The 72,089-nt window shown below is 46.0% G+C and overlaps 1 protein-coding gene across 1 annotated transcript; it reads right to left on the bottom strand.

Annotated features, from left to right (window-relative positions):
- Positions 1-18,167: 18,167 nt before the first annotated feature.
- On the bottom strand, positions 18,168-64,437 carry OTOP1 (otopetrin 1). Its single transcript, XM_040238336.1, has 6 exons — positions 63,812-64,437; positions 47,838-47,974; positions 36,353-36,411; positions 28,492-28,622; positions 24,933-25,861; positions 18,168-19,738 (listed from the first exon to the last, which is right to left on the bottom strand). The coding sequence occupies exons 1-6, from the start codon at positions 64,224-64,226 to the stop codon at positions 19,568-19,570; spliced, it is 1,842 nt and encodes a 613-aa protein (XP_040094270.1). The 5' UTR covers positions 64,227-64,437; the 3' UTR covers positions 18,168-19,567.
- Between the last annotated feature and the right edge of the window lie 7,652 nt (positions 64,438-72,089).

Raw genomic sequence — 72,089 nt, 5'->3', positions numbered from 1 at the left:
TCAATATCACGGTAATCCAAGTCTACGCCCCAACCAGTAACACTGAGGAAGCTGAAGTTGAACGGTTCTATGAAGACCTACAAGACCTTCTAGAACTAACACCCAAAAAAGATGTCCTTTTCTTTTTTTAATATAAATTTATTTATTTTAATTGGAGGTTAATTACTTTACAATATTGTATTGGTTTTGCCATACATTATAGGGGACTGGAATGCAAAAGTAGGAAGTCAAGAAACACCTGGATTAACAGGCAAATTTGGCCTTGGACTACAGAATGAAGCAGGGCAAAGGCTAATAGAGTTTTGTCAAGAAAATGCACTGGTCATAGCAAACACCCTCTTCCAAAAACATAAGAGAAGACTCTACACATGAACATCACCAGATGGCCAACACCGAAATCAGATTAATTATATTCTTTGCAGCCAAAGATGGAGAAACTCTATACAGTCAGCAAAAACAAGACTGGGAGCTGACTGTGGCTCAGATCATGAACTCCTTATTGCCAAATTCAGACTTAAATTGAAGAAAGTAGGGAAAGCCACTAGACTATTCATGTATGGCCTAAATCAAATCCTTTATGACTATACAGTGGAAATTACAAATAGATTCAAGGGACTAGATCTGATACACAGAGTGCCTGATGAACTATGGACGGAGGTTCATGACATTGTATAGGAGGCAAGGATCAAGACCATCCCCAAGAAAAAGAAATGCATAAAAGCAAAATGGCTGTCTGAGGAGGCCTTACAAATAGCTGTAAAAAGAAGAGAAGCCAAAAGCAAAGGAGAAAAGGAAAGATATAAGCATCTGAATGCAGAGTTCCAAAGAACAGCAAGGAGAGATAAGAAAGCCTTCCTCAGTGATCAGTCCAAAGAAATAGAGGAAAACAATAGAATGGGAAAGACTAAACATCTCTTCAAGAAAATTAGAGATACCAAGGGAACATTTCATGCAAAGATGGGCTCAATAAAGGACAGAGATGATATGGACCTAACAGAAGCAGAAGATAATAAGAAGAGGTGGCAAGAATACACAGAAGAACTGTACAAGAAGATCTTCAAGACCAAGATAATCATGATGGTGTGATCACTCACCTAGAGCCAGACATCCTGGAATGTGAAGTCAAGTGGGCCTTAAGAAGCATCACTATGAACAAAGCTAGTGGAGGTGATGGAATTCCAGGTGAGCTATTTCAAATCCTAAAGATGTTGCTGTGAAAGTGCTACACTCAATATGCAAGCAAATTTGGAAAACTCAGCAGTGGCCACAGGACTGGAAAAGGTCAGTTTTCATTCCAGTCCCAAAGAAAGGCAATGACAAAGAATACTCAAACTACCACACAATTGCACTCATCTCACATGCTAGTAAAGTAATGCTCAAATTTCTCCAAGGCAGGCTTCCACAATATATGAACTGTGAACTTCCAGATGTTCAAGCTGGTTTTAGGAAAGGCAGAGGAACCAGAGATCAAATGCCAACACCTGCTGGATCATGGAAAAAGCAAGAGAGTTCCAGAAAAACATCTATTTCTGCTTTCTTGACTATGCCAAAGCCTTTGACTGTGTGGATCACAATAAACTGTGGAAAATTCTTCAAGAGATGGGAATACCAGACCACCTGACCTGCCTCTTGAGAAACCTGTATGCTGGTCAGGAAGCAACAGTTAGAACTGGACATGGAACAACAGACTGGTTCCAAATAGGAAAAGGAGTACATCAAGGCTGTATATTGTCACTCTGCTTATTTCACTTACATGCAGAGTACATCATGAGAAACGCTGGGCTTGAGGAAGCACAAGCTGGAATCAAGATTGCCGGGAGAAAGATCAATAACCTCAGAAATGCAGATGACACCACCCTTATGGCATAAAGTGAAGAACTAAGGAGCCTCTTGATGAAGGAGAAAGAGGAGAGTGAAAAAGTTGGCTTAAAGCTCAACATTCAGAAAACTAAGACCATGGCATCCAGTCCCATCACTTCATGGCAAATAGATTGGGAAATAGTGACTGACTTTATTTGTGGGGGTTCCAAAATCACTGCAGGTGGTGATTGCAGCCATGAAATTAAAAGACACTTACTCCTTCGGAGGAAAGTTATGACCAACCTAGACAGCTTATTAAAAAGGAGAGATGTTATTTTGCCAACAAACGTCCATCTAGTCAAGGCTATGACTTTTCCAGTAGTCATGTGTGGGTGAGAGAGTTGGACTATAAAGAAAGCTGAGCACCGAAGAATTGATGCTTTTGAACTGTGATGTTGGAGAAGACTCTTGAGTGTCCCCTTGGACTGCAAGGAGATCCAACCAGAACATCCTAAAGGAGATCAGTTCTGGGTTCCATTGGAAGGACTGATATTGAAGCTGAAACTCCAATATTTTGGCCACCTGATGTGAAGAGATGATTCATTTGAGAAGACCCTGATGCTGGGAAAGATTGAAGGCAGGAGGAGAAGGGGATGACAGAGAATGAGATGGTTGGATGGCATCACCAACTCAGTGGACATGGGTTTGGGTGAACTCCAGGAGTTGGTGATGGACAGGGAGGCCTGGCACGCTGTGGTCCATGGGGTTGCAAAGAGTCAAACAAGACTGAGCGACTGAACTGATTTATGTATAATTGAATCACTTGGCTGTACACCTGAAACATTGTAAATCAACTTCAATTCAAAACATTAAAAAATTAATTTTTTAAAGAAACTTTAAATAAATATACTGATTAAGAGTGCTTTCAGCTGTGCATAATGGAAAGCCTGACCATTCATGGTTTAAGCACTGAAGATATACATACTGGTAAAGAATCTGCCTACCAATGCAGGGGACATAAGAGATGTGGGCTCAGTCCCGGGGTCAGCATCATCTCCTGGAGAAGGAAATGGCAACCCCCTTCAGTATTCTTGCCTGGAGAATCCCATGAACAGAGGGACCTGATGGGCTATAGTTCATAGGGTCGCAAAGAGTCAGACACGTCTAAAGCAACTGAGCCCAGCACAACAGGAAATTCAGAGGAAGCCAGCAAGGACTGGTGCAGAAGCTCACCGATCCAACTATGAACTCAGATTCTTTTCGTCTTTTCATTCAAATGCTTCACCTTCTCAACACCGTGCCCTTGTGTCCTTGGAGCCTCATGGTCACAGGATGACTGTTATGGCTTCTGGAATCATGACCAAGTTCGAACTCCAAGTGCAAAATGGGGGCAGACTGTGTCAGGGGGACTTTTCTTGATGCGTCTCTCACCTGCCACCAGTGAAGAAAATCTTCTTAGAAAGACCTGTCTCATTAGCCAGAGGGAACTAACTTAACTAGGCAGAACAAGCCTCAAGAAGGAGAAACAGCATTCCCCGCCACCCCCACCCCACCCCCCGCAGCCAGCTGTGTTCCCAACTGGGAGAGGAGAACTCTGTTGAATGAACAAATAAATGAATGAACACTTAAAGATCTTTTAAGACAAAAATGGGTAACTAGAAGATAGTTTCAATACTATGGAAAGCTCAGTAAGAAAGTGCATTTAGTTGATATTTGGCTATGAAGTTTAAAAAGTTATGGATGAGTTGGGAGGTTGGGATTGATATATATACACTTATTGATGCTTTGCATAAAATACGTAACTAATGAGAAAATATTGTATAGCTCAGGGTACCCTACTCCATGCTCTGTTGTGACTTAGGCAGAAAATCCAAAAAAAGAGGGGCTGTATGTATGTGCATAGCTGATTCACTCTGTTGCATAGCAGAAACTAACACAACATCGTAAAGCAGCTGTATTCCGATCAGGCCTTCCCTGATGGCTCAGTGGTGAAGAATATGCCTGCACTGCACCAAACACAGGAGTCATGGGTTTGATCCTTGGGTCAGGAAGATCCCTTGGAGGAGGAAATGGCCACCAACTCCAATAGTCTTGCCTGGAAAATTTCACAGAGGAGCCTGACGGGCTTATCCATAGGGTCGCAGAGAGTCGGACATCGCTGAGCACACATGCATGTACTCTAATAAAAGTTCATTTAAATGTTATTTATTTGCTATTGGAGAAACTCAGATAAACTTGGTGAGGTCACCATTTCCTGATTAAGCTGTGCAGGGGCTTCCATGCTCCAGATGGAGAGCTGTGACGGAGCCACCTAACTATCAGTAGCTAAAGAAAAGGACCACATTAAAACAACCTGATACATAAATGTAGGATTAAAAGATACAATAGACATAGGAAGGAGAGCTAAATGATGTTGTGAAGGTTCATAATAGGGACTCCAGACCCAGTCCAGGGCTAGTGGAGAGTTCCCTGAGAAACCACTGTTTGGATGGAGATCTAAAAGACGAGGAGGAATTAAGTAACTGAAAGGAAGAGAAAACAGCAGGTGCAAAGGTCCTGGGGCAGGAGCAAACATAGCCCATTCAAAAAACTAAAGAAGCTGGTCAGTGTGATGGAACGCAGAGGAAAAGAGAAGCAGAAGCACAATGCAAGCGATATGAGATCAGGCTAAAGAGGAGGGCAAGACAGACCATGCAGGACTCAGGGCCAAATTAAGGTTCTCTGTCTCAATATCAAGGAGAGGTCACGGGAGCATGTTGGGCAGGGGACAGATAGGAGCATGTTGGCCTTTTTCAAACTCCACTGCAGCCTCAGCGTGAAGGACAGACCAATAGAAGCGAGGATGAATTGGAGAAATAAATGAGGAAGCTACTTCAGAAGACCAAAATGGGGATGATCGTGGCTTGCCGTAGGCAGTGGTGTTGGAAGTGGGAAAAGGTGGATAGAACTGAAGTATTTGGGATTAGGAGTGACAGGTGTGGCCATTGGTTAGAAATGAGGCATAAAGATAGTGTAAAGACAGCTCTTGTATGTCTGACTTGGTAAGAGACAGGCTGGTACAATCCATAGGGATGGAAAATATGGAGGGAGAGCTGGCCAGAGGAGTGGGAAATCTTGAGCTTGGTACTGGATGCAATCAGTCTAAAGTGCCTTTGAAACATCCAAGTAGGCTGCCGGAAATAACCAGCCTGTAGTCCAGAGGTCAGGCTGACAATGCAAATTTCAGAGCCAACAGTATCTAAAGAGTAGGTAAGCCCTTGGCCATGAACTAAACCACCAAGGAGAGTAGCGAGAAGCCAACTGGATCCTGTATAGCTCCCAGCCAGAAATTCCAACACCAAATAGCCAAGAAGAGGGCCATGAGCCTGCCAACAGCCCCGAGAAGGAACCACCTCAGAGGGAGGGTGTCATCGAAGCCAAGACCTGATTCATGCTGCTCACCTGCTCCATCTGCAGTCAGGGAAACCGAGACAGAGACAGCTTGGTATTGCCCTGGACCACCCAGCTTTTTCTAGGGTAAAGGGAAAAAGCATTTCCTATGGATGCTCTAACAAACTGCCACAAACTTAGTGGCTTAAAACATCACAAATTTATTATGCTACCATTCTGGACATCAGAAGTCCAAAATGAGTCTTACTGGACTGAAAAGAAGGCATTGGAAGAACCACCAGCGTCCTGCCTCTTTCAGCTTCTGGCATTCCTTGGCTTGTGGCCACATCACTTTGGTCTGTGCCTCTGTAATCACGTTGCCTCCTCCTCACATATGTCAAATCTTCCTTGTGATTGCATTGAGGCCCCATCCAGATATTCCAGGAGAATCTCCCACCTTACAATCCTTGACTTGGGACTTCCCTGATGGTCCAGTGGTTGGAACTTCACTTTCCAGTACAGAGGGATGCAGGTTCAATCCCTCTTTGGGGAACTAAGATCCCCCATAACGCCTAAACATAAAACAGAAGCAATATTGTAACAAATTCAATAAAGGCTTTAAAAAAAAAAAAAGATGCTTGACTTAACAGCATTTGCAAAGTCCCTTTTGCTTCTGAGTGACCTATTCACAGGTTCCAGGGATTGGAAAATGTGGACATCTTTAGGGAGCATTTTTTGTCCTCTTATGGGCTCTCTAGGCCATGTAAAGGACCAGTGATCTGAGAATTTTTGGAGCCGCTCTTCTCCTGGGCAAAGAGAGATGTCTGGTCCACATACGACAGCACCCTGGAGGCAGAGACCTGAAATGGTCCATGTAGCCTTGATAAGCGCTTGCTGCCTGCCAGGTGCTGTGATTCCAGCTTTACACGCAGCATCTCAGTTCATGCTTTCAGTGACTCTTTAAGGTATGTCCAGCGGTCCCCACTATCTTACAGAGGAGAAAACCAAGGCGCAGGCAGAGGAAGGCACCTTGCAGTGGAGGGGACCTGAACCTGGACTCAAAGCCTGTCCGTCTCCCCAAACCTCACTTCTGCCGGGGAAGTACCAATCCTCAGGGCAGCTCCAGCTCTGCGTGCACCTGGGCTGGTAGACTTGGTGCCCCTTCCCAGAAGGCCCCACCTCTAGACACTCGCTGAGATCTTGACCTTTCTTCAGGGTCCAGCGTACTACCCAAGGAACACCCAGATTCTAGCATCAGGGACAGAGCCCTGGCCTGTTTCTGCAGTTCACCCACGGCCACGGTGCTGGCCGTGGTCTTAAACAGCACAGTGTCATCATGCCTGCACGTGCTAAGCTGCTTCAGTCGTGTCTGACTCTGTGCAACCCCATGGACTGTAGCCCACTGGGCTCTTCTAACCCTGGGATTCTCCAGGCAAGAGTACTGGAATGGGTTGCCAGGCCTGCCTTTACATTGTAGGAGAAACTGCACTTTGGGGGAAGTGCTCTGTGCAGGAAGGTGACCTGCCTGTTCCCCCTCTGGCCACTCTCTGGCTCTGTGACCCGATGGACACAGCTGGGAGGCTCAGTTCTGCCCAGTGAGCAGGCCACATCATCCCCGTCCAGGTTGGGCGGGTATTAGGGCTGACTGCAGCCAGACTGGAGCGTCGAGGGGAAGAAGGAATGCCTGCCATTCCCTAGATCACATTCCTGGAAAAGGTGAAACCATTTTTGTCAAGTCAGGTGCTCACGGGACAGTTAGGACTGTAAGAAGATATTGGAGGAAGCAGTGGGCCACATGCTATGGACACAGAGGAAAGGATGTGTCAGTGGGTGGGTTCTATGTGCTAATTCCCCACCACCAACCAGTGCTGCAGACCCCACCCACTCTCAGGCTAATCCTTCCACGCTAGAGCTGAGGCCAACTTCAGGGAGTGCTAGTCAGGATGCAAGTAACAAAGTACCCAATGCACAGCAAGCTCCCAAGGCCAGATCCAGCATACTGCCTGTTTGGATCAATAAAGTTTTATTGGCACATTATACCCATTCATTGATGAAGCGGCTGTGGCTGCTTTCATGCCTCGGGGCAAAGGTAAGTAGTTGCAACAGAGAACTAAAATATGTTCTACTTGACCCTCTACAGAAAATGTTTGCCCACTCTTTGCTTAGATAACAATAACGTTTATCTCCCATAAGAAGTTCAGACAACCACTGAGAGGGAACTCTACCCAATACTCCGTAATTGTCTTTATGGGGGAAAACATTTTTTTTAAAGAGTGAATATAGGTATCTGTATAACTGATTCACTTTGCTGTACACCTGAAACTCACACAACATTGTGAATCAGCTAAATTTCAATAAATGTTTTCCATTGTCAAAAAGAGTTCAAATTTCCTATCAAAACAAGGAGTCCAGAGGAAGACAGCTCCAGGATCAGACAGGGGTACAGTGAGGACCCAATCTCCTTCCATCTGCTTCTTCTGTATCTTGGCCTCTCTTTCTTGGGCTTGTTGCTTCATGGTCCCAAACTAGCTGCCACGGCTCCAGCCTTGGTGACTTCCTCCCACAGTCACATTCAGGCAGGAAGAGGGGCAGACCTCCTCCTCATCTCTTTCTTATTAGGGAAATAAATCCCTCCAGGGCTATCCAGCAGAGGCCTCTCACCTCTCATGGTTAAGACCAGGGGTCAGCAAACATTTTCTGTAAAGATCCAGAAAGTAAATACGGCAGGTTTTATGGATCATGTATGGTCTCTGCAGCAAATTCTTTTTTGAAACTGTTTTTTAAAAAAAACTTTTAAAAATGTGAAAACCATTCTAGCTCACAGGTGTAGGTTACCCACACATGGTCTAGAGCTATTCACATGCCCGCTTCCAAACTGATGCCCAGCAAAAGTTGGGTGCAGGGGGTTCGCTATACTTGTCTTAGACCAACCACCCAAAAGTGAGTGTTCTAGAAACATCTGCCAAGACAGGTAGGCGGCCCTGGCGGCTGTCAGGGAGACAGTGGGATCACTTCCTGTCCCAGGGGGAAGAAGCGATTGGCTGCTGGTTTTTCCCTACAGAGGGGGAGAGCACACCGCACCTGGAGACCTCCGTCGAGCTGTGTCACCTGCTTGGCTCCTGATCCTGACCAGGCAGAGCGCGGCACATCCTAATGGACAGGCTCCTGCACTCTGTATTAACAAACAGGCTTAGAGCGCCCTCTTGTGCCTTAAAGGTGAACGACGGCCCGGAGATGTGGACTAGAAGCGCGCAGAGCAGCTCTACCAATTGCACAGCTCACACCAATTGTACTGTTCCCAGCGCTTACTGGAAGAACTGACTCATTGAAAAAGGTCCTGATGCTGGGAAAGATTGAAGGCAGGAGAAGGGGACGACAGAGGATGAGATGGTTGGATGGCATCACCCACTGGATGGCCGTGAGTTTGAGCAAACTCCGGGAGTTGAGGAACAGGGAAGCCTGGCGAGCTGCAGTCCTTGGGGTTGCAAAGAGCTGGACACGACTGAGTGACTGAACTGAACTGAACTGAACTGAACTGAACTGAACTGAGCGCCTGCTCACGTTCTGCAATAGTCTGGAGTCCTGAGGGCAGCACACGTGGTCATGCAACCCGTGTGGTGAGGCCCTGGGGCTGAAGGAGGCAGAGCCCCGTCCTCCCAAGACAGAGGGTCCGATCCAAAAGAGACCCCAGCAAGCAGTGGCAAAGGGCGCCAAGGTGGAGCGTCACAGCGGGTCTACTTAGACTGATGTCAGTGGAAAGGAAAGAGACAGCAAAAGAAGGAAGAAGGGAGGGGAGGAGAGGGGAGGGAAGCAGAGAGAAATAAAGTGCAGGTAGGGGTGCCAGGGGGAGAGGGAGGGACCAGCACCAGAAGAGGATGGAACCACAGAGGCCAGATCCTGAAGACCCCGACAGACCACCGTTAAGAGTGTGTGAAAAGTGAAAAAGCTACCCAATCATGTCCGACTCTCTGCAGCTCTGTGGACTGTAGCCCGCCAGGTTCCTCTGTCCATGGGATTCCCCAGGCAAGAATACTGGAGTGGGCTGCCATTCCCTTCTCCAGGGGATCTTCCCGAACCAGGGATCGAACCCAGGTCCCCTCCAGTACTTTCTTTTAAAAGCAACCGGAAGCCACGGAAGGGTCTTAGCAGGTGACTTAATTTGATCTACGTTTTCTAGAAAACTAAGGTGCCTATTCCCCATGGTGCTTCCTATGTTATTAGGGCAGCGGAAACACCACACCAGAAGTACCACCCGTTTGAGCATCAAAACACCAGGTTCACGCTTCTCCTGCCCCTCCCCACCGTTCGCCTGGGGTCTGCTCACCAGAGCCCAAGAGCACCCTCCCCACCAGCTGCCCTGACAGGCCCCACTCTGGCCTCATGCTGGGGCCTCTCCTCTTGTGGGAATCCGCAGCAAAACACCCTGATCCTCCAGACCTCTCGATGGGTCAAGGATGCCCCGCCCCCGCCCCGGAAAGTGAGAGGTGGTGAGGGCACATGGGGGAAGCATGCTTCTTAAAACTAAATAGCTCTCTCAGCTTCCCTGTGAGAACTCAAAATCTTCTCGGTCCTCCCCTGGGATGCTGACAGCCACCTCTGACACATCGCGGGACCCCAGAGCTGTGGACAGAGTCCAATCAGGGCACCTGTTACCCTAGAGGCTGGTCCTCACTTTGGCCTCAAAGTGCAAGTGAACTCAGCAGAAAAGGCACCAGCGCCCCCTGCTGGCCGTGCTCTTCTACGGCAACGCCCACAATCCCACTGAAGAACCAGCTGTTTCCAGCAGCGTCCCCTTCACCGCTTCACCGTTTGAACTTATAACCAACCTAGACAACATATTAAAAAGCAGAGACATTACTTTGCCAACAAAGGTCAGTCTCATCAAGCTATGGTTTTTCCAGTAGTCATATGATGTGAGAGTTGGACTATAAAGAAAGCTGAGCGCCAAAGAATTGATGCTTTTGAACTGTGGTGTTAGAGAAGACTCTTGAGAGTCCCTTGGACTTCAAGGTGATCCAATCAGTCCATCCTAAAGGAAATCAGTCCTGGATGTTCACTGGAAGGACTGATGTTGAAGCTGAAACTCCAATACTTTGGCCACCTGATTCTAAGAACTGACTAATTGGAAAAGACCCTGATGCTGGAAAAGATTGAAGGCAGGAGGAGAAGGGGACAACGGAGGATGAGATGGTTAGATGGCATCACCAACTCAATGGACATGAGTTTGAGTAAACTCTGGGAGTTGGTGATGGACAGGGAGACCTGGCGTGCTGCAGTCCATGGGGTCACAGAGTCAGACACGACTGAGCGACTGAACTGAACTGTAGCAATTTACAACTGGGTGGAAAGGGAGACATTCTTCCATGAATGTAGTGGTCTGTACACACATCCCCAAGCAATTGTTTCATGGTTATATTCACTGAATTGCATTTCTTCATGAGATGATATGTCTATTAGAGAGGGAAATGCAACAGGGTTTTTTAAAAAGGTTTATTGGTCCTGATGCTACAACTTCCTCTCGATGCAGTTGTGATCAAAGGTTCCCTCCATTCTAATAGAGTAGGAATTCTTATCCAGCGAGGTTTGGGAGCGTCTGAGACTTCGTAGACAGACCCTGGAGGTGCTTGGTAAACTTGAAGGGTTATGCAGTTAGGGAGGCGCGAGTAGTGCTTGCTCCAGCTGGACTTCATGACGATATTCACCCTGGGGAGATATAGGAGGCTAATGTGACCTCCAGATACAGACGTCTAGACAGATGCTGGTGGAAGCGATGTCTTTTGTAAGGCACACCCACATGCCACAGGGATAGTCGTGATCCTGGGAGTCCAAATCCAAAGTTTTTGCTCTCCCACTTGACCTTACCAACAGCTGTGGTACCCAAAAATCACAAGTTCAAATCATCACTTGATGGATGAGCTCAAGCTGCCAAACGCACAGGCTCCTCCCCGGTCTGGTTGCAACAAGTGAGAACAGGTAAGAGATTTTTCTGGTAACTTGACTGCCCAAGACATCAGTCCTCACAGTAAAGAACCACGTGGGAAAACAAACCCATGTCAGGTTTCTGATGGACGTGGAATCATCCCTGGGGAGCAAGTTGGGTGATGTTTACAAGCTAATGGCATTGAGCTACTCTACCTCTGGGATCTACCTGCTGCCAAGGAGACCACACAGCGGTGACCTGGACACCCTCCTCCCAACAATGATGGGGGAATATTGCAAGTTCACCTTGTTTGACGACTCTAGTCCATCTTCCTTACATTGGCTTTCTTTTCCTTCTCTTTCAAATGTTTTTATTATGAAATATGTCATGCATATCAAGAAGCACAGAAGAAAACATATGAATGCTTCTATACCAGTCACTTTGCCAAAGACATCAAACATTTCAGACACCGCATGTACTTGGATGCAAGTACAGAACTGGTTAGTCTCCACCCCAGTTCTGGCCCTTCACTTCCTCCCAGCCCACAGGGAACCACTACACTGAACTTGCGGTGCCTCCTTTCTTCATATGTGTTTATAATTTTACTGTCTATGGATGTAGCCTCTAAACATCAGAAATTGTTTTGCCTGTTTTAAAACACAATATTAATTGTATCATATCAGTTATAGTTTTATGCTATTCCATTCTTTTTTTTTGGCTATGCCTCAAGGCATGTGAAATCTTAGTACCCTAACCAGGATTGAACTCTGGCCCCCTGAAATGCTGCAGTGGAAGCATGGAGTACTAACCACTGGACAGCCAGGGAAATCCTGCTACTTAATACTTATTTCAGCATTGTCTTGTGGGGTTTCCCAGGTTGATACACATTCTGGCTCATTCACTTTTCACTCCTGTATAATATTCCATTGCTGGAAAATCCATAATTTGTTTATTCATACTCCTAATCAATGGCCATTTAGGCTGTTTTCAGTTTTTCCCAATGACAAGGGCTATTGTGGACATTTCTGGACACATCTCCTACATGTGATGAATACACGTGAGGGAGGGCACCTCTGGGGCACACACCCACAGAGGAGTGGTATTGCTAGATCTCAAGGAATGTGTGCCTTCAGCCCTAATCAATATTACCAATTCTCTTCAGTCTGGTTTTACCAGTTTGCTCTCCTACCACCCATGTCTGTGAGTTCCCTTTCTTTCACATCTTGCTGACAACCTTTGCCAATCTGATGAATGGGAAATGGTATCTCATTATTGTTTTACTTTGTATTGCTCTCATTCTAGCCCTGAGATCTGGACACTTGTTAACTGCACACTCTGCTTCCTATTCTGGAAATTTCATTAATATCAAGGTAATGAATTTTCCTTGGTGCATAAGCTGGTTAAGTCAGGATGCTTGACTACTCATGGGTTGAAGCTGCCTGGCTAGAATAGCCACCCCTGATGTTGTGGGCTCTTCCTGTTTGGGGAAAAGAGATGACCCATTTTTAAGAATACTCCCAAATGCCCTGAGCCGCAGAAGACTGTGCTGACTTTTCTGAGCTCTAATGGTGCTCAGAAGAGGTGCTTTGAAGGAGGTCACCATTATCTTCATTACCTCCACCATAGTTTGGCCCCAGGTAAATAACAGGGCACGCAGGCGGCTGCGAGCCAGCTCACTAAGCGCAGGCGAGAGGAGCTACCTCACGTCCGAGGTCAGGGGCAGTGGCCTAGAGCGCCAGGCTGCGACAGCACAGAAAGGGCCGAGAGGAGCTACCCTATGTCCAAGGTCAGGGGCGGCGGCCAAGAGGAGCTACCCTGCATGCGTCCGAGGTCAGTGGCGGCCGGGAGGAGACACCCCGCATCCGAGGTCAGGGGCGGCCGGGAGAAGCCACCCCGAGCCTGAGGCCAGGGGCAGCAGCTGGGAGGAGCCACCCACGCCCGAGGCCAGGGCCGGCAGCTGGGAGGTCCAACCCGAGGAGTGGTGGCTGCTCAGGCACAGGAGGGCCTAGAGGAGCTATCCTACGTTGAAGGTCAGGAAGGGTGGTGGTAAGGAGATACCCCTCGTCTAAGGTAAGGAGCAGTGGCTGTGCTTTGCTGGAGCAGCCGTGAAGAGATACCGCACGCCCAAAGTAAGACAAACCCAAGTAAGACGGTAGGTGTTGCAAGAGGGCATCAGAGGGCAGACACACTGAAACCACACTCACAGAAAACTAGTCAATCTAATCACACTAGGATCACAGACTTGTCTAACTCAATGAAACCGAGCCATGCCTGCCGGGCAACCCAAGATGGGCGGGTCATGGTGGAGAGGTCTGACAGAATGTGGTCCACTGGAGAAGGGAATGGCAAGCCACTTCAGTATTCTTGCCTTGAGAACCCCATGAACAGTATGAAAAGGCAAAATGATAGGATACCGAAAGAGGAACTCCCCAGGTCATTAGGTGCCCAATATGCTACTGGAGATCAGTGGAGAAATAACTCCAGAAAGAATGAAGGGATGGAGCCAAAGCAAAAACAATACCCAGTTGTGCATGTGACTGGTGATAGAAGCAAGATCCGATGCTGTAAAGAGCAATATTGCATAGGAACCTGGAATGTCAGGTCCATGAATCAAGGCAAATTGGAAGTGGTCAAACAAGAGATGGCAAGGGTGAATGTCGACATTCTAGGAATCAGAGAACTAATCTGGACTGGAATGGGTGAATTTAACTCAGATGACCATTATATCTACTACTGTGGGCAGGAATCCCTCAGAAGAAATGGAGTAGCCATCATGGTCAACAAAAGAGTCCGAAATGCAGTACTTGGATGCAATCTCAAAAACGACAGAATGATCTCTGTTCGTCTCCAAGGCAAACCATTCAATATCACAGTTATCCAAGTCTATGCCCCAACCAGTATTGCTGAAAAAACTGAAGTTGAACGGTTTTATGAAGACCTACAAGATCTTTTAGAACTAACACACAAAAAAGATGTCCTTTTCATTATAGGGGACTGGAATGCAAAAGTAGGAAGTCAAGAAACACCTGGAGTAACAGGCAAATTTGGCCTTGGAATGCGGAATGAAGCAGGGCAAAGACTAATAGAGTTTTGTCAAGAAACTGCACTGGTCATAGCAAACACTCTCTTCCAACAACACAAGAGAAGACTCTACACATGGACATCACCAGATGGTCAACACCGAAATCAGATCGATTATATTCTTTGCAGCCAAAGATGGAGAAGCTCTATACAGTCAACAAAAACAAGACCAGGAGCTGACTGTGGCTCAGATCATGAACTCTTTATTGCCAAATTCAGACTTAAATTGAAGAAAGTAGGGGAAACCACTAGACCATTCAGGTATGACCTAAATCAAATCCCTTATGATTATACAGTGGAAGTGAGAAATAGATTTAAGGGCCTAGATCTGATAGATAGAGTGCCTGATGAACTATGGAATGAGGTTCGTGACATTGTACAGGAGACAGGGATCAAGACCATCCCCATGGAAAAGAAATGCCAAAAAGCAAAATGGCTGTCTCAGGAGGCCTTACAAATAGCTGTGAAAAGAAGAGAACTGAAAAGCAAAGGAGAAAAGGAAAGATATAAGCATCTGAATGCAGAGTTCCAAAGAATGGCAAGAAGAGATAAGAAAGCATTCTTCAGCGATCAATGCAAAGAAATAGAGGAAAAGAACAGAATGGGAAAGACTAGAGATCTCGTCAAGAAAATTAGAGATACCAAGGAAACATTTCATGCAAAGATGGGCTTGATAAAGGACAGAAATGGTCTGGACCTAACAGAAGCAGAAGATATTAAGAAGAGGTGGCAAGAACACACAGAAGAACTGTACAAAAAAGATCTTCACCACCCAGATAATCATGATGGTGTGATCACTCACCTAGAGCCAGACATCCTGGAATGTGAAGTCAAGTGGGCCTTAGAAAGCATCACTACAAACAAAGCTAGTGGAGGTGATGGAATTCCAGTTGAGCTGTTTCAAATCCTAAAAGATGATGCTGTGAAAGTGCTGCACTCAATATGCTAGCAAATTTGGAAAACTCAGCCATGGCCACAGGACTGGAAAAGGTCAGTTTTCATTCCAGTCCCAAAGAAAGGCAATGCCAAAGAATACTCAAACTACCGCACAATTGCACTCATCTCACATGCTAGTACAGTAATACTCAAAATTCTCCAAGCCAGGCTTCAGCAATACGTGAACCATGAACTCCCTGATGTTCAAGCTGGTTTTAGAAAAGGCAGAGGAACCAGAGATCAAATTGCCAACATCTGCTGGAACATCGAAAAAGCAAGAGAGTTCCAGAAAAACATCTATTTCTGCTTTATTGACTATGTCAAAGCCTTTGACTGTGTGGATCACAATAAACTGTGGAAAATTCTGAGAGAGATGGGAATACCAGACCACCTAACCTGCCTCTTGAGAAATCTGCATGCAGATCAGGAAGCAACAGTTAGAACTGGATGTGGAACAACAGACTGGTTCCAAATAGGAAAAGGAGTATGTCAAGGCTGTATATTGTCACCCTGCTTATTTAACTTCTATGCAGAGTACATCATAAGAAACGCTAGACTGGAAGAAACACAAGCTGGAATCAAGATTACCAGGAGAAAGGTCAATAACCTCAGATATGCAGATGACACCACCCTTATGGCAGAAAGTGAAGAGGAACTAAAAAGCCTCTTGCTGAAAGTGAAAGAGGAGAGTGAAAAAGTTGGCTTAAAGCTCAACATTCAGAAAACGAAGATCATGGCATCTGGTCCCATCAATTCATGGGAAATAGATGGGGAAACAGTAGAGACAGTGTCAGACTTTATCTTTTGGGGCTCCAAAATCACTGCAGATGGTGATTGCAGCCATGAAATTAAAAGACGTTTACTCCTTGGAAGGAAAGTTATGACCAACCTAGATAGTATATTCAAAATCAGAGACATTACTTTGCCGACTAAGGTCCATCTAGTCAAGGCTATGGTTTTTCCAGTGGTCATGTATGGATGTGAGAGTTGGACTGTGAAGAAGGCTGAGCGCCGAAGAATTGATGTGTTTGAACTGTGGTGTTGGGAAAGACTCTTGAGAGTCCCTTGGACAGCAAGGAGATCCAACCAGTCAATCCTAAAGGAAATCAGTCCTGAATATTCATTGGAAGGACTGGTGCTGAAGCTGAAACTCCAATACTTTGGCCACCTGATGTGAAGAATTGACTCATTGGAACAGACTCTGATGCTGGGAAAGATTGAAGATGGGAAGAGAAGGGGATGACAGAAGATGAGATGGTTGGATGGCATCACCGACTCAATGGACATGAGTTTGAGTAAATTCCAGAAGTTGGTGATGGACAGTGAGGCCTGGCGTCCTGCAATCCATGGGGTCGCAAACAGTCAGACATGATTGAGCAACTGTACTGAACTGAGCTGAACTAATAGTATCCTGTGTCCACCTCAAAACCACCAAGCCAGGACCAGTTGTTCCCAGCACTACTGTGATTCCCTGAATATCTTGGCAGGGCTTAAAACCCACAGGCTGAGGCCCTAGGGCTGTACTGGTGGATACTGATAGAACAGGGAGAAATTAATATCAACGAAAATGGGATCTCTTGGAGAAACTGGCATTCACATAGGGTCGTCTCACACAGGCTCATTTACCAATATGCCCAGAGACTCAGGAGAAGATGCTTGCCAGGGTGTCATTTATAAAAGCAAACAAACAAGCAAGCAAACCACAGAAATGTCTCTAAGTGTCCAACATCAGGGTTTGACTAAATCAGCTGTGGCACAGTCCTCCAAGGAATGTACTTTGAAGCTGTCTAAAGTCATGTTACAGAAGAGAACACAGTGTCTAGGAATGCCCTTCAGGAGTCTCTACTTGAGTTCCATGGGCTCCTAAGATGCTTCTGGAAAATGATCGGCATCACCTGAGATGCTTATTTAAGCATCCAAGACCAAACTCCAGCCCAGTGGAAGCTGACCTTTCACTGAGGAGGCAGGAATCCTAACAGACGCTGTAAATGATTCTAATGCACCCAACCGTGTGAGAATAAGTGCCATGGGAACCCCGAAATACCCTGGTGTCTTAAGATTTAAAAAGCAAGTCACATGCAAATACAACACGTATAAAAACAGTACTGTTTGTGCTTGTGTGAGTGCATATGTGAGTCTATGTGCAATAATGGGTACCCAGGTACCAAAAATTAACAGCAGTTACTTCCAGATTGCAAATTCTCAACCTAGGGACTATTAACAATTGGAGCCAGATAATTCTTTGTGATGGAGGCAGTCTGGTGCGAACCTCTTTCCCGGCCTCTACCCATGAGTTGCCAGTAATGCCCCCTGTTGCTGAATGCAAAAGCAACTGCAGAATGAGAAGTACCATTTATGCTATGGCTGGTTGTTTACAAGTTTGTCTCCTGAACCAGACTCTTGAGATTGAAATAGAATATCTAGACATGTCTCTGCTTGAATCGGTTTTATAATTTCTGTAGGACTAGAAATTTACCACTCAAGACGCCCCCTCATCACTTGTGCTATTTATCTGACTTTGTTGTTCAGTTGCTAAATCGTGTCTGGCTCCTTTGCGACCCCGTGGACTGTAGCCCACCAGCCTCCTCTGTCCATGGAATTTCCTAGACAAGAATACTGGAGTGGGTTGAAGAATACTGGAGCTCTCCTCCAGGGGATCTTCCCAACCCAGGGGTTGAACCCAAGTTTCTAACGTCTCTTGCATTGGCAGGTGGGTTCTTTACCACTGAGTCACCTGGGACATGCCTGGGTACACACCAGTATACTAGAGAGGAAGACATAACGCCCCCTAGTGATCAACAAAAATGACTCCAGACATTGCCCAAATTGCCCTGGAAGGCAAGATCATCCACAGCTGAGACTCACCGCTGTAGATGGAAATTACAACAGATAATGTTTTACTTTTTTAGTATCTCTGCCCGCTACTTAGTTTTTTCTAAAATTAATATAAAGTATTTCGGTCATGTAAAAATTTGAGTGTTTCTTAATGTCCTACTCTCTGTGCTGTCAAAAAAGAAAAAAAAAACACTCAGATGAAAAGATGTTCACATTAGTATTTACAGTAAGTAAACTGATTTTATTATGACTTTAAAAGACTTAAGAAAAAGCATATACAAAGCCATCCCAAATGTCACTATTCTTTCAGAGGCTTTAAACTATTTATAACCTTTGGATAAGCATCTTGATTTTAAGGATATATCTTAAAGAAGCAATCCTAAATATAAAAACTGTTTTACATACATAGTTGATTTTTGCAGAGTCACTTATAAAAACAAAAAGTTATAAACACTCTAAAACCGACAGGAAGAAAAATGAAGTTAATTACAGTGCTTGATAGACTAAAACATGAAAATGATATTTACAGAGAGTTTATAACAATGATGGGAGAAGGTTAATGCCATATTGTTATGTGAGGGGAAATGTGTACAAAACTGAATATGTTGCATATCACTAGCAAGTATAACAAAACAGCAGTAAAAAGAATCCTCTGCTTTCAAACAACTAAAAGAAACACATCTATCAAGTTGTTAGAAAAATGACTGTTGAGACCTTTATCTTATTTGCTATCTATATGAGATGGCAGGTGTTCACTAAACTTGTGATGAACATTTTATATTGTATGTAGGTCAAATAATTAATGTATACAGTATTGTATGTCAATTACATCTCAATAAATCTGGGGAAAATGTCAATTAAACATTAAAAATGAGTGTCAATTTTAAAAAGTATTATTAATTAAACATCCTAGGTGATTTTTCTCTCTCTATTCTTCTGAAATATCCAAAATTTCTAAAATAGGCCTATGTATCTTTATAGTGAGAGGAAGACAGTAAAGATGTATTTTTTAAAAAACTTCAGAACGATTACAATGAAAATGTGCCAAAATTTCAGGTGAGAAATATGTCTTTATATTGATCTATACACAGTTTTCCATCCAGATGATAAAATAACTTTGTTCAAAAAATTAGACATGAAATATTTAAAAATTAAAAATCTTCAAAAGTAGAATATAAAATAAATGGAATTATAGCTGCATTCACAGTTCTGAGAAGGGTAAAATTTAAGGGTGATTAGACCATCCAGATGGCCAGAAAAAGACTGTATATTGTAACACAATAACAGAAAGCGATTTTAATGAAAAACAAACTGGATATATATTTCTTCAACCTGCAACCACATTCTTTGGAAACAAAGGATCTCAGTTTGAAGGAGATCAAATTTGGGTTTGATTAGAATTAACTAACCAAGGGCAGATTTCAGCCACCTCATTGATTTTGATCTAACTCGTTTACACTCATCCAGGGTGATGGGCAATTCCAGCTTATGGGAAAAGCAATTATCACAGACAAAAGGGGCCCTTCTCGCATCTGTAAGGCAATATTTGCCTGACCTCGCCATTCCCAGGTGGCTCCACCGAATTCTCTTGTTAGCGCTCCCCTCCGTCTCTGATGTGGACACAGATTATATCTTACAATAGACCTCGAAGAGGGAGGCAGCTGCGTGCATTCGGTAGAAAATAGAAAAGGGCATGGCCAGGTTGACCACAATTATCCAGGGTTCAAAGCCAAAGACAGTTTCCTCCAATCCGTTGTCGTACTCAGGGCGGCAGCCAAAGGCGGGAGGGATCCAGAGCTGCAAGAGAAGAGGAGACGGTCCCAGCGGCTGCCAGGGGTCCCACACAAACCCTGGTGCTGACCTGAACTCAAGGAAACCAAGTCACACGCGACACAGCCAAACTGCCCCCACCCGTTGTCTTGCATCTCCATGCAGCCGGCCAGTGCACTGAGCCCCAATTCTGCATGAACACTCTTCAAACTCACCTGCTTCTCTCCATCCTCATGGCCCTCACCTTGGTCTAGTCCCTGGTCCTTGGTCTCCCCACCTGGACTGCTGCAAAGCCTCCCAAGATCACCCACTCCAGGGGACACCTTCGATCCCTCTCCCCGTGACCCCCACAATGTGTCTGCAGGGATGATCTTTATAAAGCACACATCTGACCTTGTCACTCCTCTGCGGGTCACTCACCACGGCTCCATATGCCTTTAGGAGAAAGTCCAAATCTCCTCAGTAGACACCTGTCCACATCTTCATGTCCTTTATCACTCATTTCACTCTGCCCTGCCGGACTGTACACAGCCCCCAAATATGCCTTTCTTTTCCCAGTCTTCAGGGCTTTGCTCCTGCCTCTTCCTCTATCAGGGACTCCCTGTCTTCCTTCTTCTGCTAAGTCCTACCTTCTTCCAAGTCTGGAGACACCCCCCTTGCAGGAAGCCTTCCTCGATCTAACCGGTCAGGCAGGAACCTCCTCTGTCTTCCCACAGCCCCACCGTGTTTTCCCACAGTGGTGCTCCCTATTTCTCCTCGCCCATCTGTACATATCACCATTGGTGCTTGCAGATCCTGGGCCCATGGGTCTGGGCTGATGGTCTTTTTTCTGGCTTGTCCTTGGCTTAGAAAGACAGCCCAGGCCCTGCCCACATCCTCCTGACCAGGGGGAGAAGCACTGCCTTGGAGCCAGCCATGGGTTCTTGCCACTTACAGACTATGATTTAACCTCTCCAAGCCTTGGTTTCCTCATCTGTAATACGGGAATATTAACACCTGTCTCAGGGGGCTCAGATGAGAATAAGATGGCACCTAAATCCTCAAAACATAAAGCAATAACCTATTATATTTGTTGCTCGTGGAACCTCTACCTTGGTTCCCCCTTCTCAGCCTTCCTGTTCCAGCTTCTCCTCCACTTCCCCTTAAATCCTCAGGCTCCTAGACCTGCTTCTCTCTCACATCGACACTTCTGCAACTTCCTCCATCCCCACACTGTGGCAGGCAGCCTCTAAGGTGACCCCCTGCAAAGGTCCCACCTCCTCGGAATTCACGTTCCGTGGAGCCCCCTCCAAAGCTGTGATTTGGGCTGATCCAACAGAATATGACACCAGTCATGGGATGTCACTACTGAGGTTAGGTTACAAAAGGAGTCTGGAGTCCATCTTGCTCAGCCCCTCCCACAAGAATGGAAGCCAGATTCCACGTGAGCCACCCTATGGAGAGGCCACATATCCAGGAACTGTGGGCGAGTGAGTCTCAGGCTCACAGCCAGCAAGGAACTCAAGCCCTCAGCCCAACAACTCACCAGGAAATGAGTCTACATATATGAGCCACATAACCTCACAGTCGCATACATGAGTTTAGAAACAGACCCCTTTCCCCAAAAAACCAACCCAGGAAATGACTGCAGCCCTAGCAGACAGTTTGACTACAGCCTGTGAGGGACCCTGAGCAGAGTCACCCAGCTAAGCCACGCTCAGCTTCCTGACCCAGAACAGCTGTGCAATGATAAATGTCTGTTGTGTTAAGTTGCTGAGTTGGGGGTCATTTCTTACACAGCAGTGGGTAACTGATACAAGTGACTTTCACTCATATCTCCATACAAAAACCTCTCAGGCTTATATCTCTAGCCCTGGGTTCTGGGTCCTTAGAAGTATTCCTCCCACACCAGCTGGTTCTTCTCGCCTCCTTGGCTGGCTCCTCTTTCTTTGCTGTCTCTCAGTGTTGGATGGTCCTATGGCTCATTCATTCCTGGGTCCTCTCTTCCCTACACCCATGAGCCCAGTGATCTCACCCAGTCCGGGTTGTAAACACCAGCTGTGGGCCCATGACTTCCCAATCCAAATCACCAGCCTGGTCCACCCTTGGAATTCCAGGCCCATATATCTCACAGGCTACTCAGCTGTCTACAACATATCTCAAACTCAACATTACATTCCCATTTCTCCCCGTCTCCGCAGCAACACCTTCTTCCCAGGGGCTCAACAAAACTCCAGTGTCATCCTGGTCTTCTGATTTGCTCTCATAACCACCCACCTACCATCTGATCCATCAGTAAATCTTGACGACTCTGCCTCCGAAACAGCATCCTCAATCCACCCATCTCTCTCCACTCCACCCGCCAGGCCACCACCCCCATCTCTCACCTGGACCATCAGTGGCTCCCCCCGCCCCGCTTATGCTCCCAGCTCACAGTCTATTCACCACTCAGCACCAGATTATTTATGTAAGATGGTGTCCCTTTCCTGGTTAAACTCCCAAAGGCTTCACAGCATATTTTTTAAAAAATAATCTACCCCTACACAGAATGGCAGAACCCAACGTTAGATGATCCCTTACTGGCCCCCAGCCCTGCTGCCCAGATTGCCCCCCACCCACCCACGTGGTCACATATACTTCCTCTTCTTCTGGAAGGAGGCAAGCTCTCCCACCCAGGATTTTGCATGGCTCTCTCCTCTACCTGGAGCACCCATGGCTCCTTCTCTGTTCAGCCCTGGGCTCTAATCCCACCTCCTGAGAGAGTCTTTCCCACCAGCCCGGCCTTCTGATCAACCTCAGGCATCCAAGCACCACCACACACACCCTCCCTTGTAGTTCTCTGCAAGGTATGCGTCACTATAGGCGTTCTTCCTCCTTGACTGTTGTTGCTAGTCCCGCCATCTGGTTTGTAAGCCCCATAGGAGGAAGACCAACATCCAGAAGGGCACGTGGTACCCTTGTGACTCACAGCAGTGCCGGCCATCAGGAGGCAACCACAGCTCTATTTTCAGGAAGGGAGGAAGAAACGGAAGGAGGATGGGAGGGAAAATGAGAAGAAGAGATTATAAGCCTCTTTCATGAAATCCAGACCTTTCCGTCTGCTGTGAAGTTGGCTACAATTCTTGCTATTCATCCCCTTGGGAGGCAGACCTCTGACCCCTTCCCTTGAGTCTGGATGGATGCTGTCACTGCTGGACCCATAAAATCCAGTAGAAACGGTGCCGTGCAATGTCCACATCAGGACTTAAAAGACTGATCGCCAGTCCAGGTTCCATGCATGAGACAGGGTACTCAGGGCTGGTGCACCGGGACGACCCTGAAGGATGGGATGGGGAGGAAGGTGGGAGGGGGGGTCAGGATGGGGGACACATGTACACCTATGGCTGATTCATGTGACTGTATGGCAAAACCACTACAATATTGTAAAGTAATTAGCCTCCAATCAAAATAAATTAATTAATTTACAAAAAAAAATAAAAAGACTGGCACTTCCAATCCCCTGGAAGCTTGGCTCTGGGGTACTGAGCTGCTATCTAAGAAGTCCACCTCCCCCAAAACCACCATGCTGGAGAGACCCCCATGCAGACGCTGCAACCAGAATCCCAGCTGAATCCAGCCTTTCAGCCTCCCCCACCCAAGGTTCCAGATCGTGGACTTTCCAACCCTACCACCAGCTTCAGCTGATACAGTGAGGAACAGAAAAGTCCTGCCAAGCCCTGCCAGCTTTCCCACAGAGTCATCAGGTATAATAAAATGGTTGTTGCTTTTGTCATGCATTTGGGGTCACTGATTACACAGCAACAGAAAACCAAAAAAAAAAATCCGCCTGTAGGTAATATCTAGAGAGACCTTACTGTTGAATTTGTTCAGTACTAAACTCACCCTCCCCCTGAGCCCCCCTCCAAAGCCTCCTCCCCATCCAGAGACCCTCAACCTCCATAAATAGCATCACTATCCACCCAGGAACTCAAGTCAGATGAACTTGAGGGTCCTCACACCAAGTGAGATAAATCCTATACAATTCTCCCCATCCCCACTGGCACTGCCCTGGTTCAAGTTTCCATCATTTCCTCTCTGAGCAGCTACAGAGGCTTCTGTACCAGCTTCCCTGACCTTTGTCTTATCTCTCTCCATCCTTCCTGCACACTGCTGCAAGGACATCACTCCAAAACACAAAGGCTGAGAAGTCTACCACCCTCAGCATGAAGACTGGACTCAGGCAGGCTTATGAAGCTCTGCTTAAGCCAGATCCATCTAAGCACACACTCCATCCTGCTTCCTGCTCTGCTTCACACGGATGGAATTCATGCTAAGCTGCTAGTGCTCCCCAAACAGGCCTTGGGATCCTATGTCTCTGTGCCTTTGCACATCATGTGGCCTCTGCCCCAAGGCTTTTCCTTGCCTTGACTACAGTTGGCAGATTTCCAACCATTCATAGAGGCTGAGACAGGCAGTACTGGGTGGCTGTCTGTACATCTTCATCTTCCTTTTCACCTTCCATCATAGGGGCTAGAAAGCAAAGCATCCACCTCTCCATCCTCCCTGGCATTTACGGGTGTTCACATCAATCACAGACATTGCCTGGCACCAGTCCTTCCCTCTGTCTTCCTGTCTTGAACACAGGCATGAGGCCTGGTGTTGCTGCAGCCATCCTATGACCATGTGGCAACAAGTACTACACCAGCCACAGTCAAGCAGAAAGGTGAACAGTGCCTGGATCCTTGATGATAGGGCTCAGCTGCCAGGCCAGCCCTGAGCAGCCAACTTCCAGAATTCTTGTCTTTAAGACTGAAAATACTGCTTATTAAGCTTTCCACTACTTACAGCCAAAAGCACTCCTAATTGAGACTGTGTCTCACCTGAAGCATCACTTGCTCATTCAAGTCCGTCCCTGAATCCACACTCGCATTCTACCTTGCACATAGTCCTGTCCCAGCATTTGCCGTCTTCACTACATTATGTTTTTCTCCTTGTCTCCTTTTTCCACAAATACTATGACCTTTTTGAGGAAAGAGATTGAGTTTTCTCACCTTTAATTCTTAGTTCCCACACCAGCCCCTGGCACACAGATACTCAGTACATGGATTTATATTGACAGAATATAAGCCTATGTTCCAGCCTAATATTTCAACCTTACACTTAAATTATTTTGATTATAAGCTGCCTTCACTCCTCATTCAAAAACAGCAGGGAAAATAGATTTATCAATTTTTTACAATAAAGAAATAATGATGCAGATTACCGAAATATTGCAGAGGAACAAAAAAGCTGCAATATTCCTCAAGACTCTTCTCTGGGCATTGCCCTGCAGGAAACAGGGGTGGCAGGCTGAGCCCTGGGCCCTTTCCCAGCTCTTATTCTCCTTGTCTTTGCCACCGACTTCTCTCAGACATGTATTTCTATTGGCTGCAGGCAGCATCTCAAGGGCCTGGGGAGCCATGTCCCCAGCCGTAGGTCCGTTCTTGAGGCCGGAAGAAGGGAGAGACGTGGGATTGCCATTGTAGACTGTGACCACCCGCAGGGTTCTAATGTCTTCGGAGAGCCTCCCTGGCTCTCGGTGAATGGACTCGATGATAAAGAGGTTCTGGATGTATTTCTCGACAACCGCCAGGATGGAATAGGGCAGGTTGTACCAGGTGTATGGGGGGCGGGACTCGGCGCAAAGGATGGCCAGGATGGAACCCCAGGAGATGAACCAGGAGCCAGAGGCAGTGACCACCAGCAGGTCCGCGTCCAGTTTGCGGGCCGGGTTTTTGGACTCATCTAGTGACTGCTCATCTAGCCTATAAATCCGGATCCCCACCAGCCCTGCCGCCCCCATAAGCATCAGCAAGATGATGGCATACAGGTAGAACATGATGAGTGCCGCCTCGCTCTTGGTTTTGGAACGGCCGATCTGGATCAGATACACCACCACGACCCCGATGGTGGTGGCCAGCACGGTCAGGCCTAGGAGCAAGCCCAGCAGGACCCCGCGCGACCTGAACTGCATCTGCCGGTGCTGGTGACTGTCGACTTTGCGCCCGATGTTTTTCCACAGGACGTAGAGCATCGTGGAGGCCAGGATCTGATACTCTATGTTGAAAGGATAGAGGTAGTACATCCCGTGGGAGATGGCCGGGCAGAGGGTTGGGGGCGTGCAGTTACACGGAGGCGTGTGGTCATCTAAAACTAGGGGAGGCAGATCACAGGGGAGAGTGATTAGCACGTTCATATGATGACATGGCAAACCACAAAGAAACATTGTGGATGCATGCCTGGGTTTCCCACTGAATGAAAAGCTTTGTGTCATGGCTTATCGTCATGCTGAATATCCTGTCTACCTTGACAGCCGTGAACGTCCCCCAGAGAGTACTAATTATGTGAATTAGATCTTTTCCAGACATCAGAATGTTGTCCAATCATTGGAAATGGTATTGTAGAAATCTACTTACCAACACACAAAGATATTCAGAAGATACTGGTGAACAAAAGCAGCTTGCCAAAGAGGCCAGAGCATGACTCTGTTTTTATAAGTTATAGACATAAAAGTGACATAGAGAGACAGGTATATAGACAGACATAGAAGTCTGGAAGGCCACACACTAAAATGTTAACAATGGCTGTCGCTGGGTGGAAAAACAGCAGTTGATTTTCCTTTGGTATACTCTTCTATTTTCTTTCTTTCAGTAAAAGAAACATCTCAAAGTATCTTTTTTGCAGTTTTACTGAGATATAATTGACATATTTGTGTAAGTTTTCCTTTAGATTTTGCTTCACTGTATTTTCTAAGTTTTCTCTATGAATATGATTGACATGTATTATTTTAAAATTACTTTTTTGAAAAACAACCTTGTGACGGAAAATGCCTCTTATTAGTAAAGATTTTCCTCTTGAGAATATCTGAAGCCAGCAAGTGTGGCAAGAGACAAGTCCCATCTTCTGGAAGAAACTTGTTGATTGTATAAAGGACCATTTCATAACAAGGAGGGGAAATGCTGTAAGTAAATAATTAAATATGCAACAAAAGCCTTAAAGATGGTGTAAAGTCTATGGCCTGTAATTCCAATCTATTCTAGGGGACAAGTCAAAAATATAATCAAAGCATTAGGTAAGATTTTGTTGTGTGTTTCTGAGAAAGAAACAGAAGCACTCAATGTGGCACAATTTAGAAAGCATTAGATGGATTTTATGGCACCCCACTCCAGTACTCTTGCCTGGAAAATCCCATGGATGGAGGAGCCTGGAAGGCTGCAGTCCGTGGGGTCACTGAGCGTCCGACACAACTGAGCGACTTCACTTTCACTTTTCACTTACATGCATTGGAAAAGGAAATGGCAACCCACTCCAGTGTTCTTGCCTGGAGAATCCCAGGGACAGGGGAGCCTAGTGGGCTGCCATCTATGGGGTTGCAGAGAGTCAGACACGACTGAGCGACTGAACTGAGCTGAATCTGCCTTACTTTTGCAGAGCACTGCAATTTTCAATACATAAGGAGTTTCCCTACCACTTGTAACCTAAGACTGTATGATGCAAAAGACGAGGAAGAACTCAGAAGAAAAAGGTTCAGACTAATAGAATGTTAGAGCTGACAAAGTTTCCTTTTTTATAAATTAATCTAATCCCACCTTCACCAAGGTCTCTGAAGCCACGTTGCTATGATTCAAATCCTGGCTCAATTGTCCACTCACTGTGTGATCTTGCGTTAGTCACTTAACTTCTCTGTGGCCCAGCTGTTTCATCCATATATATAATAAGGTCAGTGTTGCCTACCTCCAAGTGTTGGGACAAGAGTTTAATGTGCCAGCCACTCAGAGAATGCTTAACAAAACATGTTGTTATTGTTGTCATTGTTGTTACTGTTACTGATTCCAATGAGGAAATGAGGCTCAAGGAGCATGTCCTTCCCAAGAGTAGGCTGCTGGTTGGGGGTAGTGAAGAAATAGAGCGTGTCCCCCGATTTTGTCATCTTCATCCCACCGGTGAGGAAACAGGTTTAAAGTTCTCTTTGTGACTGATCTGGGTTTGTACAGAGAGGACAGATGTGCAGTACATTAACGCTGGAAGGACTCACGGAAAGTAGGTGGTTCAAGCCCCCTCACGTTATGAATGAGAAAAGAGAGGTTCAGAGTGGTTGAATGGGGTCCAAAGGTCACACAGCCAAAACACGATAGGCATAGGACCCAAACCCGAGGCATCAGTCCCTGTGCATTGCACCTTCCTCTACCCCACATTCTTCTCAACTCCAATGCTCTAAGATCAAATCGACAGATAGATTCCAAAAGAGAACTTTGGAAGAAAATGAAAAGATTCGCACTACAGGCACTCAAATAGGTACCAGGGGATATAAAGATGGGCCAAAATTATAAACTAAGTAGAGTTAAATAAAAACTTCAAATGAGCAAAAACCAATTAACCACAACATACATTAGACATCTATGTATTTTTAAATGCTATACTTGTAGTAGAAAGAACTGGTCATAGAGGTTTAATTAAAAACACAAACAGTAACAACCACCAATCTTCTGCAGTTGTAATAAAGACATTCACCTCCATACCAAACTGAACTGTGAGAAATGGTGATCAAAATGATGACCCTTGGGTCTGACAAGTCACTGAAGAACCCTTTAATTATGCTCAGCACACCCTACTTATGGAGGCAGGATGAAAGACTTAGGAGGTTTTTAAAGATTTTCAACAACAGGGGATTGTCTGGACGATGTTCAGTTGGGTGGACCCTGCAGGTCTTTGAAACTCATCCCTCCATCTCTGAGGTTTCCCAGCTGTTCCAACATGACAGCCAGGCAACTCTTACCACTCACCTATAGTTATGTTCCCAAAGCCCAGGGTGATGAGTCGTTCCTTGTGTTCGTTAAGTTGGTGCTTTGACTCATTCAGGACGCTGTTAGCCCACAGAAGCAGGTTGGTGAACACTGAGTGGATCACCCCAAACCTGAAAAACACAAGGACTCACTGCTTGAGCAGCCCTGGGAAACTCTGAGCCCAAGAGATGAGGTGGAGACTTTCTATGCATGCACACACGTACACACATATACACATGCCTCTTTCTTAGCAGCGATTGTGGTTTCATCTGGCACCTTAAGCTCTGGGTGGGTCCCCTGTCTGGCTAGGAGAAGCAGTTGCATGGAACCTTCCAAAACCACAGTGTTGGCTCTGCCTTAATCTTGAACCTGCCAGGACTCAATTCATTGTCTATAGGACAAAAGAAAAAAAGAAAAAAAGCCCTGGGTCTTGAAAGCAGGGACACAGGGATAGAAATTTACTAAAAGCAGGCAACCAACCCCACCAGACCCTTTCTTCCAGAAGGGAAGAGGACAGTTAAGAAAAGATAAAAGGGCTACATTGGACATCTGGAGAGTTCAGCACGTCCTTACTGTTGGGTTACCAACCCAATGGTCATTATCAATTTCCTCTGTCTTACCATTTACTTCAAAGGCACCAAAACAAACCACAGACTTGATATCTGGCCTCCCTTGCAATTAGGCATGGCCATTCTGGCCAATAGGAAGTGAGGTGAAGTCTACTGGGCACTGTGGAAAAGCTTTCAGTTTCTTGATGGAAGACAACACAGTGAGAAAAGCCTCTTTAGTCTCCTTCTCCCCCTTTTTCCCAGCCTTGAATGTAGACATGAAAGCTGGAGTTGTGGCAGCTATCTTGTAACCATGAAGCAACCAACTCTGGATGAAACCCTCACCCACTGAAGGAGGCAGAGTGGAAACATTCAGAAAGCCTATTCTGTGACAACACTGTTTAGCAGCTGGAGTTTCAGACAGGTTTAGGAATGCTGCTGTGCTTAGTTGCTCAGTCATGTCTGACTCTTTGCAACCCCATGGGCTGTTGCCTGCCAGGCTCCTCTGTCCATGGGATTCTCCAGGCAAGAATACTGGAGTGGGTTGCCATGCTCTCCTCCAGGGGACCTTCCCAATGCAGGGATCGAACCCAGGTCTCCCGCATTGCAGACGAATTCTTTACCAGATGAGCCGCCAGGGAAGCCCAGGTTTGGGAATTAGGCCATATTATTCAAATGGTAAAGAATCTGCCTGCAATACGGGAGACCCAGGTTCAGTCTCTGGGTCAGGAAGATCCCCTGAAGGAGGGATGGCAGCCCACTCCAGCATTCTTGCCTGGAGAATCCCGTGGACGGAGGAGCCTGGTGGGCTACAGTGCACGGGGTCGCAAAGAGTCAGACACGACTGAGCAACTAACACCACACTACTATTTCACAAATACTAAAGAGCCACATTTGGAGTTTAAAAGTTAGTAAGCACAAGGCTATTCTAGTCTGAGCAGAGTTCTATCCCTGCCTCTGACCACACTGCCTCCTACGGAAGAAGAAAAGGGATGACTCTGGACTCTGGAGGACAGGGGAGGGAACTAGGGCAGTATGGTTCCAAAGGAGTCAAGGTCTGTTTCAGAGCCTCCAAAGTCTCTGCATGGCTGCCAGTTTAACATGTGTTCACACTGGTCGCTTCTAGGGTGCTTAACAATGGGCTGTGCATGAAGCAGGTGCACCAAATACAGGTGATTCGAGAAGGACATTCCTTGAAACTTCTAACTGATCACTTTCCAGTGGCAGAGCAGAGGCCCAGAGGATGCAAGCCCCCTTTAACCAAGAGCACCTACAGGAAGAATGGTACAGTTGGGTCCTCATCCCTGACCTTGCTTCTCTGAGTTTTAACCCAGATGACTCCTCTGGGGCTCCCACGAACACTCGCAAGCCAAGTCTTTCCTTCTTTGAGCTCTAGCTTCCTTTGGCCGCTTCCCAATGTCCAGGCGCAAGTGGAGAAGGCAGCAGCCACAGAGGGGTGCGGGCGGGCAGTCTGAATCAGGTGTTTGCCCATCTGCCTGCCCCTTGTACTCATCCATTTGCTCCAGATTGTGGCCAGCCTTCCCCAGGGCACCTGGGAGGCATTGTATGTATAGAGCCTTTGACAAATGCAGACAATACTGTTTGCCTCTGGCTGGCTAGCTGGCTTTTCTTGTACTTATAATGCACACAGCTCCCCTTTCTTCTCCTCTTTTCTGGTCCAAATGAGGTTGCCTAATCCCAGTTCCACAGAACCCAAGCAGGTAAGACCAATGCCACCCATAGCTGCAGGCGTTTTTCTGTCACGCACCAGGAACTGACAACCTCCGGTTGGTTGATCTGGAAAATGTCCTGCAAACTAACGGCAAACATCGTTTCCTCATGCCAGGCTGCCTTGCTCATACTCGGATCGAGTAACCCCAGACCACAGTAAAGAGAAAGATTCCATGAGCTGTTTTTTTTACCTCAGTTTATCTTTCCAGCTCTGATTTCAGAAGTGCTATTTCTCTAAATTTCACTCTTGAGAAAAGAAAAGCATTCAAACCTGTAAGAATTATCAAATCAGGAGGAAAGTCCCTGTATGTACTAAAAGCATGGATAGTGGAGTATTCGCTCCAAAGACCAGAAGAAAAGGGTAAGTCCAAGAGTGGGAAGTTCTGAAACCTCCAGGGCGTGGCAGGAAGTGTCAATGAATAAAGCAGGCCTCGGACACATTAGGGAGGGATGGGTGATAGGGTCTACATGGGGGCTCATGGTTGAAATGGCTCATTATGTTGACCTCACAAACAAAGAATAAAATCACAGTGACCCTTGAAACTGACCAAATTGCCCAATCAAAGTTCTGTTTTCCCCGCTGGCACCTACCTTCTCAAAGCTACAAGACCCCCGGATTCCAGACCTCTGGCTATGTGACCAGAGGACTCAGCTACAGGTTAAAAATTAACCGTCCCTTCAGAGAATTTTTCATTGGTGGTATATAAGAAAGATCCCATCAGAAAGGGAGGACGCTTGTTCTCCATAAGGGCCAGTCACCCTCTCGTTCCCCTCTAATAAATTTCCCTTTTCTTGCCTGACTGCCTGGGGTCGCTCTCCTTTTCTCCGCACTCCGTCTTACAGTGGGGACTGTAGCTAAATGAATGGCCAGCTCCCATCTGGAGGGAACAATCCCAATTCAGCCCTAGCTCTTTGCTGCCATGCACATTTTGGATTATCAAACCTTCCAATTTTTCTGGAGATATTTAACTCTGGGGGGACTTCCCTGGATGTCCAGTGCTTAAGACTCCACATTTCCACTGTAGAGGGCACCAGTCTGATACCTAATCAAGGAACTAAGATTCCATGTGCCACCCAGCGTGACAAAAAGTTTTTATAAAAATGATTTTAAAAAATCTAAAACCAAAAGGTGATAACTCAAAAATGGTTTACGCTTTGCCCTATTTAAAAAAAATAACAGGCTAAATCAAGCTATGAGAATATCTAGTTCAAACTACATATTATCCAATTTAGGAAAGAGGCCCAAGACAGACAGCCTTGTCTCCAATCACTCAACGAACAAGGTCAAGGCAGGACCAGGTTCCAGTCCTTTGGAATTCCTTTAGATGAAAAACCTCGGTGGGAAACATCTGGGTACATGGCCTAGAGCAGCATTATCCTAAAAAAGATAATGTAAGACACTGAGGTAATTTTTAATTTAAATTTAAAAAAATGTTTAATTAATTTTTAGTTTAAATTTAAATTTAATTTTTAAGTAAAAAGACACTTTTAAATTTCCCAGTAGTCACATTTAAAGAACAGTAAAAAGGAATAGGTGAAAATAATTTTAATGATTTTTTTTGTTAACCCCAGTATATCTAATATACTATGATGTCAACTAATCAAAAAGAAAGATTTCCCCCAGTAAACCCAGATGGCCAGTGAGCCACTGTGATGCCACAGAAATAACACTGGATTTAAAGTCAGCATCCAGGTCTGCCCAGCTATGCACAGGTGAACTGCCTGACCTTGGACAGTCACTTCCTTTCTCGGTTTCCTCACCCGCTAAGTAGGATCATGATTGTAGCTGCTGTCCCTAACTGCCAGGGCTATCATGAGACACTCTCATAAGCAACACATGTAAAAGAAACTGTTTTATGAATGGGAAAGCCCGATTTTATTCAGCCAGGAGTTCCTGGTAGGACAAGTAGCCCAATATATATTTGTTGAGAACATCTCACCCTTTATCCCAACAATTCTACTTCCAGGAATTTAACTCAAGAAAATAATCAGAGGATAAGCAACAAGGTCCTACTATATAGCAAAGGAAACTATACTCAATATCCTGTGATAAACTATAATGGAAAAGAATATGAAAAAGAATGTGTATATAAGTGTAAGTGAATCATTGGGCTGTACAGCAGAAATTAACACAACACTGTAAATCAACTGTGTGGGGGCAAGTCATTCCCATTGTGTCCAACTCTTTGTGACCCTATGAACTGTAGCCCACCCGGCTCCTCTGTCCATGGGATTCTCCAGGCAAGAATACTGGAGTGGGTTCCCACACCCTCCTCCGGGGGATCTTCCCAGCCCAGGGACTGAGCCTGAATCTGTTATATCTCCTGCACTGGCAGGTGGGTTCCTTACTGCTAGCACACCTGCTGCTGCTGCTGCTAAGTCGCTTCAGCCATGTCCGACTCTGTGCGACCCCATAGACGGCAGCCCACCAGGCTCCCCCGTCCCTGGGATTCTCCAGGCAAGAAGACTGGAGTGGGTTGCCATCGCCTTCTCCGAGCACCACCTGGGAAGCCCCTAAATCAACTATATTTTAATGATATACATTAAAAAAAAAGAATCAGAGATGTTCAAAAGTATTTTTAACCGAAGATGTTCATCACAGTACTATTCATAATAAGGACAAAAACTTTCAGACAAATTCGATGTCCAGTGAGAGGTGTTATGGACTGGATTGGGTCCCTTCAGAATTTATATGTAGAAGCCCTAACTCTCAATGTGACTGTACTTGGAAATGGTGTACAAGGAGGTTGTGTGTCAGTCGCTCAGCTGTGTCTGACTCTTTGCGATCCCATGGACTGTAGCCCACTCCTCTGTCCATGGAATTCTCCAGGCAAGAATACTGGAGTGCGTAACAATTCCCCTCTCCAGGGTATCTTCCCGATCCAGGAATTTAACCGGGCTCTCTGGCATTGCAGGCAGATTCTTTACTGTCTGAGACACCTGGGAAGCCCATATAAGGAGGTAATTAAGGTTAAATGAAGTCATAAGGGTGGGGGCCAGATCCAATGGGACTGGTATTCTTATAAGAAGAGGAAGAGATGCCAGAGAGCTCTCTCCCCGTGCCCAGAGGAAAGGCCAGGTGCAGACATAGCGAAAAGGCAATGCCTGCAAGTCAGGAAGAGAGCCTCACCAGAAATCAACCTGCTGGTACCTTGACCGTGGATTTGGAGCCTCCAGAATTGTGAGAAGATACGTTTCTGTTGTTTACGCCCCTCCTCCCCTGCCCAGTGTGTGGTACCTACCATGGCAGCCCGAGATGAATACAACAGGGCTGTATAATTTGATCAACTACAGCGATGGCACTTTATGCAATCGGTAAAGATCATGGAGTAGAAAAGGTCAGGGGAAATGTTAATGACAAAATGAAAAGAAAAGGCAAGAAGAGCAGGACCACAACTGTAAAAAGAAAAAAAAAATATTACCTATCTATTCACTGAAAAAACGACTGGAAAGAAACAGACCAGAATATGAATAGTAGTTACCTCTGGGTAGCAGCTGTCTGAGGAAGATTTGGCTGCTACAACAAAACAACAGACATTTATTTCTCACAGTTCTAGAGGCTAACGTCCAAGATCAAGGTGCCAGCAGACTTGGTCTCTGGTGAAGCCTCTCTTCTTGGCTTGCAGATGGCTGCCTGTCACTGTGTCCTCACGGGTACACTCAGCGCAGGGGGTGCAAATCACGTGTCTCTTTTCTATGTGGATACTAATCCCATAAGGAGGGCCGTACCCTCATGAACTCATGACCTAATTACTTCCCAAAGGCACCACCACCAAATACCCATCCCCTTGGGGGTTAGGGCTCCAACACAGGAATTTGAAGGCGACACAGACGTTCAGTCCATAATGGTGGCATTATGGTGAATTTTAACTTCCACTGTGTCCTTACAAGTTTTATCAGGAAACAAACTACATTTTTTAAGAAGAATGTTACGGAGTAGACACAGTGAAACTCACGCTCTAGAACAAAATCAGCAAGCATTCTCCTCAAGCTGCGAGCCGAACCCAGCCTCACTGATGGAAAAAGGAGCCGATGAAACACACACACCCGTCACTGCCCAGCACACGAAAGAGGAGACACTGGATGGAAATCCCTGGCTGGCCACTTGCACTCTGGAGACCCAGGGAAGTCCCCTAACCTGCTAGAACCCGCTGCCACATCCATGAAATGCACAGAAGAATGGTTACCATAGTTACCCGGACAGAGCCCAGATGAAACACGAGGACAGATGGGGACGTCTTTGTCCTGCCCTAAGGGACAATTCGCTTTTGGCTAAGATCAAGTGTAGTCTGGGGGCTTCCCTGGGGGCTCAGTGGTAAAGAATCCACCCGCCATTGCAGGAGACGCAAGAGACGTCGGTGGGATACAGTACACGGGGTCGTGAAAAGTCAGACACGACAGAGCAGCTGAACACAAGGGACAATTACGATGGGAGTTAAAGATCACTGCCAAGGCCACTGCTTGAGGCTGCACAGGGGAGCAGACAGTCCACACGCTTCTGCAATGATGCTCAGATGCCAGGGTACCTTGACCCATTACCTCCGCATATCACCACTAGTGCCTGGCATCAGGCTCAGCACACAGTAGGAGCATAATAGATGCCTCACTGCTGGATGAGCAGATCCTTTTTGCATAATGAGGTTGGTGACAGTTATTTCTAGTCCATGGAATTCTCCAGGCCAGAATACTAGAGTGGATAGCCTTTCCCTTCTCCAGGGGATCTTCCCAACCCAGGGATCGAACCCAGGTCTCCTGCATTGCTGGTGGATTCTTTACCAGCTAAGCCACAAGGGAAGCCCAAGAATACTGGAGTAGGTAGCCTATCCCTTCTCCAGTGGATCTTCCCAACCCAGGAATCAAACCAGGGTCCCCTGCATTGCAGGTGGATTCTTTACCAACTGAGCTATCAGGGAAGCCCTCTACTTCAATAAAATAGTTCCAACCAGTGGTCCTATGTAAGTCGCTTTCTTAAATAGCAGTTTTCATTTCAAATGATTCTGGGGGACTTTTTTGTGCCTTATGGACAGTTTATATGATGAGGGATCATTCTAGAAAGCAAACAGTGATCCCTTGATGCCTCTATATGTGTGCACAGAGGCTTTCTTACCTGATAATCATAGTTTGCATTTAGGTAATTCACCTCATTAGCCTACAGATTCTTTCCCTTGATCCTCACAATCATCTCAAGAGAAAGACGGGCAGACAAAATAATAGACCCAACACTCAGGGTCCTTATTCTGTGCCAGGAACAAGCTCTACATCAATTACTGCATTCAGTCCCCAGAGGCTGGCTATGCTATTATCCCCATTTTACAGATGAGGAAAACTGAGGCTCACAAAGGGAAAGTTTCTAAGACAGCAGAGGCAAAATTCAACTCACATCACCATACTTTTAGGGCTGTCCCAGAAGAGGCCAAAGGCAGAGGGTCCCCTCTCCAGGCCACAACTGAAGGCTTTGCTTGTCAGAATGGAGAAGAGAGTGGTTCTCATATTTTAAACCCAAGTAAGATGGCAGTGATTAGCTTTGTTTGCTCTAAACGAACATTAAATCCAGCATGTAAGCGATTACCCACAATGTTTACCTTTCCAGTGTTTTGAAAGACTGGATGATATCCTTTGAGTGCCCCCAGAGAAAGTATACCTAAATGGAAACAAAGAAAATAAAGATATATCAATGGGAAAGCCATCACTATATCTGCACCATGAGAAGTTATAAAACCTAAGGGAAGGATGTGGAAAGTGTTGGGCACGTTAGTGACCACCCCATCCCAAAATGACAAGTCATTTCTCATGATGGTGCCATTCTCATGGAGACAGTGCTCCGGGGGCGGGAGGCCTCCAGGTTTAGGAGGAAATGGTACCCTGCATGCTGTGGGGCGGGCCTTGGGGAGCAGCAGCCTGCCCGCCATGATGCCTGTTCACCTGCTTATACCATCCTTATAGGGCTTCATTCAAGAAATATCCACTGAACTGTTACTACATCAGTGGCTGGAAACCAAATTTTGAGTGCTTTAAATGAAGAACAGAAGTGATTCAGGTTGGTCTTTTATTTCACTCTATAGTAAGTCCACTATATACGAATCCTCAAGTTGCGAACTTTCAGAGATGTGAGCATACATTCTATCAACCTCAGTCAGTCAGTTCAGTGGCTCAGTTGTGTCTGACTCTTTGCAACCCCATGGGCTGCAGCACATCAGGCCTCCCTGTCCATTACCAACTCCTGCAGCTTGCTTAAACTCATGTCCATCGAGTCGGTGATGCCATCCAACCATCTCATCCTCTGTCATCCCCTTCTCCTGCCTTCAATCTTTCCCAGCATCAGGGTATTTTCCAAGCAGTCAGGCTGAGTGAAATCATAGTTTCACCTCCATCTCCTATTACTGACAATCCTCCAGGCAGTAACTCTTCTCACCTGTCCGCTCAATGCCAGCCCCTGTATGCCAGCTACTGTATTGTAATACTTTACTTTTCAAGGTGTGTGTGCTGAATGCTCAGTCGCTCAGTCATATCTGACTCTTCGCGACCCTGTGGACAGTAGACTGCCAGGTTCCTCTGTGGGATTTTCCAGGCAAGAATACTGGAGTGGGTTGCCATTTCCTCCTCCAGGGAATCGTCCCAACCCAGGGATCAAACCTGCGTCTCTTACATCTCTTGCAGTGGCAGGTGGATTCTTTACCACTAGCACCACCTGGGAAACGCCCCCCCACCCCCACCCCAAGGTACTGTGCTGTAAGATTTTAAATGTTTTACTTTTGTGTTTGTTTTTTTTTAAGTATTATTTATGTAAAAAGTATTATAAACCTATTACAGTACAGTACTATATAGCTGGACTTCCCTAGTGGCTCAGTCGGTAAAGAATCCACCTGCAATGTGGAAGATTTGGGTTCGATCCCTGGGTTGGGGAGATACCCCGGAGGAGAGCATGGCAACCCACTCTAGTATTCTTGCCTGGGAAAGCCCATGGACAGAGGAGCCTGGTGGGCTGCAGTCCATGGGGTCACAAAGAGTTGGAAATGAATGATCAATTAAAGCACAGCATTACATATCTAACTGTGATAGGTGGGTAACTAGGCTAACTTTGTTGGACTTACAAAAAAATTTGAATTACAAATGGGCTCTCAGAACAGAACTCATTCTTATATAGGTGATTATATACATACATGTACTATATTGGAGAAGGAAATGGCAACCCACTCCAGTATTCTTGCCTGGAGAATCCCATGGACGGAGGAGCTTGGTGGGCTACAGTCCACGGGTCGCAGAGTTGGACACGACTGAGCGACTTCACTTTCACTTTCACTATATTATATCTGTTGCCCAGGCCCCTGGCCATGCAATCACTAGAAGCAACTCAGGATGCAGGCTAAATGTGGGGAGGCTGTATTGGACCCATGTGCAAATCTCAGCTCCCTTGGCCTTGGACAAGTCTGTTTTCCCATCTGTGAAATGGGGATGATAATGAAACTTACCTTGGTGGGTATTGTCAGCAGTGAAATAAGATAATCCATGTCTACTTAGAACAGAGCCTGCAGTAGGTATGTTTTCAGTAAAAGCTCTTTGTTGTCAACTTACTCCTCTGTCTTATGCATAATCTGAGTTCCTTAAAGCATTTGGAGCCTTATTATCAGATGGTAAAGAATCTGCCTGAAGTGCGGGATACATGGGTTCGATCACTGGGTCGAGAAGGTCCCCTGGAGAAGGGAATGGCAACCCACTCCAGTATTCTTGCCTGGAGAATTTCATGGACAGGGGAGCCTGGCGGGCTACAGTCCATGGGATCACAAAGAGTCAGACACGACTGAGTGACTATACACTTTAGACACAAACACACGTTGAGCACCTACTACTTGTCAAACACAGCCGGGCACTTCATAAATTTGTCTCAGCTTTCATTTTGCAAGTGCATGCTATAAAAAAATAATCAAACAACACTCAAAAATACACCGCACATGCTCTCTCATCCACATCATTTCGCCTAAGATTTACTATTCTGCTCTGGAAAACACTGTCAGGCATGATTCATGAAACATCTAACAACTTAAAAACAGAGAAACAGAGAGCAGTGATCCCTGGTAAAGATGACACTCAGCCCAACAACAGGGACGCGCTAAAGTAAATTAGTTTTTGTCTATGAATTCTAAGTTAGATGGCTACTCAGCTGATGCTTTGATGAAGACTACATAGCAGGGGCTTCCCTGGTGGCTCAGTGGTGGAAAGTCCGCCTATCAGTGCAGGTGACACAGGTTTGACCCTAGTCCGGGAAGATCCCACATGCCAAGGAGCAACTAAGCCCGTGCACTGCAACTACTGAGCTTGTGCTTTAGAGCCCGGGAACCGAAACTGCTGAGCCCACATGCCGCAACTACTGAGGCCCAAGTGCCGAGGGCCTGTGCTCCGCAGAAACAGAAGCCACTGGAGTGAGAAGCCCGAGCATTGCTGCTAGAGAGTAGCCCCTGCTCGCCACAGCTAGAGAGGAGCCTTGCAGCAACTAAGACCCAGCACAGCCAATAAATAAATAGATATCTTAACAAGAATACTTTAAAAAAGACCATATAGAAAAATAAAGAAGTTGATTTAAGTGAAAAATTGTACACAGAAAACTCTGCATCTTATATATAAAACTTTGATAAGAATATACACTTGAGTACAAGGAGAGGGAACACATAAAAACAGCAACAAATATTTCACTTGAGGACTTACAGGTGTATTTTTAGACTCTTTTTAATTTTTTTTCAGTAACGTTACATTTTTTAAATAAATATTTTTAAATCACCATACAATCCAGCAGCTTGACTTCTAGGTACATATCCAAATGAATTGAAAGCAGAGTCTTAGGACTTCTCTAGCGGTCCAGTGGTTAGAAATACACCTGCCTAATGCAAGAGACACAGGTTGGATCCCTGGTCTGGCAGGATGCCACCTGCCGTGGAGCAACTAAGCACCATAACGACATTCTAGCCCTCATTCTAGAGCCCACAAGCCTAGAACTACTGAAGCCTGCATACCCTAGGGCCATACTCTGCAAGAAGAGAAGCCACTTCAATGAGAAACCCGCACCCCTCAAGTAGAGAGTAGCCTCCGCTTGCCACCACTAGAGAAAGCCCACACAGTGCAGCCAATAAACAAATATTTTTTTAAAAAGTAGGGTCTCAAATATATATTTGCACACATACGTTCACAGCAGCATTACTCACAATGGCCAAAATGTGGAAGCAATGCCAGGGTCTATCATTGAACGAACAGATAAGAAATGTGGTCCATCCATAGAATGGAATAGTTTTCAGCCGCAAAAAGGAAGGCAATTCTGACACATCTAAAACATGGATAAATGTTGGGGACATTATGCTAAGCAAAATGAGCCAGTCACAAAAGGACAAGCCCTCTATGTCTCTACTTGTCTGATTCAAAGAGACAGAAAGCTGAATGAGTTGGAAAGTTGAATGGCAGTTGCCCAGAGCTGGGAGTGGTAGAAATCATCAGTTAGTATCTAAAGGGGACAGAATTTCATTTTTGTAAGATGAAAGAGTTGTGCTGACTAGTTGCATGACAATGTGAATACATTTAACACTACTGAACCAAATAGTTCCTCTTGGCCCTCCTGCGCCTGCACAGCCACCACTCTTTGGATGTGGGGTTGCTCCTCTTGGCCGCTGCCCCATACCTCGGATATGGGGTAGCTCCTCCAGAGCAGGAGCTTTGCTGGAGCAGCTGTGAAGAGATAGCCCATATCCAAGGTAAGAGAAACCCAAGTAAGACGGTAGGTGTTGCGAGAGGGCATCAGAGGGCAGACACACTGAAACCATAATCACAGAAAACTAGTCAATCTGATCACACGGACCACAGCCTTGTTTAACTCAATGAAACTAAGTCATGCCGTGTGGGGCCACCCAAGACAGACAGATCACGGTGGAGAAGTCTGATAGAATGTGGTCCATGGAGAAGGGAATGGCAAACCACTTCAGTATTCTTGCCTGGAGAACCCCACGAACAGTATGAAAAGGCAAAATGATAGGATACTGGAAGAGGAACTCCCCAGGTCAGTAGGTGCCCAATATGCTACTGGAGATTAGTGGAGAAATAACTCCAGAAAGAATGAAGGGATGAAGCCAAAGCAAAAACAAAGCCCAGTTGTGGACGTGACTGGTGATAGAAGCAAGATCTGATGTTATAAAAAGCAATATTGCATAGGAACCTGGAATGTCAGGTCCATGAATCAAGGCAAATTGGAAGTGGTCAAACAGGAGATGGCAAGAGTGAACGTCGACATTCTAGGAATCAGCGAACTAAAATGGACTGGAATGGGTGAATTTAACTCAGATGACCATTACATCTACTACTATGGGCAGGAATGTCTCAGAAGAAATGGAATAGCCATCATGGTCAACAAAAGAATCCAAAATGCAGTACTTGGATGCAATCTCAAAAACGACAGAATGATCTCTGTTCGTTTCCAAGGCAAACCATTCAATATCACAGTTATCCAAGCCTGTGCCCCAAACAGTAATGCTGAAGAATCTGAAGTTGAACAGTGCTATGAAGACCTACAAGACCTTTTAGAACTAACACCCCAAAAAGATGTCCTTTTCATTATAGGGGACTGGAATGCAAAAGTAGGAAGTCAAGAAACACCTGGAGTAACAGGCAAATTTGGCCTTGGAATACGGAATGAAGCAGGGCAAAGGCTAATAGAGTTCTGCCAAGAGAACGCACTGTTCATAGCAAACACCCTCTTCCAACAACACAAGAGAAGACTCTACACATGGACATCACCAGATGGTCAACACCAAAATCAGATTGATTATATTCTTTGCAGCCAAAGATGGAGAAGCTCTATACAGTCAGCAAAAACAAGACCAAAAGTGGACTGTGGCTCAGATCATGAACTCCTTAGTGCCAAATACAGACTTAAAATGAAGAAAGTAGGGAAAACCACTAGACCATTCAGGTATGACCTAAATCAAATCCTTTATGATTATACAGTGGAAGTGAGAAATAGATTTAAGGGAGTAGATCTGATAGACAGAGTGCCTGATGAACTATGGACGGAGGTTCATGACATTGTACAGGAAACAGGGATCAAGATCATCCCCATGGAAAAGAAATGCAAAAAAGCAAAATGGGTGTCTGAGGAGGCCTTACAAATAGCTGTGAAAAGAAGAGAAGTGAAAAGCAAAGAAGGAAAGGAAAGATATTCCCATTTGAATGCAGAGTTCCAAAGAATAGCAAGGAGAGATAAGAAAGGCTTCCTCAGCAATCAATGCAAAGAAATAGAGGAAAACAACAGAATGGGAAAGACTAGAGATCTCTTCAAGAAAATTAGAGATACCAAGGGAACATTTCAGGCATGGGGTCCTCCGGCTTCTGCCCCTGACCTCGGACATGGGGTAGCTCCTCTCGGCCGCGCTGGTCGCAGCCGCCCATGGTATTAAGATCAGATTGCCAACATCCACTGGATCATCGAAAAAGGAACAGAGTTCCAGAAAAACTTCTATTTCTGCTTTATTGACTATGCCAAAGCCTTTGACTGTGTGGATCACAATAAACTGTGGAAAATTCTGAAAGAGATGGGAATACCAGACCACCTGACCTGCCTCTTGAGAAACCTATATGCAGGTCAGGAAGCAACAGTTAGAACTGGACATGGAACAACAGACTGGTTCCAAATAGGAAAAGGAGTACATCAAGGCTGTATATTATCACCCTGCTTATTTAACTTATATGCAGAGTACATCATGAGAAACGCTGGGCTGGAAGAAGCACAAGCTGGAATCAAGATTGCCGGGAGAAATATCAGTAACCTCAGATATGCAGATGACACCACCCTTATGGCAGAAAGTGAAGAGGAACTAAAAAGCCTCTTGATGAAAGTGAAAGAAGAGAGTGAAAAAGTTGGTTTAAAGCTCAACATTCAGAAAATGAAGATCATGGCATCCGGTCCCATCAATTCATGGGAAATAGATGGGAAAACAGTGGAAACAGTGTCAGACTTTATTTTTGAGGGCTTCAAAATCACTGCAGATGGTGACTGCAACCATGAAATTAAAAGACGCTTACTCCTTGGAAGGAAAGTTATGACCAACCTAGATAGCATATTAAAAAGCAGAGACATTACTTTGCCAACAAAGGTCCGTCTAGTCAAGGCTATGGTTTTTCCAGTAGTCATGTATGGATGTGAGAGTTGGACTGTGAAGAAAGCTGAATGCCGAAGAATTGATGCTTTTGAACTGTGGTGTTGGAGAAGACTCTTGAGAGTCCCTTGGACTGCAAGGAGATCCAACCAGTCCATCCTAAAGGAGACCAGTCCTGGGTGTTCATTGGAAAGACTGATGCTGAAGCTGAAACTCCAATACTTTGGCCACCTCATGTGAAGAGTTGACTCACTGGAAAAGACCCTGATGCTGGGAGGGATTGGGGGCAGGAGGAGAAGCGGATGACAGAGGATGAGATGGCTTGATGGCATCTCCGAATCAATGCACATGAGTTTGGGTGAACTCCGGGAGTTGGTGATGGACAGGGAGGCCTGGCGTGCTGCAATTCATGGCATCGCAAAGAGTCAGACATGACTGAGCGACTGAACTGAACTGAACTGAACCAAATAGGTAAAAATGGCTAAGGCAGCAAATTTTATGGTTACATGTATTTCACCACAATTTAAAAACAAAAAGTCTGTTTTAAAAAGTAACATTTTTATTTTTCCATCATCTAATGTAGCAAATGCACACAGTGAGGATCCAATAAGGATAGAAAAATGGATTAATTGACTGACTGACAAAATGTCTTAAATTAGGAAGGAAGAGATCCCCAAGCCACCAAGTAACAGAGTGATATTTTGAAAACCACATCTGCCTAGGTCTTTTCTCTTCCCAGAACTTTCAATGGCTCCCCACTGCCCTTGTGGGAAAGTCTTCCCAGGTCTTTCCTCTGCTCAGAACCTTCGATGGGTCCCTACTGCCTTTGTGGGAAAGTCAAAGCTCCTAAAGTGGGCATCAGCCTTGACCAAGCACTCACTGCAATGTGCTTGGTACACACACCACACCTTTAATTTTCACAACAACCCCATAAAGGAGGCATTTCACAGATGAGACAATGAGGCCCAGAGAAGTTAAGACATTTGCTCAGAGTCACACTGCTGGTATGAGTCAAAGCCAGAGTCCGTGCTCGTAAGCCCTACACCAAATCATGGCTCAGTCCGGGCCCATCGCCCTAGCTCACATCCCCCTACAGCCCACACATCTCCTCCCCATCATGTGGAGAGGTTTTACACCCCCAAATGTCCTCTGTTATGGTGTCTGACACACCACACCCCTCTTTCCTTGACAACACCCCCACCTCAAAACTAGTGAGAGGACTTCCTGGCTCTCCCTCGTTCCTGGGTGACGTCGTCTAAGCATTGAGTTGTGGTGCTGGCATCATCTGTTTTGTTGATTGTCTCCCCCTTGACTGACTCCTCCAAAGAGAACAGACCATGGCTAGACTCAGGAGTACTGAACACATGGCTTGTCATTTGGGGGACGAAGGAAGGAAGAGGCGGGGGAGGAAGGGAGGGTGGGAGGGCAGAAGGAAGTTCTTTCTGGTCCCCTGAGGCTTTCCACATTGTCACTGGAATCTCTAGAAGATTGTCCTCGTGACATGGGATGAATTGCATGCCCCTGGAGTTAATTGCATTGATTTGCTGGCACTTCCAGAACAAAATACCACAGATCGGATGGCTTAAAATAGCCGAAAGTTCCCCCAGTTCTAGAAGCCAGAAGTCTGAGATCAAGGTACTGGCAGGTTGGTTCTCTCCTTCCCTGCAGATGGCCACCTCCCTTCAATGCCCTCACACTGCGAGTCTGTGTCCTCCTCTCTTCTTTTCACAAGGACCCCCGTCCTGTAAGATTAGGGCCCACCCTAGTGACATCCAAGACAGACCATAAAGAAGGAAGAGCACCGAAGAATTGGTGCTGTCAAACTGTGGTGCTGGAGAAGACTCTTGAGAGTCCCTTGGGCAGCAACAAGATCAAACCAGTCAATCCTAAAGGAAATAAACCCTGAAAATTCACTGGAAGGACTGAAGCTGAAGCTGAAGCTCCAGTACCTTGGCCACTTGATGCTAAGAGCTGACTCATTGAAAAAGACTCTGATGCTGGGAAAGATTGAGGGCAAGAGGCAAGGGGGAACAACAAAAGATGAGATGGTTGGATAGCATCACCCATTCACTGGACATGAACTTGGGCAAAGTCCAGGAGATGGTGAGGGACAGGGAAGCCTGGTGGGCTGCAGTCCATGGGGTCGCAAAGAGTTGGACATGACTTGGCAACTGAACAACAACAACAAAGTGACCTCATTCAGCCTTGATCACCTCTGTCAAGACTCTGTCTCCGAACAATTACTTTCTGAGATCTTGGACTTTAGGGCTTCAACATGTGAGTGTGAAGGACACGATTCACCCCATAATAATTCTCAAAACTCAAGGTGACCCCTTTGCACAAATCACCCTGGGAGCTCCTGCCCAGTTCCAGAGATGCTCCCACAAAGACAAACTTCTGCCAAGCTCGCCTGGCACATCCTCTCAAAGAGCCTCACTGTGAGAATGTGTTCCATCTCAAGAAACATTGTAAGGTCACCAATAGCTGACTGGCAGTCACCTGGATGCAAGTGAAGGCTACTTTTAATAAAAGATGGAGATTTAAAAACAGTATCATTGGCCTTCAGAAGTGAGAAATTTGTCCTAAAGAACTTTCCTCAATGGGGAATGCAGAAACATTTTCAGCAATAACAGTATCCCTGGATCAAGCTCATGGCTTTTCAGGGTGCCTTCTGTGGAGACAAACCATCTGAGAATGTTTATGTATGTATAAAGAATGTATACACATATAAGAATGTGAAGCTGAAGCTCCAAAACTTTGGCCACATGATGCAGAGAGCCAACTCATTTGAAAAGATCCTCATGCTGGGAAGATGGAGGACAGGAGGAGAAGGGGGCAACAGAGGATGAGAAGGTTGGATGGCATCACCGACTCAACTGACATGAGTTTGAGCAACTCCGGGAGAGAGTAAAGGACAGGGAAGCCTGGCACACTGCAGTGCAGGGGGTCACACATAGTTGGACCTGACTTAGTGACTGAACAACATAAGAATGTGTGTGTATATGTATAGAGAATGACTGTATATGTAAATAACTGAATCATTTTTCTGTACAGCAGAAATGAACACAACATTGTAAGTCAGTTCAGTTCAGTTCAGTCGCTCAGTCATGTCCGACTCTTTGCGACCCCATGAATCACAGCACACCAGGCCTCCCTGTCCATCACCAACTCCCAGAGTTCACTCAGACTCACGTCCATTGAGTCAGTGATGCCATCCAGCCATCTCATCTTCTGTCGTCCCCTTCTCCTCCTGCCCCCAATCCCTCGCAGCATCAGAGTCTTTTCCAATGAATCAACTCTTCGCATGAGGTGGCCAAAGTACTGGAGTTTCAGCTTTAGCATCATTCCTTCCAAAGAAATCCCAGGGCTGATCTCCTTCAGAATGGACTGGTTGGATCTCCTTGCAGTCCAAGAGACTCTCAAGAGTCTTCTCCAACACCACAGTTCAAAAGCATCAATTCTTTGGCAATCAGCCTTCTTCACAGTCCAACTCTCACATCCATACATGACCACTGGAAAAACCATAGCCTTGACTAGATGGACCTTAGCTGGCAAAGTAATGTCTCTACTTTTTAATATACTATCTAGGTTGGTCATAACGTTTCTTTCAAGGAGTAAGCGTCTTTTAATTGCATGGCTGCAATCACCATCTGCAGTGATTTTGAAGCCCCCAAAAATAAAGTCTGACACTGTTCCCACTGTTTCTCCATCTATTTCCCATGAAGTGATGGGACCGGATGCCATGATTTTCGTTTTCTGAATGTTGAGCTTTAAGCCAACTTTTTCACTCTCCTCTTTCACTTTCATCAAGAGGCTCTTTAGCTGCTCTTCACTTTCTGCCATAACTACACTGCAATTAAAAAAAAAAAGAATCACAGCATCTTGGTTGTGACTTTGGGCAAGTCATTTGTCCCCTCTGTCCTTAGTGTGACGATCCAAGAGCTGTGCTTATGGAGATGTTGAAAGCACTACACGAAGTGAAATGCAAAAGTCCAATAGAAACACTACTTGTTACTTTTGCAGTTATGTCAACTCTGATATTGGAGAAGGCAATGGCAACCCACTCCAGTACTCTTGCCTGGAAAATCCCACGGACGGAGGAGCCTGGTAGGCTGCAGTCCATGGGGTCGCTAGGAGTTGGATATGACTGAGCAACTTCACTTTCACTTTTCTCTTTCATGCATTGGAGAAGGAAATGCAAACCCACTCCAGTGTTCTTGCCTGGAGAATCCCAGGGATGGGGGAGCCTGGTGGGCTGCCGTCTATGGGGTCGCACAGAGTCAGACATGGCTGAAGCGACTTAGCAGCAGCAGTGTCTCTGATAGCCATCACCAGGGATTTTGGCCAAGAATGGAAGCTATGCTGGAGACCCATCTCAAGTCTTCTTCAACATGAGGTTTTTCTGATTCTAAGCTACAGATTTAAATTACATATCAAGTCCTTCCTTAGCCACACCAAGTTGACCAAGGTTGAGAAGGAAATTCTCATACATTTCTAAAGATTTTAATCCACAAGTAAGCAAACAAACCAAAAAAAAAAAAAAAGTGTCTCAGTGACTCAGAGCAGAGACTGTAATGGCACGAAGTTTTTTGGGGGATGATGAAAATGTTCTAAAATGGATTATAGGTATGGTTGCACAACCCTTGAATATACCAAGCCACCAAACTGTACAATTTAAATCAGTGTGTTGTGTGGGATGTGAATTATATTTCAATAAAACTGTTAATTAAAATTCCCCAAGCCTTTTCCCATGGGCTCCAGCCTGGCTGAATTTCCTGACTGTTCATCAGTGTAAGTTTTGTCCCTTAAGATTCCCACAAAAGTGGCCACGGGGACACAGTCCCACTGTGCAGAGGAGGTGGCCGAAAGACCGTCTTAGACACCCTGGGATACACTTGACAGACATCAAAGCAACGTGAGCAAACATCGTGTGGTTTACCTGCAACAGAGTATGCACCGCGTGGGTGACGGGGAAAACTCCTTCAGTGGCTGATAAACATTCCGAAAATCCAATGAAGTACCCAATTTTAAGGCATCCCAGGATGATGGAAATGAGTGCAAACAATGCGATACTACCTAAATGGGGTGGGGAGGCGGTAGAAACACACACATAGAAGTGTTAGTATGCATTGATCTCATTTCAAAACAAATTATATTAGGCCCTCATATATAAACTTAAATGATTTTTGACAAGGCTGCCAAGATGGCTCAACTGGGAAATGACATTTGTTTCAAAAACTGATGCTGGGAAAGTGGGTGTCCACATGCAAAAGAATGAAGCTGGGGACTTCCCTGGTGATCCAGTGGCGAAGACTCTGTGTTCCCAAAGCAGGGGGCCTGGGGTTTGATCCCTGATCAGGGAACTAGACCCCATATACCACATCTAGTAAGACCCAGGGCAGCCAAATAAATGTGTGTGTGTGTGTGTCTATGCATGTGTGTGTTAGTTGTTCAATCGTTCAGTCCGAGTCTGCGACTCCATGGATTGTAGCCCACCAGGCTCCTTGTCCATGGAATTCTCCAGGCAAGAATACTGAAGTGGGTAGCCATTCCCTTCTCTAGGGGATCTTCCCAACCCAGGGATCGAACCTGGGTCTCCCACATTGCAGGCATATTCTTTACCATCTGAGCCACTGGGGAAGCCCAAATAAAAATTTTTTTTTAATGAAGCTGGATGCTCACCTTACAGCATATATAAAAATTAACTCAAAATGAAAAATGTTAGTCTTTCAGTCATGAAAGATGTAGGAACCCAGGTTTCCTACATTGTAGGCAGAGTCTTTACCATCTGAGCCACCAGGGAATGAATCAAAGACTTATTCTAAAACCTAAAACTATAACATCTTAGAAGAAAACATAGGAAAAAAATCCTTATAATGTTGGCTTTGGCAATGATTTATTGGATATGACACCAAAAGCACAAGCCACAAAAGTAAAAAATAGTTACATTAGTTGCTCAGTTATGTCTGACTCTTTGCAACCCCATGGACTATAGAGTCCATGGAATTCTCCAAGCCAGAATACTGGAGTGCATAGTCTTTCCCTTCTCCAGGGGATCTTCCCAAACCCAGGGATCAAACCCAGGTCTCCCGCATTGCAGGTGGGTTCTTTACCAGGTGAGCCACGGGGGAAGCCCTCATTAAAATGAAAAAATAATTAGGCATCAGAGGACACTATCAACCCACAGAATGAAAGAAAATATTCACAAATCACATATCTGATAAGGTGAGAGTATCCAGATTCTATGAAGAACTACAATATAACGATTTTATTTTTAAAAAAGCAATAAAAAAAAATAAGCACAGGACTAGAATAGACATTTCTCCAAAGAACATATGTAAATGGATATTTAACACATGAAAAAACACTCAACAGCACTAGCCATCAGGGAAAGGAAAATGAAAATCACTATGAAATGCCATCTCACATGCCTTAAGATGGCCACTACCCAAAAAAGAAGAGAGAGAAAAAGGATGGCAGGGGGAAGGAGAGGGGAAGGGGGAGGGGAGAGGAGGGGAGAAGGGAAGGAAGAAAGACAAGAAAGGAGGGAGCAAGGGAGGAAAGATGGAAAATAATAACAGAGATGTGGAGAAACCGGAATCCTTATACACTGGTGATGGGAACATGAAATGGTGTAGCCTCTGTGGAAAACGGTATGGCAGTTGCTCAGAAAATCAAAAACAATAACTCCACAGGGTCTAGCAATTCCACTTCTGGGTTTCTGCCAAAGGATCAAAAGCAGGGACACAAAGGTGTACGTGGACACCGACGTTCATGGCGGCAGCATTCACAAGAGCCTGAAGGAGGAAGCAACCCAAGCGTCTACCATTGGATGAACAGATAAAAATGTGGCATGTCCATTCAGTGGAATAGGATTCAGCTTTAAAAAAGGAAGGCTGTTGTGACACGTGATACCACCTGGACAAACGGTGAGGGCACCATGGAGCTCAAGGTCCATCAGTGAAATAAGCCAGTCACAAAAAGACAAATGCTGCATAATTCCACTTATTCCTTGGAGTAGTTGCCTTCACAGGAACAAAAAGTAAAATGGTGCCTGCCAGGGGCTGGGTGGAGGAGGAAATCGGGAGTTATTTAATGATACAGACTTCTAGTTTTACAAGATGAAAGAGTATTGAACATTAACCGTAATTAATTCACAAACACAAATGTATTTAACACCGCTGAACTGTACCTTTAAATGATTAAGCTGGTAAATTGTATGCTATGTTTATTTTATCACAGTTTTTAATATATATAAAGCAAATTCTACTATTGGCCTCAGGAGCTAAAACTAGAAGAAAACGTTATGACTTGTTTACCATTGTACAGGCCTCAGGCATATTTTGGGGTCTGACAAATGAGGTACATTCAACAGAATTTGGGCAAAACAAAAGAAGTCCTCTAGAAGATTTTCCCATGCAAAATGATCAATCTAAGAGTGTCATTGTTCTGCTCAAAATATCTCAGTTCTTTGATCCTAAAAGCCCACTCGCTAAAGAATAAAAGTAAGGGGTATAAGGTATACAGGAACTTTCTGTACTATCTTTGCAACTCTTCTTTAAAATAGAAAGTTTACTTTTTAAGAATGACAGGGACATGTCTATGGTCGTGGCATGTAAAGTGCTGTGCTAGTGACATGGAGAAAGGAAACACTCTTTGATGGTATATCCAGCACGGTTGACAGCAAATGAAAACAAACAAAAACAGGCATATGAATACGATTGGAAAGGAGTATGCAAAATACATTTAAAAAGGAACTTGTAACCAAATGAAGAAATTAGCAAGAAAAGCATAATAACTGTGGAGATTTGATCAAGGCCAAAGTCCCTAGTCTCTCTTCTGGGCCAGTATCAACCACCATTCATACATTCTCTCCCACGAAGGCAGGAAACCAGATCGTGTGTGACATGCATTATGGCAAGAGAGAGAGAAGGGCCTGGGCCATCACAGGGAGCTATAACATTACAGCTCCGGCCTAAGAAGCCTCCAGTGAGGAGTAATGCAATCACCTGGCTCCTTTCCACTGCTCAAAGCCTTCCAGAAACAACTCTAAGTCACATTTTTTTTTTCCAAATTCTGGAAAATCCCCAGTGAAATCAGAAACCTCACAGGAGTGGAGATTCAATCCCAGGACTTTGAAATGGTTTGACAAATGCATGGTTCCTTTTGATTACAAAGAGAAATGGCCAGATGAAGTGAGGCAGGCGGATTGGGTGGCAAGGGCAGAGGCTGTAACTCTGGGGACCCGGCTGTGTCACGGACAGAATGTGTGAGTTCAGATAGGTCATTCCCAAGCTCCTGGTCTTGGTTTTCCCATCTATAAAACGAGACTGGTCCACAGCCGTGGTTCTCAAACTTGAGCCTGGGTCGGAATCACCTGGAGGACTTGTTAAAGCAAAGAGTACTGGGTCCCACCCCCAGAGTTTCTGATTCAATAGATCTGGGGTGGGGTGCCCAAATTTGCATCTCTAACAAGTTCTCAGGTAGAGCGTATGCTGTCGGCCTGGGACCCCACCTGGAGAATCACTGATTTGGCACACCTCTGTCACTGACATTTCAAGAGTTGTGATAAGAACATCACGTGCCTTCTTACATTCCTGCAGCCCTTCCTTCCTTCATCCATTCTCCCATCCATTTCCTTCTACAACAAATGTTTTAGGGCCTCCTACTATACATAAGGGGCTTCCCAATTGGTACAGTGGCAAAGAATCTACCTGCCAATGCAGGAGATGCAGGTAGATATGGGTTCAAGCCCGAGGTGGGAAGATCCCCTGGAAGAGGAAATGGCACCCCACTCCAGTATTCTTGCCTAGGCAATTCCATGGACAGAGAAGCCTGGTGGGGTCAAGGGGTTCATGAGGTCAAAAAGAATCAGACAGGATTGTGCAATAGAGCACACACGCTCCATGCATGAGGCATTTTGTCAGGTGCTCAAAGGTAAACAAATAAGACTGCTGGAGGAACAAAAATACACACATATAACATTGCGTAAATTGGGGTGTGCAGAAGATATAGAGGGGTGAGCTGCCCCCAAACTTCTCATCTGCATCGTGCAAAATCAGAAGCCAGTGGAAGAGTAGCTAGAGTCCACTGCAAGGACCCTATTCCCAGGCAAGATGGTGCCCACGGGTCAGGGCAAAAGACAGAAAGATATTTGAAGACATGCCAAATATAATTGTTTGACACCTCTTTGTTGTTCAAATAAGACCCAGGCACTTGGGAGATAAAAACATCAATAAAATAAAGTATATGTCCTTGGTGAGTTTAACCTTCTAGTGGGAAAGACAAGAAAATAAGCAAATAAGTGATAAACACAGAAGAAATGTCAGGAAGTGCCAAGTGCATGAGGTTGACGATGGCTGTCAGAAAAGGATTCTCTGAGAAGGTGACAGCTGAACAGACAAAAAATGATGGGAGAAAAATACCCACAGAACTCACCTGACAAAGGGCTTTAACCAAACAATTAGGAGCTTTAACCAAACAATCAGGAGCCCTCTTAGTGAGGGAAGACGAAGAAGAAAGGGAGAAAAAATGAGCGATAAACTTTGCAACAGATTGAAGAGGTAGATGGATGTATAATGGAAGGAAAGAGAGAAGGAAGGGAGGGAGGGTGTAAACGGGTGGATGATGGATGGATGGATGGATAGATGGTGGACGATGATGATGGAAGGAGGGATGGATGGATTATGGATGGATGCATGAGTGAATGGATGAATAGTCCAGTTTAATAGAAATAAGAAGAAGATGATAGAAGTTATATCCAAATGCATGAAGATAAACTGTCTGGAAATGTGGAATTTACATGCTCTTTAAAGACTTGTGATACAAACTAAGCTGGGGATGTACTGAGTGAGGAGCAGAACAACCTTTCAAAGTTCTCATGGTAAAGAGATGGGTACTAGGGGAAAAGAGGGAAACAAATGCATTCTAAAGGTCTTATCTCTTTGGAATAGAGAGGAATGGGAGGATCTTGGAGTGGGAAGCAATGTGGTGAGAATGGAGCAATATTTATCTGATTATGAGAATGAGGAAAGGTAAGCTAGTCATTAATAAAGTAGAAAAACACAGTAGAATGTCCAAGTTCTCCAAAGAGCAAACACTGGAAAAGGCAAATGAGTCAACAATATGTACAATAAATCATTATAATCATCCTAAAGAAAAACAGAAACAACAAAATCCACAATATAAATCATTACAATTAGAATGATCTAAGTCTCCCATTAATTAGTAAACAAAGATGGGAATTCTGAATTAAAACCAAAACCTAACTATATGATCTTTACACGAAACACACTTTGAGCTGAGTGACAGCAGTGGAAAAGAGGGAGGTGGACAAAGTGGAAGTAGGCAACACAAACTAAAAGCAATGAGTAGAGGCATGTTAATATCCGACCCACGGGATTCAAGATTCACTGTAAACACTTAGGACAAATAATTCTTCCATCTTTATCATTACATGTGAAAAAAAAACATCATGTATGAGGAAGACATAATAATCAAATAATCCAAATAAAATCATTTTTGTTTTGTGTATTTAACTCCTACTTTAAAAAAAAAATTGAGTGAAAGATTTCAGAACCAGACAGATCTAGCAGACATAGACAGGACATAGAGGAACTGAACTGCACAACTGACAAACTTGGTTTTACGACATCACCTTGCATGTTGATAAAAATCAATTATGTCATAAAGGCACAGAACATAGAGTGTCATGGTAGGTACCAACTCCCTGGCTTCAAATCCATTTGCTACCACTTTATTATTGTTGATGACCTTGAGTAACTTCCTAACTTCCCTGTGCCTCCATTTCCTCATCTGTAAAATGTGGATTATAAGACTGACTGTCTCCTAGGGATGTTCAGTTCAGTTCAGTCACTCAGTCGTGTCCAAGCCTTTGTGACCCCATGGACTGCAGCATGCCAGGCTTCCCTGGCCATCACCAACTTCCGGAGCTTGCTCAAACTCATGTCCATTGAGTCGGTGACACCATCCAACCATCTCATCCTCTGTCATCCCCTTCTCCTCCCACCTTCAATCTCTCCCAGCAGCAGGGTCTTTTCCAATGAGTTGGCTCTTCCCATCAGGTGGCCAAAGTATTGGAATTTCAGCTTCAGTATCAATTCTTCCAGTGACTGTTCAGGACAGATTTCCTTTAGGATGGACTGGTTGGATCTCCTTGCACTCCAAGGGACTCTCAAGAGTCTTCTCCAACACCACAGTTCAAAAGCATCCATTTTTCAGCACTCAACTTTCTTTATAGTCCAACTCTCACATACATATGTGACTACTGGAAAAACCACAGCTTTGACTAGATGGACTTTTGTTGGCAAAGTAATGTCTCTGCTTTTTAATATGCTGTCTAGGTTGATCATAGCTTTTCTTCCAAGAAGCAAGCGTCTTTTTATTTCATGGCTACAGTCACCATCTGCAGTAGCCTGAAGGCTACTTTGGAGGTCAAAAAAATAAAGCCTCTCATTGCTTCCATTGTTTCCCCATCTATTTGCTATGAAGTGATGGGATCGGATGGAATGATCTTAGTTTTCTGAATGTTGAGTTTTAAGCCAACTTTTTCACTCTGCTCTTTCACTTTCATCATCAGGCTCTTTAGTTCTTCCTTGCTTTCTGCCATAAGGGCGCTATCATCTGCATATCTGAGGTTATTGATTTTTCTCCCAGCAATCTTGATTCCAGCTTGTGCTTCATCCAGTCCAGCACTTTGCATGTTGTACCCTGCATGTAAGTTAAATAAGCAGGGTGACAATATATAGTCTTGATGTACTCCTTTCCCAATTTGGAACCAGTCTTTTGTTCCATGTCCGGTTCTAACTGTTGCTTCTGAAAGCCTGCATACAAGCTTTTCAGGAGTCAGGTAAGATAGTCTGGTATTCCCATCTCTTGAAGAATTTTCCACAGTTTGTTGTGATCCACACAGTCAAAGGCTTTGGCATAGTCAATAAGGCAAAAGTAGATGCTTTTATGGAACTCTCTTGCTTTTTTGACAATCCAGTGGATGTTGGCAGTTTGATCTCTGGTTCCTCTGCCTTTTCTAAATACATCTTGAACATCTGGAAGTTCTCGGTTCATGTACTGTTGAAGCCTAACTTGAAGGATTTTGAGCATTACCTTGTTAGCATCTGAAATGAATGCAATTGTGCAGTAGTTTGAACATTCTTTGGTGTTGCCTTTCTTTGGGATTGGAATGAAAAACGACCTTTTCCAGTCCTGTAGCCACTGCTGAGTTTTCCAAATTTGCTGGCATTTTGAGTACAGCACTTTAACAGCATCATCTTTTAGGATTTGAAATAGCTCAGCTGGAATCCATCACTTCCACTAGCTTTGTTCGTAGTGATGCTTCCTAAGGCCCACTTGACTTCGCATTCCAGAATGTCTGGTTCTGGGTGAGTGGTGACACCATCATGGTTATCTGGGTCATGAAGATCTTTTCTGTACAGTTCTTGTGTGTATTCTTGCCACCTCTTCTTAATATCTTCTGCTTCTATCAGGTCCATACCATTTCTGTCCTTTATTGTGACCATCTTTGCATGAAATGTTCCCTTGGTATCTCTTAATTTTCTTGAAGAGATCACTAGTCTTTCCCATTCTATTGTTTTCTTCTATTTCTTTGCACTGATCACCGAGGATGGCTTTTTTATCTCTTATCTCACCTAGGGGTGTAGAGGAGATTAATAAGGTCAACTGTCTCCTAGGGGTGTGGAGGAGATTAAATGAGTCATGACATGGAAAGCACCCAGAACAGGGTCCTACAAATAAAAAAATTCTACAAGGATGTTATCATCCTTATTATTATCCCTTAACTAGGTAGAGCCAATTAGAAGGTTCTGCAGCCACATTACTTAAGAATAATCCTAAAATGTTTAGTGTTGGCAGAGGGGAGACCTCTTCTTCTGTGTTAGGTGCCCAGAGCCCTCCTAGGGGTCTAGAATCTTGAACTGTAGACTCTTAGAGGTTGAAGTTACCACAGAGTTAGTCTACATCCCCCATCTCATGCAAAGATGCTTCCCATTGCATCATGACCAGCATCTGTCTGGTCTCCACCTGAATGTGCCCAGGGCTGGGAGGCTCACCCTTTGCATCACCAGCTGCTGCTTAGATTAGAATGCTCTTCCCCACATGGAACTTCAGCCAGCATCCCAGAACCATCATCCTCTTTCCTGGCAATTCTGCCATCATTCACTCATTCCTTCATCCATCCATTCAACTATCCATTCATCCATTTGATGATTCAGTAAATATCAACTGGCACTCACTGTATGTTAGGCAGTGTGCCAGGAGCTCAGGTTATAATGGGAAGTGCATTCAAACAGGGTCTCTGCTTTGAAGAGCTCACTATCTGGTTAGATCAATAAACTGAATGACACAATCTCCTGCTTGTGAAGTGCTAGGAGGAAAATGAACAGGGTGTTATAAGAACATACAACCTGGAAGACCCACCTGGTCTGAAAGCAACATGAAAGGCTTCCCTGAAAAAATGACTCTCATTTCCTAGGAAACCCCCTACCATCTCCACATCCTCTCTCTTCTGGACTGTCTGTACACCCCTTTCACTCCTCCTGGGGCCACCCCTCAGTGGCACCTATGTGATGCTCAACAGGGGATACTCCACTTGCAGCCTGACTTCCTTTCCAATCAGTGCCCAACCAGCATCAGCTTTTTAGGCAGCTGCATTATAAGGCTGAAACCATGAGAGGAGATTTGTATTTTCTACTAGAGCAGAAATCCCATCCAAAAAAACAAAACAAAAAAGTACATGTGAGAGAATGCATGCAGTTAGGCAAGACTCTGTCACAGTGAGCCCAGGCTGAGCCTAGGAGATAGTCGCTCCCTTTCCTGGGGAAATCGCTCAAAAACCCCTGCATCTTCACCTGCTCCAGAATTTTGCTGGGTGTCACTGTGATGCTCAGTTCTCTACATTCTGTGTATTCTTTTATCCTTTTTTAAATTCAAGGTAGCCTCCCGAGACCCTACATATTCTCCCTATATGTAATGTACACATGTGCTCAGTTGCTCGGTCCTGTCTGATTCTTTGCAACTCCATGGACTGTAGCCCTCCAGGCTTCTTTGTCCAGGGGATGGGATTCTCCAGGCAAGAACCCTGGAGTCGGTTGCCCTGCTCTCTTCCAGGGGGTCGAACCCGAATCTCCTGCATTGCAGCAGATTCTTTACTGCTGAGCCATCAGGGAAGCCCCACCCCCGACATTGGGGTATCATCCCATTTTACAAATGAGAAAATTGAGGCAGAAAAGCGAGGCTACATGCAGGGGGCTGGGGCAGAGAGCTCTTAGCCCCCGTGCTCTGATGCCCCTCACTGTCTGCACCACCCTTGCCCCCTCTTGCAGCTCTCCATACAGGGGCCACACCCGAGCATCCTGGCCCCAGAGCCCGGCCAGTGCCCAGAGCTCAGTCCAGGCTGTTGAACCAAACTGAATCAATGTTTCTGCCCAGCCGCCACAAAAGGTGCCCCCATGCTGCGGGCTCTGTTATTCTCTGCATGTTCCAAAGACTCCTCTGCTGGGTGGAAAGGACAGAAATTACATGGGTGTGAGGGATTTTGCCCCCTCTGTCACCCTCTAATATCACAAGGAGCTCAGCCCTCTTCTCTTTCTCGCTCTATCTGAATGTTTCCATTGACAGGGGCTCAACCCTCCCCCTGATGCCCTTTCAGCTTCTTGGTCCAGAAGATGAAGGTGACAACATCCACCTCAAGAACCGCTGTGAGACTGGAAATATTACACTAAGTGAAAGAAGCTGATCACCAACAGGACATATTAGGTGAGTCCATTCACTAACATGTCCAAGCCAGGCAAATCTAGAGATAGAAAGTAGATTCATGGTTATCTGTTCCTAGGGTGGATATGGGTAAGGGCTCTCAGGGGGTAAGAGGTATCAGGGGATAAGAGCTAAAGGGCACATGCTTCTATTTGAGATGATAAAACGTTCTAAAAACTGACTGTGGTGATAGTTGCACATATCTGTGAATAGGGTTATTCACAACCCATCAGCTGGTGCACTTTATGTGTGTGTGTGTGTGAGTCGTTCAGTTGTGTCCAACTCTTTGCAACCCCATAGACTATAGCCTGCCAGGCTCCTCTGTCCATGGAATTCTCCAGACAATAATACTGGAGTGGGTTGCCATTCCCTTCTCCAGGGGATCTTCCCAGCCCAGGGATCAAACCCAAGTCTCCTGCATTGCAGGTGGATTCTTTAAATGGGTAAATTGTAGATTATGTGGACTATGTCTCAAGAGGACTATTGTTTAAGAAACAGGGTAAGAATTGCTGGGCACACTGACACGTGCTGACTATACCCGCAGCAGGAACAGAAGCCCAGGAAAACAAGGGGTGTCTGGAGAGGCTGTGTCTGCAGAGGCCTGAGGTGATCAGATTGAGATGAACATCCATCCTGAGGAGGAAGCCAACCTGAAGCCCAGCTCCACATTTATGAACTTGCTGCATCCGCTCTGAAGTCAGCAGGGTGGACTGGAATCCCACGGGGACCCACCCTGACCGCTCCCTTCTTAGCTGCAACAGACACTGCCACAGGGCTGCATGCTGGGTTTTGCAATCCTGCCAAGCATCCTCCTCTGGAGTTTCTGGCGGCATTGCCAGACTGTGGGCTCCCTGGGTTCAGAGACAGTTGCATCCTTGGATCCTGTAGACTTCATCCCTTGCCTCTATCTCCTCCTCTGCTCCCCGCCACCATCCCCAACAGGCCTCACCTCTCTTCACACAGGTGCTTGAAACCATCTGTTTTTGCAACCTTCAATTTCTCACACATGGAGACGGCCTCTTTTTGAAATCCATCACTGCATCCCAACCTTTCTCTCTATAGCCACCTGTTCTGGGCATGTCTTACAGATGCACCTTGCTTTACTTGTAGCCCCCTAACAGATAAGGACCACAGTACTCAGAGCAGATGGAGAGGCAATGTGCCGTGTACACAGATGCACCTCATTCTACATAAAAAAGCACTTTGTAAGAATGTCTATATGTGTATAACTGGGCCACTTTGCTGTACAGCAGATATTGGTGCAACACTGTAAATCAACTATCCTTCAGTTTCTAAAAAAGAAAGAGAAAAAAGAAGTAATGATAAGAGCTAATCAATTATGGTGCAGGAGAGGGCAGAGAAGCAACCAATGAATCTTCCTAAGCCCTCTTTGCTAAAAAAAAAAAAAAAAAGAAGAAGAAGAAGAAGAAAGAAACAAAAGAAAGAAAAAAAGTGGGGGAGCACTCCGTAAAAATCTGATCTCATTTTAAAAGGAGTAGATTTGGGAGTGATTATTCACACACACAAAGAAAGCATCACCGTAACAAACGACTTTGTTAGGGACAATATCTCTAACAAGCATTCCGAACACACTCATTAAACGTGGCTATTAGTCCTATTGTCGTCATTGCCATGATTTTGTGTTAATAACGCTTCTCTGGGCTTGAGACAGGCCAGAAACCAGGAAAAAAGAAACCTCCCTTCACCACTGCAGTCCTTCAAGAGACCAGAAACAGGACCTTGGTAATTAACAGGATGAAACAGCTACTCATGGGATTTTCCTGTCACTGCGCACCGGGGCTGGCATGAGATATCCTGCTGCTACCACTTCTTCCAGAAGAAATCAGTCTCTTTACTCAGCAAATAGAGGATTTGGATGGATAATTCATCCTTCCTGCTGATTTTTTATGACAGCCAATGATTTTTGTTCCCCCAAAAGTCTTCACTTTCTCATAGGCAGTAGGCAAGACAGAATGTCTTCTGCTCAAAGAAATGTTTCACAGCTCATACCAAGACCCAAAAACTTTCTCTGGAAAACCTCAGGGTCCAGAATGCCACAGGCTGGCTCTTTGTCAGAGCTGCAGACTTCCAAGACCAACACAGAAGCCAGGGCAGAGCTAAGTCAAACCTGTCTTTCCAGTTGGGATTCCAAGGAAAACCTCAGTCCCTGCTTCAGCTGAAGGCACTTCCTTTGGCACTGTGGCCTCCTAGCGTACTTTTGGGATGATTAGGCTCTTGCTTCTTTGATAAACCACAGCTCATTTACAGGGGTAGACAGTGCTTCGCAAACCGCTTTCAGGCAACATCTCCCAGCTCCTTCCCTGAGAGGCAACCAGGATTCTTATTTTACTGATGAGGAAACTGGGACTCAGAAAGGCAAGGGTAACAGAGCTGAGTTATTGTGCCATGCCTTCAGAGTCAGCACCACCTCCATCATCCACATGCCTCACCTGAAGCGTTCTGTTATTATGGAACAGCTTGCTGAGTGTCTAAACAGCCACACCATTTACTGAACGCCTACTATGTGCTCTCTCGACATTGCCTCTTTTATTCCATCTCTGCCTGATATCCAATGGACATCTCAGATGTAACACATCCACAGGAGGGCCCTGATTCTGCATTCCCACCCTGCTCCTCCCTCTGTCTTCCTAGTGTTGGAATATGGCAGTGCCACCTACCCACTGACTGGGGCCGCAATGCTCAGAGTCTTCCTGGGAGGAGGGAAAGAGAGAGGAGGGAAGAGAGAGGAAGACCAGGGCAGAGGAGGGAGATAAGGAAGGAGGAGGGGAGGGTGGGAGAAAGAAAAGACAGAAGGAGGGAGAGTGGGGGAGGAAGAGAGAAAGGAAAGAAGGAAGGAGGGTGGATGGAAAAGGGAGACGTGGAGGAGAAGGGAAGTGCCGGGAGCCAGCATGAGGAACTCCGCCCACGGCAAAGGTCATGAGGAAGGAGGCTTGGCATACGCAAAGGCGTGATCAAACCTCAGGAAACCCCCTGTTCCCGAGCATCTACCCCCAAAACCAGAGTCTATCTACTTTACTGTTTCATGCTCTTGCCTACACTTCTGACTTTATGGGGGGCTGTTCCCCACCAGTTCTCTCAGAGAAGGAGTTAACTTGCAGCTCCAAGTCAATAAAAATTCCTGTGCATGACAAGAGTGTTTCAACTTACGAACTCCTCTGAAGGTTATCTAGCCCGCCTATATAGGTTCGTCTGGCCACATGTGATTGTTTACAGCCTCCCAACCTGAGAGGCACAAGATGTTTTAGACTTATTAAAGGCAAATTCTTTTGGGAAGTTAGAAATTATTAGTATAGTGGGTTGGTTAGGAATTATATTGGTGAAGGGTTTTTCATTTGTTGTGCCAATAATTGCTGCTAATTCCCTGCCCTGGGTGGGACAACTTTGTCTCAGGTCAAACCTCTCTGCTGGCAAACTAGCTTGTGTGACAGGATTATCCATACTCCTGCCACATGATTGTTTACTACCTCTCAACCATAAACAGCACAGAGAGTTTTGGAGTATTTTGAGAGTCTTAATTAGCATAGGGCTTTTCTCATTGTTGAGTCAATGATTGCCGCCAGGCCTCCATATCCTTAGGTACCTGGGAATATATTAATCAATGTATTTGGAATATAGAAAAGGAAATATAGTAGTTTTTAAGGTTAGCAATACTAGACTTTTTGAGTTAATGAATTTTCTCTTTTGTAATAGATCGCTGTACTTTGTTATAAATCACTGTGTCCTTGCTATGTAAAAATGTAACTTTATCACTATCTTAAGACTAAATAGATCTTAAGGGGAGCATTGGTGAAAGGATTTTCATTTGTTGGGCTGATGTTTGCTGCTAAATCTCCATATTCCCTGTCCTTATAATGAATATAACTAGCATATAGGAGAAATAAGTATTAACCTTTAAGATTAATCATGTTAACTTTGGGTTAAATAAATTCTTTTCTTGATTGGAACTCACTACACCCTCACCCTATAGGAATGCAACTTTATTTGGAGGGTGGTGCCTGGTTTAAGAAAAAACAACCTTGGAAAAAATAAGTTTTTTGGTTATCAGAAAGAAAGGATCATAAAATGTCAGCAGGCCTCATGGCCAGAAGATGATGTAAAATCCCTAAGATCTTTTTTTATGTAAAGCACCTGATTTTGATAAAGGTCAGGACTGCTGACCCCCGCATGACTCTGTATTCATCCCTATGTGTAACAAAAGGTATATAAGCAAACTTAAAAATAAAGAAATGGGGATCAGTTTCTGGAAAGACTGATTCCCCCATGTCGTTTTTTCTTGCTCCCCGTTTTTCTGGCTGAATTCCCATCTGGAGTGTGGGTGCTCGCCATGTCTACTTACTGGTCCCGGCTTTCAAGCCCATGCGAGAAGGAGCCCAAAGAGGGGCACCTTCTGATATTCAAGTGGCGCCGGTGGCCCAACGTAGATGGTGCAAATTCCTTGTCTTGGAATTTTATTGGTATCCCATGTAAACCAAGTTATTCAGCCTCTTTTTCTCTCCCACTATTTTCTGGCCGAATTCCCATCTGGTGCATGGGTACTCACCAAGCCTGCTAATTTTGCCTGGGCTTCTAAGATCGGACCGGGGGGGCCTCAGTGCCTCCTCTCCTTCGGGAGAATGGGAAGACTCCTGCAGCTTACGTAGGTGGTGATTGGTATTCCGTGTAAACCAACTTATTCAGCCTCTCTTTCTCTCCTACTATTTTCTGGCCGAATTCCCATCTGGTGCATGGGTACCCACCAAGCCTGCTAATTTTGCCTGGGCTTCTAAGATCGGACCAGGGAGGCCTCAGTGCCTCCTCTCCTTCGGGAGAACGGGAAGACGCCTGCCACCTACGTAGGTGGTGACTGGTATTCCATGTAAACCAAGTTATTCAGCCTCTTTTTCTCTGCCAATTTTCTAATCCCTCTCTATCTGTAATTAAATAAGTTATTTCCAAGGATGCCGACTCTGTCCCCACCTTCGAATCACCCTGGATCCACCGGGGCTGGACCCCGGCAGGGAAGGGTTGGATGAGGGGAGAAGAAGAAGGGAAGAAACAAGAACAGAAGGATGGAGGAGGAAGGAAGTGAGGGAAAGACCAAGGGAAGATTCTGCCACTACAGAGAAGTGAAGGTCAAAAGCCTGTGTGTGATATTTTTGAGCCTAAGTCAACAGCCTCAAAGTAACATTCCATTCTTTTTTCATGTTTGTTTGCTGTGGCTCTGGATTCACTGCCATTTGTAGGATCACAAAACCATGAACTTCCCTGAAACAACCACTTTCAGAGCAGGAATTTGGGCCACCCTGAAGTCGTGTGCAGTTTTTCCAAAGGCAAGATGAACTAGACACAGTCCCTGAGCCTAAGAAACCTCAAATCTCATCTGGATGGCCAGGCTCATATCCAACTAGTCATAAGACAAGGCAGAAATTCACAAAGGCAAAGAGCTCTACATAGAGGCAAGGTGACCCATGGGAGTGAGGAGTAATTCCTGCCAAGTGTGGGGAGAAGGTGGCGTTGGGGACAGATCTGTGAAGGAATGACACACTGTGATGGCAACTTGAAGCCTTTGAGCCTGGAGCACAGAATGAGGACAAAAGAGAAGATTAAAGAGTCACCTGGGACCCGATCAGAGAGAGCCTTGAACGCCGGGATAGGGAGTGTGGCCTCCTTCACGGGGTCAGTGGAACCGTGGCAGGGCTTTAAATAAGGAAAGAAAGATGTGAATAGGTTTGTGTAACTGTACCTGCAACGTCTGGAGAAGGAGATGGCAACCCACTCCAGTGTTCTTGCCTGGAGAATCCCAGGGACAGGGGAGCCTGGTGGGCTGCCGTCTATGGGATCGCACAGAGTCGGACACTACTGAAGCGACTTAGCAGCAGCTGCTGCTGCAACGTCGGAATAAAAGGCAAGAGCCTGAAGACGGAGGGAGAGAGAAGAGAAGTGAAGGTGGCGGGAGGGGGGCGCAGAAAAGATGGACAGGAAGACGGAGGCAGAAAAGACTAAAGGAGAGAGGTGGAAGGGAGCGAGGGCGCAGAGATACCGCGGGGCTGCAGCTAGCAGGCGAGCAGGCTGATTTCGCGGTGCGCTCGCCCGCCCGCCCGCTGGTGTGCTGCGTCGGAGACTCACCGCGAAGCCAGCGCGCGCCGGCGTACGCGTCCTTGAGGCGGAAGAGGCGGCGGTGCGCGGAGCTGCGGCGCACATAAGACACCATCCAGAGCAGCTGCAGCAGCATGAGCGCCGTGAGGAAGCACAGCAGGTCCCTCTTGCCCACGCCCGAGGCGTGCACGGCCCAGGCCAGCAAGAACAGCAGCCCCGCCACGAACACGTTCAGCGCGTACTGGCTGCTCAGGGCCTCGGCCAGCTTCTGCGGGAAGCTCCCGCGGACGGCGCACCGCCGAGGCGCCGGGGAACCCGGGGATCCCCGGAACCCCGGAGCCAAGAACGGGGCCGGCGGGCGGGCCGCGGGCCAGGACGAGCCTCTCTCCGAGTCGCTCGGAGCCTCCAGGGGAGCGGCAGGCGCCCCTTGACCCTCGCGAATCATTGAGTGACCCTCACCTAGTCTAGCCTCGGGGATGGCTGCGACTTGCGCCCCACCCGCCGCTCCCGTCCTCCCCTGCCCTAGCCCCGAGGGGCCTCGGCCGATCAGACCCCCCTGTCCTGATCACCCGCGGACACCTGGTCTCCCGCCGACACCTGGTCTCCCGCCTTCTGCCCCCTGCCCTCGGTCAAGGCGCTCACCCAATCCACTTACCACGTCCCCACCCCCTGACCCCAGCTTCTTGCGCTCCCCTATGCACACTGCCCACTTCCCCTCCTTCCGCAAGGTCCGGGGCAACCCTTCCCAGCACCCTGGACCCACGCGGGGTCCCCGATGCCTCGGTTGGGCACCAGCCCTGCCGCGACGGCCGCGCGTCCTCCTGCTCCCCAGCCCAGCGCGTCCGAACCCGCCCGCCGTCCGCTGCTCTGTTGTCCCCTGAGCCGACGCCGGCTGACCCAGCCCTGCCCGGGCGACAGGTGGCTCCCGGAGTTGGGGTGCGGGGGAGCGAGGGGTTGTCCAGAGCCGGCCCGAGGGTGGGCACGGGGGCGTGGCAGCGGGGAAACCGCGAGCCCCGAGGGTGCGTGCGCGGCTCCCGCGCCGCAGCGTCTGCGTGGCAGCCCGCGGAAGCTCGGGTTAGTGGGAAGGTGTCCGTGTGCGTGTCTGCCTGTCCTCGTCCCTGCGTGTCTCTGTGGTCTGTTTTCTCTGTGCGGGGTCTTTCTGTCTGGCCCGTCAGTCTTTGGGTGTGCCTGGTTGGGGCGGGGAGGAGGGGACGGAGTGGCAGCGCCCGTCCCTAGATCTATGACTACGGGGATGGTGTGTCTTTTTTGCTTTTTCTGTTTCTTTTTTGCTGTTTCTGTTCGCCCGTCTGCCTGGTGTCCCTGTGTGTCTGCCTGGAGATGCCCGGAAGCGGATAAAGACGGAAGCCACTTCCCAAGAAAAGATCATCTCTCTCCCTCCTGCAGGAGCATGGGGGCTGCTTCTGGACTGAGCCGAGCTGGGGCCGGGGGCTGCCCCCGAGTTCTCCCTGGAACGCGAGGCCCAGGGCCCCTCCCTCAGCTCCCTCCGTACCACCTCCCCCCGCTCCCCCGCCCGCCAGACCTTGTCCGACAGGTGCCCCTCTCCGGAGGTCTTCAGGCGCACCGGAGATCCGGGCTAGAGTAGGGAGCTGGGAAGCACTGCTGGCAGGGAGATGGAGGCTGGGGAGGGTGGGCAAGGCTCATAGCAAGCCACAGTGCAGTAACAGAGGGCTCAGCGCCCCGGAAACACCCTCTTCCCCTTGGTTTAACATCCTGTTGTTTGCCATTCTAAAGTTCTTAATTTTGGAACAGGGGACCCACATTTCATTCTGCAGTGGATCCAGCAAATTGTATGGCTGGTTCCGACTGCCAGAGGGTCCTGGCTGCAGGGAGCCCCGGGCTGGGAGTCAACCTGAGGACTCTGCCATCGTTCATGTTTTCACTTTGTTCATTCACTTATATGATGGATACTCATTTATCCTACATTGAATTAGTTGCCGGACTCTGCTCTAAGTGTGGGGGATTCAGCTCTGAAAGAGTATCGTTCTGGAGCTCACCTTCTAGTGGAGACAAGTACTCACCCTCGTGGGACAAGTACTTAACTGGAAACGGGGAGAGAATCACAGGTGAGACTCAGCCCTGTCTTGCAGGAGCCCATGACCCAGGGCTGTCTGGATTGGGAGGGCTGGAGGAGCCCTGAGTCTGCCAAGCAAGGCGAGAGGTTCCCAGAGGAGGCAGCACCTGAACAGTCTTGGGAGAAGTAGGAGTTGGCCAGGTGACGTTGGAGGGCAAGTGAGGGGGTTCCAGAGAGAGGATGGAGCACATGCACAGAAATGAGTGCAAAAAGGGACTGAATATCAGGGACCGTGTCCATCCGTCCAAAGCTTAGAGTGTGCCCTTCACCTGGGTGTCCCCAGAGCTAAGCCAGATTGCTGTCAGTAAAAAAGCCAAGGAGTTAGTGAATGCACGCGTGGATGGAGGCTGTATGAATGAATAAGTAAGCCAGGCGTCATCTTCTCATCAGACTGATGGGGAGAGTGGGATCCAATGAGTCCTCCCCACTGTGCTCCACCCCTGACCTTGCTTTGTTTTCCTTCTTTGCATAGTGTTACCTGGAATGTGTGTATCTCTGGGGCCTGTCTCTCCCATTGTAATGAAAGCTCTATGAGAAGGACATGGCCTGTCTCGTCCACTGCTGTATCTCCATCACATAGAACAGTGGTACCCAGCACATGGCAGGTACTCAATCAATACCTATTGAATTGTGTCTCCCCACAAAAGATGTTGAAGTACCACGGACGGTAGCCCACCCAACTCCTCTGTCCATGGAATTCTCCAGGCAAGAATACTGGAGTGGGTAGCCATTCCCTTCTCCAGGGGATCTTCCCAACCCCGGGATCGAACCTGCGTTGCAGATGGATTCTTTACCATCTGAGCCACCAGAGGAGCCTGAAGTACCTGTGAATGGAAACTTGTTTGGAAGTAAAAGTTTTGCAAATAATCAAGTTAAGGTAATAAGATCCCATTCAGTATGACTGCCTCTTTCTTTAAAAAAGGAAACTTTGAAGATAGACACGTATGGAGGGAGGAGGATGTGAGGATATAGAAAGAATGCCATCTACAAGTCAAGGGTTATCTGAGACTACCAGAAACTAGGAGGGGCCTGAAACAGATTTTTTCCCTCTCAGCCCTCAGAGGGAACCAACTCTGTGGACAACTTGATCTTGGACTTCTAGTCTTGAGAATTGTGGACTATAAATTTCTGTTGTTTAAGCCATCCAGTGTGGTCTTTGTTAGAACAGTCATGGGAAACCAAGACATCCAGCTTACTCCTTCTGTGGTCCCCTGGGGACCTATCTACCTCTCTATTCCTCTCTTTTGCACATGGCATAATCTTTTAACTGTCTTTCCTATTCTGAACTCCGAAAGGCAAGAACTGGGCTTCTCTGATGGCCTAGTGTGTAAAGAATCAGCCTGCAATGCAGGAGATACAGGAGAGACAGGTTCAGTCCCTGGGTTGGAAAGATCCCCTGAAGGAAGAAATGGCCCCCACTCCAGTATTCCTGCCTGGGAAATCCCATGGACAGAGGAGCCTGGCAGACTACAGTCCAAAGGGTTGCAGAGTTAGACACGACCAAGTGACTAAACCCACAACACACACACACACACCCCCCCAAAGGCAAGATCTACATTTGGTTCATTCAGCTTTCTTTATAATCCCACTCTCACATCCATACATGACTACCAGAAAAACCATAGCTTTGACTATACAGACCTTTGTTGGCAAAGTGATGTCTCTCCTTTTTAATATACTGTCTAGGTTTGTCATAGCTTTTCTTCCAAAGAGCAAGTGTCTTTTAATTTCATGGTTGCAGTCACCATCTGCAATGTTTTGGAGCCCAAGAAAATAAAGTTTGTCACTGTTTCCATTATTTCCCCATCTATTTGCCATGAAGTGATGAGATCCAATGCCATGAGCTTAGTTTTCTGAATGTTGAGTTTTAAGCCAGCTTTTCATTCTCCTCTTTCACCTTCATCAAGAGGCTCTTTAGTTCCTCTTCACTTTCAGCCATTAGAGTGGTGTCATCTGCATATCTGAGGGTATTGATATTTCCCCTGGCAATCTTGATGCCAGCTTGTGCTTCATCCAGCCTGACATTTCGCATGATGTACTCTGCATATAAGTTAAATAAGCAAGGTGAAAATATACAGCCTCAATGTACTCCTTTCCCGATTTGGAACGTCTGTTGTTCCATGTCTGCTTCTAACTGTTGCTTCTTGACTTACATACAGGTTTCTCAGGAGGCAGGTAAGGTGACCTTTTAGTCCCATCTCTAAGAATTTTCCAGTTTGTTGTGATCCACACAGTTAAAGGCATTAGCACAGTCAATAAAGCAGAAGTAGGTATTTTTCTGGAATTCCCTTGCTTTTTCTGTGATCCAATGGATATTGGCAATTTGATCACTGGTTCCTCTGCCTTTTCTAAATCCAGCTTATATATCTGGAAGTTCTTGGTTCATGTACTGTTGAAGCCTAACTTGAAGGATTTTGAGCATTACCCTGCTAGCATGTGAAATGAATGCAATTGTATGGTAGTTTAAATATCCTTTGGCATTGCCCTTCTTTGGGATCGGAATGAAAACTGACTTTTCCAGTCCTGTGGCCACTGTTGAGTTTTCCAAATTTGCTGGCATATTGAATGCAGCACTTTAACAGCATCATCTTTTAGGATTTGACATAGTTCCCTTATCCACTTTTAATCCAGCACCACCAGGATCACACACTCCTGATGTTTATCATAAGTTATTCAGGTCCTGAAACAACTTTGCCATGTATGGATCCCTCTCTCTTAGTGGGCCAGTGCATCCCCAGTAAGGCTAGTTTAGTATTTGATCCAGGATAATGGTTGAGTGGCCAGAAGGATGTGACATGGGACAGATCCTGAAGAGAGTAAGCATTGTTTTGTGAGGTTCCTACCTCCTCTGGAACCCTTGCAGGTCCTTGGGCTTCCCTTATAGCTCAGTCGGTAGAGTCTGCCTGCAATGCAGGAGATCCAGGTTCAATTCCTCGGTTGGGAAGATCCCTTGGAGCAGGAAATGGCAACCCACTCCAGTATCCTTGCCTGGAGAATCCCATGGACAGAGGAGCCTGGCAGGCTACAGTCTATGGGGTTGCAAGAGTCGGGCGCAACTGAGTGACTAAGCATACACATACCTCCTCTGGGGCCTCCATGTGGTCCTCAAGCAAGGAACGGCTCTGTTACCCAGGAAGGAGAGGTGGCCCTTCTGTTGGTCCAGAAGGTTCTAAGGAATCTAGGCGTGCAAGATTCTCAAGTGCATTTCACCAAGATCCCCATCTCACTTTTCAAAGTCCTGCTCCTTCCCTATCAGGGCTCTGAACTTGGTGGAAGATATTTTCCTAGACTGAGAGTTCAGCCTTCTCTGCCCCTCTGCCCCTCTCACAATTCAGTTCTGTGCTGACCCTTAGCTGTGTCTACCCTTCAGCTCCAGAAGATAAAGATTTCTTTAAATGCTATCAAGAAGCTATTCTATTTCTCACTTTTTGAGAACTGCCCTAGTGGAAGCACTACTGGCTTCCACTAGAAGATGACACAGAGGGTGGAATAGAGCCCAGAGGGTAGAGCCTAAGCTTTGCACATCCTAAGAAGCAGCACTGGTCCTTAATCAATAAAGGGGGACTTGTGCCCAGGTGGCATTCAGGATTTTTAGGGACCAGAGGCCACATGCCTTGTTTATCTCTTTCTGAATGGGAGTGTTATTGTGAGTACCCTATGGCCACCTCATCCCTTTATGTTTGGTGTATAATTGGCAGGTAACTTATCTTCAAAGGGGCTTCCTTGGTGGTTCAAATGGTAAAGAAACTGCCTGCCAATGCAGGAGACACAGAAGATGCTGCTTTGATCCCTGGGTTGGGAAGATATCCTGGAGAAGGGAACAACAACCCACTCCAGTATTCTGGCCTGGAGAATCCCATGACAGAGGAGCCTGGCAGGCTACAGTCCATGGGGTCACATAGAGTCGAACACCACTCAGCATCTAACAGTTTCACTTTTACCTTTAAAGGTGTGCAGATCAAGAGGACCATGCCTCTGATGAGGCACCCTTTATTGATTTAAGATTATGAGATCAGGGAGCTAAAGCCTAAACCTGATGCTATAAGTGGGATCCCTGGAAGGTAAGTGACTCTTACAAGTGGAGGGACTCTAGATAATTTGTGAACAGAGATTACACTGTAGCAATTTCCCTTTCTTAAAATTGGGAAGTATAGTTGATTTACAATGTTGTGTTAGTTTCTGGTATATGTGTGTGTGTATATATATATATATATATATATAAAGAATATGTATATATTCAGTAGGACCTTGTTATCTATTTTTATATATAGTAGGATCTGTTAACCCAAAAATCCTCATTTATCCCTCCCCAACCCTCTTTCCCATTTGGTCATCACAAGTTTGTTTGCTATGTCTAGGAATCATGAAGTAAGTTCATTTGTATCGTACTTTAAATTCCACACAGAAGTAGTATCATACGTGTGTCTTTCTTGGTCTGACTGACTTTGGTATGATAATCTCTAGGGCTCATCCACGCTGCTGCAAGTGACATCATCTCATTCTTTTTTGTGGCCGAGTAGTATTCCACTGTGTTTATGTGTCACACCCTTTTTATCCACTCATTTGTTGGTGGACATTTACGTTGCTTCCGTCACCTGGCTGTTGTGAACAGCGCTACAAGCACTGGAGTGCATGCATCTTCTAGAATTTGAATTTTCTCTGGATATATGCCCAGGAGTGGGATTGCTGGATCACATGGCAACTCTATCTTTAGTTTTTTTTAAGGAAACTCCATACTGCTCTCCATAGTGTCTGCTAGACTGTGGCCACTTTAAACCACGAGCTCCAAATTCTTTGGCACTCCTTTAGGATGTGTGGAAGCCACATACCCTCCCCTTGAGTCTGGGCTCTGTGAGTGCTTGACCGATAGCATAGGATGGAAGTGACATGCTCAGCTCCTGAGTCTACGCTTTAAACAGTAGCTTCCATGTCCCGTCTTTGGGAACAACAGAGTAACGGCAGAGTAATGGCCCCAAAGACGTCCACACCCTCATCCCTCAGTTCAGTTCAGTTCAGTCGCTCAGTCGTGTCCGACTCTTTGCGACCCCATGAATCACAGCACGCCAGGCCTCCCTGTCCATCACCAACTCCCGGAGTTCACTCATCCCTGGAACCTATGAAAACGCTGTGTCACATGGCAAAAGGAACACTGAAACGAAGTAAGGGTTTTAAAACGGGGAGACGATCCTGGGTAACCCAGGTGGGTGGGCCCAGTGCATCCACACAGGCCCTTAGGAATGAAGGAGGCAGGTGTGTGTGTGGGGGGTGGGGGGTGCTCAGAGCCAATGTGGTCATGCAAGAAGGGGCAGGAGAACTTCTGAGTACAAGAGGGGCTCATGGGACGTCCCTGGTGGGCCAGTGGATAAGACTCCATGCTCCCAATGTAGGGGGCCCAGGTTCCATCCCCGGTCAGGGAACTGTTCCCAGATCCCACATGCCACGACTAACCACGACTAACCATCCTGCAGTTACACACTGAAACTAAGACCTGGTGCAGCCAAATAAATAATTTTTTTAAAGAATTATTTGGTGGAAATATTATTAAATATAAATAAAAGTTATTTTCTTTTATTTTATAAATAAAAGAATTATTTTGCTGGAAAGGAGACCCAAAAAGTGGTCAATAACTGGAGAAGTATGAGGGAGCCCTGTTTGGGGTGTGTTTGTTTGAAGATGGGAAACAGTTCAACACATTGGCGTGCAGACATGAGTGATGCATCTCAAGACATCATGAATACACCCAAAGTGAGGCATGAAAAGGCTTGGAGAAGCTGCAGCTCTGCTAAAAGCTAGTCACTCACATTGCTTTTGAAACAAAACAGCTACTCATGACATTTCTGCGAAATTGGAAAAGTCCTCTTCCTCAACCTCAAGAACTGAATCCATCACTTAGATGATATCTTTGTGACCCTCTGGAGAATAATTTTCTCTTCTGTTAACTCCCAATCTTTCCTTGACCCAGAGCCTGCAGTTCAGTGTTGTTGTTGTTGTTATGTTACTTTACAGTTTTTTCTAATTTATTTAATTGAAGGATAATTGCTTTACAGAATTTTGTTGTTTTCTGTCAAACCTCAACATGAATCAGCCATAGGTATACATATATCCCCTCCTCTTTGAACCTCCCTCCCCATTCCACCCCTCTAGGTTGATACAGAGCCCCTGTTTGAGTTTCCTGAGCCATATAGCAAATTCCCGGTGTCTTATCTATTTTACATA

This window comes from Oryx dammah, unplaced genomic scaffold (assembly GCF_014754425.2).
Source record: "Oryx dammah isolate SB20612 unplaced genomic scaffold, SCBI_Odam_1.1 HiC_scaffold_3, whole genome shotgun sequence".
In the NCBI taxonomy this organism is placed as follows: Eukaryota; Metazoa; Chordata; class Mammalia; order Artiodactyla; family Bovidae; genus Oryx; species Oryx dammah.
The sequence above is the reverse complement of the archived record's forward strand: the minus strand, read 5'-3'. Positions and strand labels throughout refer to the sequence as shown.

Excerpts from the sequence above, each read along its gene's own strand:
- OTOP1 (XM_040238336.1), bottom strand. The coding sequence starts at position 64,226 with ATGATTCGCGAGGGTCAAGGGGCGCCTGCCGCTCCCCTGGAGGCTCCG. Across the intron at positions 28,623-36,352 it reads TCTTTCAAAACACTGGAAAG|GTTTGGGGTGATCCACTCAG; the intron begins GTAAACATTGTG and ends TGTGTTTTTCAG. Across the intron at positions 25,862-28,491 it reads CTTTGGGAACATAACTATAG|TTTTAGATGACCACACGCCT; the intron begins GTGAGTGGTAAG and ends TGCCTCCCCTAG.